Source organism: Camellia sinensis, chromosome 8 (assembly GCF_055761805.1).
Source record: "Camellia sinensis isolate YWXY chromosome 8, ASM5576180v1, whole genome shotgun sequence".
NCBI classification, from domain to species: Eukaryota; Viridiplantae; Streptophyta; class Magnoliopsida; order Ericales; family Theaceae; genus Camellia; species Camellia sinensis.
The window spans coordinates 123,447,866-123,519,954 of NC_138968.1; the positions used below are offsets into that span (position 1 = coordinate 123,447,866).

The 72,089-nt window shown below is 37.0% G+C and overlaps 4 protein-coding genes and 1 pseudogene across 6 annotated transcripts; all 5 read left to right on the forward strand.

Annotated features, from left to right (window-relative positions):
- The first annotated feature begins 4,613 nt into the window (after window positions 1-4,613).
- LOC114286423 (uncharacterized) lies at window positions 4,614-17,111 on the forward strand. The gene is made up of 5 exons (XM_028229589.2): window positions 4,614-5,091; window positions 6,328-6,617; window positions 6,722-6,811; window positions 16,233-16,591; window positions 16,677-17,111. The coding sequence occupies exons 1-5, from the start codon at window positions 4,908-4,910 to the stop codon at window positions 16,939-16,941; spliced, it is 1,188 nt and encodes a 395-aa protein (XP_028085390.2). The 5' UTR covers window positions 4,614-4,907; the 3' UTR covers window positions 16,942-17,111.
- A 1,223-nt stretch (window positions 17,112-18,334) lies between these two features.
- LOC145788643 (peptidyl-prolyl cis-trans isomerase CYP19-3-like) lies at window positions 18,335-20,781 on the forward strand. 2 transcript variants are annotated; one of them, XM_082883346.1, is made up of 2 exons: window positions 18,335-18,433; window positions 20,025-20,781. In XM_082883346.1, the coding sequence occupies exon 2, from the start codon at window positions 20,038-20,040 to the stop codon at window positions 20,560-20,562; it is 525 nt and encodes a 174-aa protein (XP_082739472.1). In that variant the 5' UTR covers window positions 18,335-18,433; window positions 20,025-20,037; the 3' UTR covers window positions 20,563-20,781. The 2 variants fall into 2 exon arrangements, with proteins under 2 accessions (XP_082739472.1, XP_082739471.1); XM_082883345.1 differs by having other exon boundaries at window positions 18,338-18,433; window positions 19,983-20,781.
- Window positions 20,782-22,682: 1,901 nt separating this feature from the next.
- On the forward strand, window positions 22,683-24,682 carry LOC145797090 (rubisco accumulation factor 1.1, chloroplastic pseudogene; annotated as a pseudogene). Its single transcript, XR_014338151.1, has one exon. The product of XR_014338151.1 is annotated as a rubisco accumulation factor 1.1, chloroplastic pseudogene (transcript).
- Window positions 24,683-30,871: 6,189 nt separating this feature from the next.
- LOC145788793 (uncharacterized) lies at window positions 30,872-34,628 on the forward strand. Its single transcript, XM_082885475.1, has 4 exons — window positions 30,872-30,943; window positions 33,921-34,076; window positions 34,164-34,238; window positions 34,320-34,628. The coding sequence occupies exons 1-4, from the start codon at window positions 30,872-30,874 to the stop codon at window positions 34,626-34,628; spliced, it is 612 nt and encodes a 203-aa protein (XP_082741601.1).
- A 31,995-nt stretch (window positions 34,629-66,623) lies between these two features.
- Window positions 66,624-67,484, forward strand: LOC145798027 (uncharacterized). The gene has a single exon (XM_082885476.1). The coding sequence runs from the start codon at window positions 66,624-66,626 to the stop codon at window positions 67,482-67,484; it is 861 nt and encodes a 286-aa protein (XP_082741602.1).
- Window positions 67,485-72,089: the final 4,605 nt, after the last annotated feature.

Here is a 72,089-nt window from a genome sequence, read left to right on the forward strand (position 1 = left end):
TAGCGACTAAATTGTTAGTAACTAAAAAAATTAGGAAAACAATTTTGGTGACTAAAAATTTAGTAGCCAAAAAGCAATCAGACATTTGGCTACTAAAATATTTTGTAACCAAAAAAGGATCAGACATTTGGCTACTAAAATATTTCGTAGCTAAAAAAAAATAAGCCGAACAACAAAAAACCTTTGCCAACTACAAATTTTGTTGTGAAAAATGTGAGACTATAGGGGACCAATCGTTTAGTAGCCAAAACACAAACTATTTGCCGACTAAAATCTTAGTAGCCAAAAATATCAGACTTTAGGCGACTAAACTTTTAGTAGGCAAAAAAAAAAAAAAGAGACTTTAGGCAACTCAAATCTTAGTAGCCAAGACACAATAGTTACTTTAGGCGACTAATATATTTAGTAGCTACAAAAATAATAGGATGTACCAAAAAAAATTCTTGGCAACTAAATGTTTAGTCGTTAAAAATAAAAGATTTTTAGTCGCTGAAAATGTGATATTTAATTTTACTTCAATACTTTTGACGACTAAAAAATTAGTTGGGAATTTATTACATTTGGCGACTAAATATCTTTCCCGACAATTCTTCCACGATTAATGTTGCGACCAAATATTTTAGTCTCTAAAACCCTTCGGCAACTTAAAATTGACTTTTGGCGACTAAAAATTTAGTTGCCAAAAGTGCCAATTGTTGTAGTGATGGAAGAGCTTATGACAATTAGTGGTTCAAAAATAAAACTACACATTTTTGTGACAACATTATGCATTTTTTGTGGGAATATTACACGTCTTTTCATCGAAATGTTTTTGAACTAAAATGTATAACATTATTACAAAATATGTAATTTCATTTTTGAATCATTAATTATCGCAACTCTATCAGAAAATTACATAATATGTACCACAAAAATACATAAAAATGTTATGTGTTTGTTGCACACCTCCAAAGAGATTTATAGGTTACAAATGTTCCTTACTATTTTTAATAAATCTAAAAATAATGAATTATAAACATTATTCATATTCATTAAACACAAAAGGGTTAGTTTCATTTTATTCCTTAAACTATTTTTTTATTAATTTTTTAATTTCATCCTTTTAGTAGTTGGAATTTTGAATTCAATTCATATAATCCAATTGGAGATAATCCATCCAAATTAGTAATGGTGAAAATCTAACTTTAGAAAGCAAGAGGGTAATTTATAATTTAAACAACCTAAATCACACTACCAATCACTCATTTTATTACTCTTATGGGTTTATTTGGTTTAACTTATTATAAGTTAAAAGCTCATAATAAAAAACAGAAATCGAAAGCACCATCTTCTTCTTTTTTTTTCTTTTTCTTGTTCCCCCCAATATATTTAAGTTAAATATGCCTAATAAATTATAAATAGAAATAAATAGAAACTATAAATAGTCTGATATAGACTGTCAAAATAAAATAAGTTATACAAGCAGCTCAGATAAACCGTACCAAACAGCCCTATTAGACTAATACCATGAAATAATATTCAATTATATAATTTAAATTGTTCAAATTTAAAAATAATATTTTTGCTCATGAAACTAGGCTTGTTTGTCATTCATGGCTTATGAAATTAGACTTTAATTGCATCATATTAGTTAAAACTAAAAATTAATGAGACTAATATAGATAAAATTGAAAAATAAATTTATTCACACGCTTTTAATATGTGCGAACAAAACACACTTTATGATTGATGGAGTTTTTTTTTTTTTATGGAAAATCACAAAGTTTATTATATTATACATTTGACAGTAAGTTATTGAGTAAAATACATCGGAGTACCAAATAGATTCTAAAAAGGATAAAAAGAACCACTAGGTAGGAAAGATACGAGTCTCCATAAAGGAGAAAACTTACATGAAAAGAGGAGACCTCCATATAGAGAAATATTATTGCAACATAAATAAATAAATAAAATGATCACTACCAAACAAACAATACTTATCACATCGTTCATCACCACAATTGATAACTTTAGTGCGAAATCCTATATTTTTGAGGTATTAATATTTTAGTGAGAGATATTGGTGGTAGTTTGGTGGTAAGATTTTTAAATGAGAATCTAACTTATTTTCTCTATTTGTTTTATCTCTTTTTACCTCGATTTCATTATTATCATTATTCATCTCTTTTATTTATTTATTTATTTAGTTTGCTTGGGTTCTTTTCTTTCCTTCTAAACAAACGTTCTTTTCTTTCCCTCCAAGCAACCTTTCTTTGCCTATAAGTTAATTGTCTTTCTTGCTCTCCAAGTTTACTTGGAGACTATTCTTTGTTTTGCCTATAAATTTGAACTCATCCTCTCAACTTCTTTTTATGGTTCTTCTTCTTGGTCCATCTGTATCTCTCTTTCTCTCTCTTTCTTTATGATCAAAATTTAGAGTTTAGATTAAGAGTATTTAGAGTGAGAGTTAGCATTTTGTTCAAGAGGAGAATTGTAGATTTTGTTAAACTTTAGATATCTTTTGGATCCACAACCTTTGGAGATTTATAGTGATATAGTAGATGATTAAAGTATTGGTGTTGGAGGGATTTTGCAGCAAGTGGTCATGGAATTGTTTTGAGATAATTTTGGTGGTATAAAATATGCTTCCTCTAAATCGCATTGCAAAGAGTTCTTATCTTAATTACTTCACATTTGTACTCATCTTGATTATCATGGTCATATGTTACATCCTGTGAAATCATTCATGTTGATACGTTTGATTATTCTAGTCATTTGATAAACTCTGTGAAGTTGTTCTGTGTAATTAGTGTTGATTTGTCTGGTTAAATGGCATGAAAATGCTCCGTACATCGATTGAGTGGACCTTGCCAATAGCTTAGACCAATAGCCTAGATAAGCGGTTGAGTTTGGGTGAGGCGGATAAGGCTGGTCACTAGTCATGTACCGAGTAGGACCGAGTATTTGGTCCTGGATAAATTATTATATGTCGAGTTGACTTGTCTGTGCAATTTGGTAAATTGCTTGATTTCTCAAATCGAATCTTTTGTGCCATGTCATAAATTGTTGGATCCCTATTAATTTATTCTCTATCCGAGCCATTGGAGATTTTTGGGCCTACCACTATATATTATTTTTGGAGATTTGTATAAATTATAAATTGTAGACATTTGTGTAATTATTTTGGAGCCAATTTGCATTTTTGAGGTTATTAATTAGTTAGTATTTTAAATTTGAGGTTGATTTGATTTATTAACGGCTTGGAAGTTGGAGCGTTACATTTAGTATCTTAATCGTGGCCTCTACGTTACAAAATAAAATATTTTGGATCTGAGGTGGTTGTCTATCATATAACAATGCGTGTAATAGTATCAAATCTTGGTTATGAATGAAATCGTTGAAAGCTTCCTCGTTGGCAAGCTGATGATGGAGACAAGATGAGCAGTAGTGACTACTATGGTGACAGAAACCACAAGTGAAAAAACAAAGGGGAGAAAAAGATTCAAAATACCACTCTCTTTCCTCTATCAAGCAAAGAAAGAGAGAACAACTAGAACTTCAGAGAGAGAGAGAGAGAGAGAGAGAGAGAGAGAGAGAGAGAGAGAGAGAGAGAGAGAGAGAAATATCCTAAAGAGAGCACCTTATGATTGATAGAGTTTATAAAAATATATGAACAAAATTGGATTTATAAAATTGAGATATTTGAAAGGTTTGACTTCCATCATAACTTGAGAGAGTTTTTGAGCTTGGTAGACTCATTTTGAAATTGATTTTGGTAATTCAAATCATTCATTTTTTAAGATTTGTTAAGTAAAATATTCATGTAAAAAAATTAAAATGATTGAATATGAGTAGTTATATGTTTGAATCATATTTATTTTTTTTTTAAAAAAAAGACAAGTAGCCATCCATTTTTTTTTATAATATAAATTTTATTCAAATATATAGTTATCGATGTCCAATCATTTTGATTTTTTACATAAATATTGTACTTAACAAGTTTTTAAAAGTGATTGAATCACCAAAATTTGTCTTAAAATGGGCTTATAAATTCAAATGCTCTTTCAAGTTGAGATGACTAACTTAAGAGAAGTCAAACTCATATTTAAAGATAACATGAAAAGGAATAAGTCCCGTTTGGGAACTTGATTATTTTAGTTTTTTTTTTTTTAGTTATTTTAATCTGGCTAAAAAAAAATTATGTTAAAATGAGCCTATAAGTCTGAACGTTTTTTCAAATTGAGATGACTAAGTTAAGAGAAGTCAAACCCATATTTAAAGATAACATGGAAATGAATAAGTCCTGCTTGGGAACTTGACTTGTGTGTGTGTGTGTGTGTGTTTGGCTATTTTAGTTTGGTTAAAAAAATTTATGTTTTAGATAATAGTTTTTTATTTTTTTTATATTTGATTTGATATTTATAAGAGAAAAAATAAAATAAATATAATTTGAACGTTACATTTTATGTTATTGATTATTTTAACTTATTTTATTTTTATTAATTATTTTAACAAAATAAAAAAATATATTTCAAAATAAGTTATTAATATTTAATCAACATAATTTTTTAAAAAAATAAAATTCGCAACAAATTTTACACATTAAATAATTCAACTTATCAATTTATCCGATTAGACGGGGAGACAAGCTTGGGTCCAAAAATAAAAAACAAGAAAAACTATGATCTAGGGATAAAAGTGAAAAAGACTGAAGAGAATTTTCAGGCAAATCAGGGCTCAACCCGAAGGGGCTGGAAAACTCAACCCCGACTCCCATCATCTCTTTCACTCGTGATAAATTAATCAAATCAAACAAAAGCAAAGTGCCTGTCAAAAAACCAAAAGCAAAGTGGGTTCTGGTTCTGTGTATTTCAACTCTACTTGCAGAGGGTAGAGAGAGAGAGAGAGAGAGAGAGAGAGAGAGAACAATGGGTGACAACCTATTTCAAGGGTTACCACCTCCTTCTGCGCCTCCTCCTGCTCGGCCTTCTGTGGAACAACAATCTTCAAAGATCACCACCGCTGCTGCCAAAGAATCTTTGCCAAAGCCACCGATACCTGCCCTCAAGAGCGCTCTCAAACGCTCCAAACCTTCTGAATCTCAATCTCAAGGTACTACTTTTGTGTAATTTGTAGGGCTACTTAGTGATCTTTGATTTGGTTTGAAAGGGTTTCCATCATATTGCCCAATTTGATTGTTTGTAGTTTAAAGGGCGATTATAGTAGGTTTATATATATATATATATATATATATATCTGTTGATGAATCTTTGATTAATTTTTACTACTTCTTGCCCTTCTTGGTTTTTCAGAAAATTTGGGTAAAGGAACAAATCCCCCCTCCTCTCCTTTAGGAAACAAAAGAGTCTACTTGAAGAAGCCTAAGACATCTATATATCTGTTTGGGCAACAAAATTACAAAAAAGAAAAAGAAATGATCCTTGATCCATTTATTATCATTGTTGTTGTTATTGTTATTTTTCTACATGCCAAATGATTTCATCTTTTAATAGGGTTTGAATTAGGGCTGCAATTGAACCTAGGCAAGCCGAATAGTGGTGTCTTTGAGCTTATCTTGGTCCGTTTTACATTCTTTGAGCTTGGCTAGTTAGGTTTTAACTGAGCTTGAGCTCATCTCAACTTGGTTTGAATACTTTGATGTTCGTGACAGTCACTGACAATCAAAAGGTAGGGATTTGTTTGATTCAAACAAAATAAAGTGTATGTATATATGCGTGCGCACAAACAGAGGAAGGAAATTTTATAACCAGGCCTAAGAAACCTTGAAGTTGTGTCGTAACTGTAGTTGAAGACCCTATGCTTTTCCCAGTAAAAATGAGGTATGATATGGTACATTGAAGTCTCATGTGGTTTTGGCACATGGCTTTCCACGATTGGCTATTGGATCTGTTAATAGAAGGGTGACCAATAGTGAAGTAGTACCGTGAGGGAAGGGAGAAAAGAATCCCCATCAGGGAGTGAAATAGAACATGAAACCATAAGCTCCCATGCAGTGGGAGGAGCCCGGGGCTCTGACTGCATGCCTGTTGAAGAATGAAACTGCGATTTAAGCTGATAATACTTGTACGTATAGTTTGATCGATTATTCCTAACCTTGCAAATAATATTTCATACACCTTACCATAGTGCAATTCATGTTCATCGGCCTGCCCCAAGGCATCGATAGCCCGACTTCCCAACTCATTTAACAAAACAAGCCTCTTAGCCAAGTTCAAGCTTGGTTCACATCCGAGTTGAAATTGTAAAATTGAGTAATATTAGATGTTGATTTTCTTGAATAGCCTTTCACATTTAAAAGAGAAGCTGAATTGTTTATTGTAATTCCAGTTACTGTGCCTGAAAAACGACTGAGATTTAAAACAACAACGGATGCCTCAGAAACGCAAGTTATAGAGGCCATGCAGAAGATATCATCACATATAAAGAACCCTGCCAAGTTTGGTAAGGCATCGAAGCTTGCTATTCAACTGATTCAGGCTGGCAGTGTTAAGCCTGGAGTGAGTGACTACTTCTTTGCCATACTGGAGTCTGCAATGTTGTCACCTACTGTTTGTAACGATGCTTCAGTAAGAGCGGATTGTCATGCATTGTTCTCAGCAGCACAAGATGCAGTTGAAGTGAGTATTAAGTACTTGATATACAAATTTTAAGAATATTTAGTTCCTTGAAAGTTTTGTGATGCGTTTTGTGGCTCAACTTTTACTATCATTTGCTTTTGTAGTGTTTTAACAAGAAGCAGAGAAATCAATTAACTACATGGATGATTAGGGCTGTGGTGGCGAATGATCTATTTACCGATGACAGTTTTGTGGTATGTTTTTCACTTATAGTAGATGTTGTTACAACTTTGTTGGTTGTTATTTGCTTGCAATTTTAAGCATCAAGGATACTATGAATTTTTCTATTAGCAATCTCTTAATTATGTATACTGCATCAATTGTGTTACTTACGAAATTTTCAGGTTTAAATTCTCATATTATTTTAGGCTGAAAGAAGCATGAATTTATTTATGGAGTTTTCACACGTTGTGCGATGCTATATCACACATAATAAGGTGTTTGCTATCTATCACCTACTAAAACCAAACCAAACTAAGCCTTAAGTCCCATCAAATGGGGTCGGCTACATGAATTCTTTTTCTCCACACGGTCCTATCAAAGGTCATTTCGTTAGTCAAATTAAGTAGATCCATATCTCTATTTACAACGTTAATCAACGTTAATCTACGCTTATCCCGTCCCCTAACACTTCCATCGACTGTTACAGGATTGCATCTCTCCAGTACTGCATCTGTTGGTCTCCATTGAATATGACCAAACCATCTCAATTGATTTTCTCTCAACTTATCTTCTATCGGTGCTACTCCTACCCATTCCCGAATACACTCATTCTTAATTCTGTCTTGTCTAGTCTTGCCACACATCCACCTTAGCATTCTCATCTCGGCCACACTCATCTTATATACATGTTATTTCTTGGTTGCCCAACACTCCGTCCCATACAATCTCGCTGGTCTAATAACCATTCTATAGAACTTACCTTTAAATCTATTGGGTATTCGTTTATCGCACAGTACTTTAGACGCACTTCTCCACTTATACCATCCCGCCTTAATCTTATGGGCCACATCTGCATCATTCTCTCTCGTTGTTGTGATAATCGACCCTAAATAACGAAAATGTTCATTCTTAGGCAGCTCTTGATTCCCAATCTTCACTTCTCATCTACTTTCATTGTTACTGTTATTAAATTTACACTCCATGTATTCTGTCTTAGTTCTACTTATCTGAAATTCTTTAGATTCAAGAGTTTTTCTCCAAATCTCCAACTTTGTATTAACCCCTTCTCTAGTCTCATCCGCTAGCACTATATCGTCTGCAAAAAGCATACACCACGGCACGTCATCCTGGATATTTTTTGTCAACTCATCCATAACTAATGCAAAAAGATAAGGACTTAAAGTAGATCCTTGGTGTAATCTTACAGTGATAGGAAATTCATTTGTCTCTCCAGCCGGCTATCTAATAGTGATCACCACCCCTTCATACATGTCCCTAATCACATCAATATAACCTTTTGTCACCCATTTCTTTGCTAACGCCCACCATATTATATCCTGAGGCACTCTATCATATGCTTTCTCAAGGTCGATAAATATCATATGAATGTCTCTTTTCTTTTCTCTATACTTTTCTATTACTCTCCTCAAAAGATAGATCATTTCCATTGTTGACCTGCCAGGCATAAACCTAAATTGATTCTCTAACACCTCCGTTATATCTCACAATTTACGTTCTATCACCCTCTCCCACACTTTCATTATATGAAACATTAGTTTGATTCCTCTATAGTTGTTGCAATTCTGGACATCACCTTTATTCTTATAGATTGGCACTAAAATACTCTTTCTCCACTCATCTGGCATGTTCCTAGTCAACAAAATTTTACTAAACAACCTAGTCAACCAAGCAATCTCCTTTTTACCCAAACACTTCCAAACTTCAATAGGGATATCATCTGGTCCTAAAGCCTTATTTGATTTTTTCTTTTTAAGTGCAATCTTTACTTCAAAGTATTACTGGCTATTTTTTCCTCTATTGCAGTACCTCTATGTTCCTCATTTAATAGTTTCTCAAAATAGTTCTTCCATTTTTCCTTAATCTCATCATCCCTCACCAATACCTTAGAATCTTCACTCTTGATGCACTTAATTTGATTAAAATCTCTTGTTTTCCTCTCCCATATCTTAGCAAGCTTGTATACCCTCTTCTCTCCCTCCGTAATCATAAGGTTTCAACTTAGCCTCTCTCACTACTTTCTTGACCTCCTTATTAGCTAATCTATAGTTGTTAAGGTTTTCCTCAGTTCTATCCTTTTGCCACTTTTTAAAGCACTTTTTTTTGCCTTAACTACCGCTTGAACCTCTTCCCTCCACCACCAAGTTTCTCTAGAGTTGGGTCCCGTTCCTTTCACCTACTAAAAACTAGTAAAAAATAAAATGATGCATGTTATGAATCATGTCATATCGTGCAACATTTCATTAATCAGAATAAAAAATATTTATCATCCAATTACTGTCAGAGATTTAGGACCTCTACATTTGGATCAAATTTTGATTTAGTGTATCTTCTTGGAGATGTTTTATCTATGCTTGTGATGTAGTAGAATAAATAGATTAGGTGTATGTTAAATAGCTTGTTTGTTGTAGTCTATATATAGGTGATGTAATACTCATTGTACTTGAAATAAAAAATATACATTGAGATTGGAGTAGAGCTTGGTTTCTCTCTCTAACCCTTAGGGGTTTTATCCCTAGTTGGGGCATTTGTCTTCTCTCTCTCTATTTGATTCTTGATTTGAAGTTGGAGTTTATCATTTGGTATCAGAGCTTTAGGATTTGGATCCTATTCCTCAACTATACTTCCAATTTTTGAGTTGAATCATCACCTAGAAACTGACCTGGTTCAATCTCTGTCACAACACACATTTGAGGCACCTGGGTTCAGGCGATTTGAGATCGCAGCCTGCTAGACAGCCACAATTTGATTTACATATCTGTTCGGAGCCTTTATTCGAGTTCAAACCCCTGTTCGAATCTGTCAGAAAACCAGGGGATTACCATCGCGATCTGATCTCTCTTCTAAAGTGGAAGTCACGATCTGAAGAGCTTGAGAATCTGACTAGACTTTCATCGACTCCACTGGACGAAGGAGGGACTCTGTTCATTGGTTCTGGTTCGCATTTGGTTTGCAATACCTGGGCTTTCTTCAAGATCCTTGTTCGAGAGTTTTGGGCTTTCTTCGAAGTTGAAACCCATAATCTGCGAAGTCGACTTCCTTTTTTTGCAATACTTGGGCTTTCTTTAAGATCCCTGTTCGAGAGTTTTAGGCTTTCTTCAAGGTTGAAACCCATAATCTGTGGTCGACTTCCTTTTTCAAAAGTGAAGAATATATTGTAACTCAAAATTGAAGAACACATTTGAAGAACACATCGCAACTTGGTTTCGCAACTTTGAATAAATCACCCAGGGTTCAAGATCGACCATTTTCGACTTAATCTGAGTCTTGTTCCAGCATCAATCTGAGTTTCGATTTGTGATCTGAGTTTGCGACTCTAGGAATTCAAATCTGGATCCATTTCGAATCGCCTATGAAGCCTACTCAAGTTCCACCCAATCGATCCAAGAAACTTTTCAAGATCCGACTTGATTCCGAAGGCTCTAATTGAGAACCAAACATGAATGGACTCCCTGGTTGAGATCTGAAACTTGCGAACAGTGATTCCGATTTGAGACCTCATGCGACTTCAATGTTCTGAGTCTGTATGACTTCGATCATTGATTTGAGTTGAGTTCCACTGCACATGAAGGTTTGAGTTCAAATCTGAATTTTATTATTGGATTCCTGTTTCGATCTTGTTATGCAATTTTGAATTTGAGTTGATTTCAACCGTTAGATCCCTGTGATTATCAACCTTTGTGAATCATTGTGTTCTTGGTGAATTGATTTCCACTTGGGGTGTGAATCTTTGATTCTTCAACTTTGTTGTTGTAATTCGATTCTGGTGGTTGGTTGGTGGAGATTCTTTCAAAATTATATTAATCAGTTGTTGTCTCTAAGTTTTGCTTATCTAGTGTGAACTGAGTCAGACTGTTTCAGCCTTTATCCTTGAACTCTTGCTACTGTGTTGATACAATAATGGCCAACAGAGGCAAAGATAGAGGTCAAAAAGGAGGCTATGGTAGCGCATTTGCTGCGAATTTAGGTGACAAATAAAGATGAATCTTTCAATTGGAAGAAATGATGCAAATCCAAATCAAACTCATAATCATTGAGATGAGTTGAAACAAATGAGTAACAAATTGTGTCTTGAAAGAGGTACAATGACATTTTTGGAAAGCTTCAAAGAGTTTATTTGAAATTGTAAGTGTTTCCTGCTTCTATATGCCTCTATAAGATGTTGGTTTGAGTTGAGTATGCTGTTGGCAGTGATGTTCATTTGACGTTTGTGTCTATGGGATAGAAGGAATAACGCAATGCAGATTTCTCAATTCTGATTAGCTTTTCTCATGTGGCTCTTACCTAGTAGTTGCAATGTCGATCCTGTCGCATTGTGTCCCATCTTTCAGCCTTGTTTGTTTTGGACGGTATCATTTGCCAGCCTAGTAGTCATGTTCCAATAGGAAGAGTACTCATTTATACTGGTCTGCATGTCCGAGGTGAAATGGCTCGGGAAAATGAGAGTATGTCCAAGTGTTAACAAAGAGGAGTATGGTCGTGATAGGAGTTGTTGGTTTGCACCTATGGTTGCTTAGCCAAAGAAGCGGATTGATGTATTCACGTAAGGATGAGTTGTGAGGAGACACGTTTGTGTGAGCATGGAGATGCAACGCCTATTCCTACCCTAGGGTCAATGCATGGTGTTACATTGAGCACACTTAGTTGCTATTTAAACTTGAGGACAAGTTTCTTAAAGAGAGAGAGAGTATGATGTAGTAGAATAAATAGATTAGGTGTATGTTAAATAGCTTTTTTGTTGTAGTCCATAAATAGGTAATTTAATACTTATTGTACTTAACTTTGAAGTAAAGAATATACATTGAATTGGAGTAGAGCTTGGTTTCTCTCTTTAACCCTTAGGGGTTTTACCCCTAATTGGGGCATTTGTCTTCTCTCTCTATTTGATTCTTCATTTGAATTTGGAGTTCATCAACTTGTTTATTAGTTTAATATTAAGAAACACCGACACTTCTAAAAAGATGACGTATGCGTGTCGTGTTCATGTCTGACACCGACACTCTTTTGGATGCTTCTCAACACATGTCCAATACTCATCAAAATGTGTGTTATTGTTTTAATTTTTTTTAAAGACCCAAACACTCTTTGAACTCTTGGAAGACACCTGTGTCTATCGCTTAAAACGTGTCTATCGATTAGATACGGGTGAAACTAATTATAAGTTTGAACAAAAAACTTAAGATACAATAATTAAAGAAAAACCATATAAATTTATAGGAATTATTGTCGTATTGCTTTTAAATTTTTTTTTTTAATCTTTAAATGATATATTCATATATATATGACATATAATAAATATAAAAAATTATATATTTCATGTGTATCTCCACGTGTCATGTCTTGCATTTTTTGAAAATTGGAGTGTCTGCGTTTCCGTATTTGTGTCATGTCGCTTGTCCATGTCCGTGTCCATGCTTATTAGGTTTAATACTTATGTTTTGTGATCTTCTGCGTTGTATTTATTATTATTATGATAGGTAAGTTAAGGATATTCAAGTTGGGTTCTCTTTGTTGGTGGAATATTGGAGCTGTCTTTGTTGGACTGGTGTGGCAGTGAAGCTGTTGGGCTTCAGTTCAGTTGTATGTGGTCCTAGTTTCCTTTATGATTTGGAGGTTTAGGGATTTATTAAAAAAAAAAATAATAATAATTTTTGAAGCTTCCTTCAAATGATACGAATTATAAGGGATTTGTTTTATCTTTTTACAGTCCTTTTTAAAAATAATATTGTGAAGCTTTGAATAATAAAATGGTGTAGTCTATGTTGTCCTTGGATAAGGATAGAGTGAGTAGAAAGAGACAGAAGTTCAGTGGATTTGTGTTGCCTTGATCTTTGTCATGGAGTATTATATATTTTTCCCTTGAAACAGTTTTTATGCTGTGAAAATAGAGTACTTTAGGAGGCATTTTGTTAAATTTGTAACTACAATAATCAAGCAAAAAATGATTACTTGAAAGTAGTTGATGATTGCCAATATTCTTTGGAGAACATTTTATGAAGGAGTTGGTGTCTTTGCCTGTAATTGACTACTGTTGAACTGAACATTAATGGGGGATATGGCTTAGAAAATGGTGTCAGGTATTGTTTGTTGGAAACAAGAATGCTGAGATGAGATTCAGTTGGAAATGGATCTCTGCAGCCAAGCCAAAAGAAGTATCGCATTATATTAATTTTTAAAGATGGTGGGAAGGCGAGATGGTCTTGCTGGGTGACTGGGTGTGGGTGTGGCACATCTATAAGCTGAGGAGGTCAGTCTCTGAGTTTCTTTATTGAGGAACCCATGAAAAGGATACATCTGATGGCACTAGAAAGGCCAAAGGAAAATGTCATATTTCTGTGGCCTATTGAAAGCTATTTAGTTATAGCTATTCCAAGGAGCAAATAAATATATAGAACCCTAATGCAAGAGATACAAAATTATCCACCACCTCTTTATTAGCATGATGCACGTGTTGGGGGGAAGAGCTTTCTGTGTTCCCGTCCATGTTGATAGATAGATCATACCTTAGTTGCAGGAATCGTGTAACCAGGTGGCGATTCTGAGTTCCTAGAAAGAAACGTGATTCCGCGCTTCCTAGAAAGAAACGTGTAAGAATCGCGTTTCTGTGGAGAGAGAAACGCGATCCAGTCCAAGATAGGATCGTAAGGGGGAGAGAGAGAGAGAGAGAGAAACCTGAACTTGCTGTCGCCTTCTCCTTCGACATCGATGTCGACCTTCGACATTGCCTGGACCTTCGACATCGACCTTCGACATCGCCTGGACCTTCGATTTGCTCTTGCCTCGCGATCGCTCTCACCTTCGATCTTCTCAACATCGCCATCGCCATCGCCATCGCCATCGCCATCGCCTTCTTCGATCTGCTTCTTCTTCTTCTTCTTCTCTCTCTCTCTCGTCGATTTATGTTCTGTTCTGTCTCCCCCCTCCCATTTTTAACATATAATAAATATAATAAATAATATAATTTGTTATATAAGAATAAATCTAATTAAATCAAATATAATAAAAAATATCAAATCAAATCTATAAAATAAATATCCAATTTTTAACTTTTATTTACTTTAACATATTTTATTATTCTTTATTTGTTATATTTTTTATTTATAATATACATCAATTAAAAATAAAAATAATTATATAAATAAATTAAAAATATTATCAATAAAAATAATACCAAGATAAAAATAATAAATATATAAAAAATAACTATTTAACTCACCTTTATATAATAAACATATTTTAAAAATAACTATTAAAATATATATATATATATATATTACCGCTCCCCGAGGTGCTCCCAACCTAAAAAACTTCTATCGGCTCACGCTTCCCCGCTCCCGCTCCCGCTCCCGCTTCGTGCAACTAAGGATCATATATTTGAAACTTTTTAAGTACCAATGTAACATCAACCAGGGAAAGTTTTTGAATTTAGGGTAGTCTTTTAGTAATGAAAAACATTAATTAAGAAAGGAATGGTGGTGGAACATCGTGTTTTGATGAGTCAATTCATTTAGAGGAGATGATATGGCAGAGCTTATGCTACTACACACCAGGGTACAAACATTTGGAGTCCTCAAAGTTAATCAAATGGGTTGACTTCAGAATCTTAGAAAGAAAAGGAGGCAATCAAACAGTTGTTTGCTTCAGTAAGATCACCAGTACAACGGCTTTCAGATAAATACGGGCACTGTTAAAATATGAGAGACAAGAATGATGGTATATCCAACACTGAATGTGGATCTCCTCACTACAAATTCTGAATCACTTGGTGATGGTCCAGCAAAGAGTAAGCTGGAAAAGAAGAATGAAAGAAGAAAGCTCTGTTATATAATTACATGATTCATGATAAGTTTGATACACCAAGCAATCGATTCACATATAAGGCATGAATCAACGGAAATAGGAATCGCATTGGAATCAGTCTATGTAACTTTATCCACATGTTTTTACTTGCAAAAGAAAAAACTTTGGAGGTGTATCAAGTGAGGTTTGAAAAATATGGTGATTTGGGTACTCTGGGTCCTTTGAGGTAAGTATTTAGATTATTTGAATTTGAAGAAATTATTTATTTATTTTTTATTGTTATGAAGATTGAAGAATTAATGAGTTTTGGAGGCTTCGAGTTTTTGTCTCCTAACCTTCGTTTTTGAATGGTTTCTCTTTGACACGCGTATAAATTTATTCTCGTATATTAAATTGTTAAATTTTTTATATGCGCAATATATGGACTTTTGGTTTTCTATAAAATAAAATTGTTAGAATTGGAACCTGAGAAATTATGAATCTTGTGATAGTTTTAATATTATATATAAATGCGTAATGTGTTAAATTTATCTAACTTTAGTGATTTGAAATTTTGATCTTCTCAAATGATGGGTCTTGGATTCTTATTTTTCATAATGAAAGTACAAAAAATCTATGGATTTTCATAAATCCTCACATAATCAATACTATATGATTATTTATCACTCTAGGGATTAACCCACGTTTCTTGCCATAGAGGCAACTTATCTTACTCTTAGCTATTACATCATGTGCTCATCATTCAAAACAACCTTTTCATTTATTTATATCTAAACTTTTTATATATATTTAATATATCTTTAATATCTAATTGTTCAGGCACATATATATATATATATATATATATATATATATATATTAATGTATTTTAAAAATTATGACCAAATCTTTACTATGCACAATTTGGAAGAAGGTAATTTCAATTCATGATTCTATTCGCGATTTGAAACTATGGCTGAAAGGTACGTATGAAGATTATTCATTGAAATCTGGTGCCAAGATGAGTAGTAATTGAAACTTGAGTAAAATCTTGGTTGAAGTAGTTTGCCTGAACAGTAAGAGACGTAAAAGTGAAAAACTTGAAAACTTTCTGTTTGTACCTTTTCAAATTATAGTCTCTGTTTATGTTTAATCTTGATTCTTATTGCTAATTTGTTAGTATTAGTTAATTTATATTGCCGAGTTTGCTATGCTTTTTTGTCTGGAATGCATATTTTATTGGCATAGGTAATCTTCATGATAATTCCGTTTGAAAATGCTATGTGGTGTTCGGAAATGATCTAAGCAGTTGTACTTATCGATAAAACAAAAAAAGAACATAAATGAATGGTTGAAGTAGTTGAAGAGGATTGCCATAGATTGCTATGACTATTGCCTCTGGTAAATATACTAAAAGATGAAAATGATTTATTTGATATTTGGTTGACTACTTAGATATTTCACTGTTAACATTCTGCAATCTCATTATTATATCCTTGTTAAGAAAGTTTCTAGAGTGACCAATTTTTGAATTTCATGACCTAGGAAGTTTTGATTGATATGTGACCATGTTTTTGTGTGAATTGTTGAATTTTATTATTGAATCTACTGATTTTCTTGCTCATCTTTTGCTTTGGGTGGGGAGACATCTTTTAGTTTTCAAAAGCCACTGGACGAATAAAAGAAGCTATATTGAACCTTCCGGTTGCAACCAAGGACGAAGACATGGAAGAAGCTGCTGCCTTGCAAGACAAGATGGAAGTGGCAGAAGTGGACAGTCAGATAAAGCCAGATGCGTCTACATCTGAAGGAAATGACAAGGATGACTCGGATCCATTTGGGCTTGATGCTCTGATTCCTCGGACATTGAAGAAAGATGAAAAAATGAAGGGAAACAAAGAGGCGACAACCAGGATTAAGGAGGAAGAGGAAGAGACCAAGAGATTTCTGAAATCACAGAGAGAGGCCTTGATTCTTTGTTTGGATATTGCTGCGCGACGTTACAAAACCCCATGGTCAAACCCTGATACTAATTATTATTATTTTTGTTTAATTGTTTGTTTCTTTCCCGTCCTAACGTGTCGATCTTTCTTTCCTAAGGTGCCAAACGGGCATAGATATCCTGGTAAAGCATGCATTCGATAACATTTCGAGGTTCACTACTAAACAAAGAGATGCTATCGGGAAACTTTGGGCATCCATTCGGGAACAGCAGACTTGGAGGAAGCAAGGGAAGTCGGTTTCAGGGAAACTAGATGTGAATGGATTTGAGTGGCTGCAGCAGAAATATGCAAATGAGAAGATCAGCATTCGGCATTCTGTTGGAGGTAGCGGGGATCGTCGTGCTCAACAGTGGCTTGGTTGACTGACACGGAGCTCTGTTTGCTGATGTATTTTTTAGTTTGTATCACAGCATTAGTCATGACAATTCGGGAAAGAAAAGGGAAAAGTGGGAAAGGATAGAATTGTCTATTCATTAGTTGTAAATTACTCCATCTTGATTTTTGTACATGTAGCAGCAATTTAACAGATTAATTTTTCTGGTGGCTTGTGTGTGCTTGTTGGGTGGCCTAATGTACTTGATCAGTTCTCAGAATCAACCTAACCTACCTTGTTATCTACAGTTCTTATGAAATGGTTTTAAAGTTTATGGGAACCATACTGGAACTATCCTTGCTCGGATAAATTTTTATGGAAAATGCTACAAGTTCCATTGAGATGATGTTTAATATTAAAATTTGTGTGGAAAGTAGTTTGATAATGGTTAAAAGGTATTTCTTTTTGGAATCAATGTAAATTGTTTTGAAATTAATGAGAAGTGCTCCTGTTAAACAAACTAGCGATTTATGTTTGGCATGTTAAAAATTTGTTCAAGATTGGTTTGGTTTGTTAAGTCAAGTTTAAACATAATTTTAAGCTTATTAAAGTTTTTCAAGTCAAGTTTAAATAACAAATTACTCAGCTTGATAAGTTTATATGTACCATAAAAATTAAAAAAATAAAATTTGACCTGTATTCGGTTTTATTAAAAATTTATTTTAAATTAGCTTATTATGTAAACAATCTAAATTTGAACACATTTTGAAAGCTTAAATAAGTTATTTTTTGGGCAAGATTGTAAGATATTGATTTGTTAATAAAATTAGATTATAACAAAAAGAATTGCTCCATCAACTCGAATCCTGATTTTTTTCTCATCACATCCTAAGGTGTGACTACAAAACCACTGGACCAAACTCAAGATCTTAAATAACTTATTACTCGATTTGATTTATTTATTGCCTTAATAATAAGTGTCTTATACTTTTCATTACTTTTTATTTTTTTCTTGCGTCTAAAAAGACTTGTTAACAAGATTATATTTAAATTGCATTTTTACTATATAATAAAATATACAAACACAATAGCAAAATTGAAGCAGCCTTTCCCATGGTTGTAACAAAATTGAAATGGGTAATTTCAACATTGCAAAATGAAGCCTAAAGAGTTTGTCTAGTGGTTGAGGTAGGATACTCGTTTAATGGGTATGTCAGAGTTTGAGTATTATTGCTATAAGACATTTTCCAAGTTCCTAAAATAAAGTGTTGTCGCTATAGTGCAATTTTTCATTGTTATCTATTTCCCTTCCTTCTCTTGACACAAAAAAATAAAAAATTTAGAACCATTGGGGTAAGAATTATATTTACAAAAATAAAAGGACCAAGAAATAAATTTATCAATAAAAGGTGAATAAGTGCAAAAAGAAAAAACTTAAACCCCAACCTCTACTGGTATAAATTAACTGGCACATGTAAAACCCTAACTCTCACCTTCTTCTCCTCAAGCAGAGCATACCCAAAATCGAACTTCACACTGATGTAAGCTCTCTTGTTATATATATATATATATATACATACAACTTTTTCTTTGATATGCTTTTATTCCTTTGTTTCTTCAGTACAGTGCTGCTTCATTTGTTTTGATGGAAAATATTTTTGAGAAATGTTTTTAGTGGAAAGAAAATAGAAAGTAAATTTTAGGTGCAAGACATATTTTGGAGACCCTATGATGGAGGGTTTTGGGATTTTATTAGCCATTGTTGTTATAAATCAAGTGCAGAGAGATTAATTTGCTAATTGTTGAGATCTGGGCAAAGATTATGGTGACATATCTGTTACCATCACAGGGCCTTCAAGAAAGAAAAGGAAAAAATAAGAGTCCTTTCCAGGAAAATGATTCTGAAATAATGTTCTGTTTCTGAGAGTAGAACCCATGATTTAGCTGCTTCCACCTTTGCATGTTTTTTTCATTTTGTATTGTACCCAATTATACTACATTGATGCTCAATTTTGTCTAAATCTAGTTATGATCCGATGAGATTTTTTCTTCTTTTGGTTGTGCATGTGTGTGAGAGAACAAATCTGTGTTTGTTGTTCTGTTCTTTTATATCTGAACTTACTATTGCAGTTATAGTAGCCACAAATTTCTGAATAAAAAACTTACATAATTTATACTACTTTGTAACCTTTGATATATGAAAACATATCATTTAGTTTAAGAGAAGTGAAAATTGATAACAAAAACTACCTAAGAGTGAACATTTTTGTTATTTAGGATCGATTATCACAACGGTTGGAGAGATTGGAGCGAGAGATTGGAGTGGATGTGGTCTATAGAATTAAGGTGGGGTGGCTTAAGTGGAGGAATGTGTTTGGGTACTGTGCAATAAATGATTACCAACTAGACTAAAAGGAAAGTTTTATAGAATAGTTATTAGACCAGCAATATTATATGAAACGGAATGTTAGGCAACTAAGAAACAACATGTAGATAAGATGAGTGTTGCTAAAATGATGATGCTAAGGTGAATGTGTGGCAAAATTAGAAAAAACATAGTTAGAAATGAGTATATTCATGAATGGATAGAAGTAGTAGCCATAGAAGATAAGCTGAAAGAGAATAGATTGAGATGGTTTGGTCATATACAACAGAGTATACGGAAGCAGTAGTAAAGAGATGCGATATACTAACGGTAGATGTAAGTGTCAGTGGAAGGGGCAAACATAGATTGACATGGGTTAGTGTAGTAAATAGAGATATGAATCTCCTTAATTTGACTAACCAATTGGCCATTGATAGAGTCGAGTGAAAAAAAAGGATTCATGTAACCGATTCTGTTTGATGGGACTTAAGGCTTAGCTTGGTTTGGTTGGTTCACTATAGATTTATGTTTACATTGATTCTATATATTGAACATTTGAAAATTTTGGTCTAATTAATCTCAATGACATAAAGAATGATTAGCGCTTTACTCTGACTTTTAATCTTTTGTTTTTAATCTTCAGAGTATTATCAGAATTCTGAGATTACTGTTGATCCTACTGTTAGTTTGCTATTTTGACTGATATAGCTTTGGTTTGAATGTAGTCCCTTTTACTGAAATCCAAGTCCTGATCTGAAAATTTTCAGATAATTCAATAAAATGTCGAACCCAAAGGTCTTCTTTGACATACTGATAGGAAAGATGAAAGCGGGTCGAATTGTAATGGAACTATTTGCTGATGTCACCCCTAAGACTGCTGAAAATTTTCGTGTCCTCTGCACTGGGGAGAAAGGGATTGGTAGATCAGGGAAACCATTACATTACAAGGGCTCCACGTTTCACCGTATCATCCCCAACTTCATGTGTCAGGGTGGAGACTTCACAAGGGGTAACGGGACTGGTGGGGAGTCAATCCATGGATTGAAATTCCCGGATGAAAACTTCAAGTTGAAGCATACAGGGCCTGGTATTCTTTCAATGGCAAATGCTGGACCGAATACTAATGGATCTCAATTCTTCATTTGTACTGAGAAGACACCATGGCTTGATGGTAAGCATGTGGTGTTTGGAAAGGTTGTGGATGGCTATGGTGTGGTTAAAGAGATGGAGAAGGTGGGGTCCGATGAAGGGATGACTTTGGAGACGGTTGCAATAGAAGATTGTGGTCAGGTAACTGAGAACTGATGATGGGAAAATGAAGGAATTTGTGATGGAAAATGAAAATGTTTGGCAGAAGAATATGATACAATGTACTGTTATTTATCTGTCATTGGAGATTTGAAGGTAGAAGATATCTGCAATTAGTAGCTCTGACTAATATGTTTTGTATGCCTGAATATTGTCACAACCCTTCAAAATTCTATTTCGCAGTTTAGATGAAAATAGAATGCAAATTTTTGAAAATGTTGTTTATTTTCTATAGTAATGATCTTAATTCCTTTTTTTATTTATATATTTCAACGCTACTCTATATTTTAAATATCTATAAAGCTCTTCAAATGTATCTAGTCTTGATTTTTCAAATGTAACTAGTCTTGATTTTTTTCTTTAAAAAAATAAAATAAATAATTATTGTAATGGCTAACTCGAATTCACAATCTTCTCTCTATATGTTGAGAGGAGTGAGATTCGAACTTTGGGCATTAGATCTAATATAATCTTAATTTTTTTCTTCAAAAAAAAAAAAAAAGAAGTTATTGTAATAGCTAACTCGTATTCATAATCTTCTCTCTTTATGTTGAGAGGAGTGAGAATTAAATTTTGGACATTAGATTTAATGAAAAAGATTATTATCACTTGAATAACACATTATACAATAAATATTTTATTTTATTTTATTTTATTATTTGAATTGCATATAAGTTAAATCTCTACCATATTGTTTCTGTCCAATAAAATTCTAGTTTTTATTGATTTTTATTACTAGTAATACTACACATCGCGAAATTTTATCCAAAATTTACTTAGAAATATAATTGATGACTCATTCATTCTATACATATACATGAATCTCATAATACATCAATACAATCTTCATTGCACAAAGACAATCTTTGCAAAATTAATTGTTTTAGTTCATAGTATTTTTTTTACTTTATTTTATTGAAAGGTATAAATCCAACCTAGCGAATTAGGCTAAATATGTACATTATTGTATTTAAATATGAGGTAAATTATAAATATGCTTAAAATATGAATTGTCTCTTATAATTTTAGAAATTACATCACACCTCTTGAAATTTCTAATTTTATAAATGATTCATTTTATCAATAAATCATTAAATTAATTAACAGTTTTTAATGATGTCAGAAATATATTTCAATTCATAATTTAGGTAATTTTATTATTGTATAAAAAAGTAGTTAGAAATTTCATTTTTCTAGTTAATTTTATTAAATAAAATTTTTTACAAAGGAAAATTTATTATTTTTCCAATCATATGAGGCAATAAGTATACCTTAGGGAGGTATATTTGTAATTTATCCTTGAATCTTGAGGGTTGCTAAATGTCCATACCTATTTACTTTGGACCTATTTCTCTGACCCCTACTCACATAATTGAAACCCTTTCATATTTTCTTTGAACCCCACCTTAATACAAACTATACCTTTATTCTTTGGATCTTCAACTCTTATTCTTTTGGCAACTCCTTCCACCGTCGGTAGCACTTCACCGTTGGTGACCTTCCTTTCGGCAACCTGCACCCTCTCCATTTCCAAACCCAAACCCTTCGAAACCCAACCTAAACCAACCACCATGAAAACCCACCTCACACCCTCCTCTCCAACCCTCCTCATCCTCTTCTTCTTCTCTCTTTGCACCTTCATCACCACCATTAAAGACAATGTCAAGCGCCTTGAAGGCTTCAAGACGTTTCCTCCTCTTCTCTTCTTTTTCTTCTTCTTCTATCTATCATGACCCATCATCGCCATCACCGTCTAAAGCCGCTGTCATCACCGCCCACTACTAATTTTTTTAAAACCCTAGGGCTAGGGTTAGGGTTTTAGAAAATGTGGAGGAATATGAATGGCCAACGATGGACGACCGATCAAGAGAGATGAAGAAGATTGCCAGAGGTAATGGGGATGGCCGATGAAATTAGGGTTAGGATTTGAGACATTAGGGTTAGAAAGTTAGGAATAAGAGTAGAAATGAAATTTTATATTTGGATAAAATTAGAATTAAAAAAATGAAAAGAGTAGGGGATCCAAAGAAATAAGAAGTGTAAATAATAACTTTCTAAGAGGTTGTTTGGGGTGTATTACGAAAGTATATACATATATATATATATATTTTTATCTATTTTAGATTATAAAATTTGTCTATTTTTTATACATCTTTTATAAAAAAAAAAAAATTAAAAATATAATTAGATCATTTCAAATATTTATAAAGAAAAGTAAAAAATAAAAAAATCAACCGGACCCGGTTCATGTCCCCCTTTTCTCTGTCTCTCTCTCTCGTCAAATATCAGAATTTTCAGCAGATAAGGCTTGAGGTCTCTCTCCTTACCACTCCTGAACTTCAGCCCCCAGACACACACACTCTCTCTCTGTGACATCATGTTCTCTCTAACTGTAAACACTCCCAAACCCCTCTCTCTTCCCTCCACCTTCCTCCCCCATCACCCTCTACCCTTTCCCCAGCACCAGCACCAGCACCAGCACCACAAAGCTTCACTCTCAAAACCCATCTCAGCCACCATAACCCCATCATCACCCAACCCCTCTCAACAACAACAACAACTACAACTCTACCAACCCTTCCGCCCACCCCCATCTTCTCTCCCCTCCAAATTCAGCTCTCTCGACATCGCCGGCCGCCTGGACATCCTCGCCAACCGTCTCGGCCTGTGGTTCGAATACGCCCCTCTCATCCCCTCCCTCTTCCAAGAAGGCTTCTCTCCCTCCTCCGTCGAAGAAATCACCGGCATCTCCGGCGTCGACCAGAACCGCCTCGTCGTCGCCGCCCAAGTCCGCGACTCCCTAATCCAATCCTCCACCGACCCCGCCACCCTCTCCTTCTTCGACAACGGCGGCGCCGAGCTCCTCTACGAGATTCGCCTCCTCAGCGCCTCCCAACGCGCCGCCGCCGCACGCTACGTCGTCGAGAACAAGTTCGATGCGAAGGGCGCTCAGGATCTGGCTCGAGCCATGAAGGACTTCCCTCGCCGCCGCGGAGATCGAGGTTGGGACAGCTTTGATTATGCTCTTCCTGGTGATTGTTTATCGTTTATGTATTATAGACAAGCCCTAGAGAATAGAGACCCGTCGGAGGAGAGGACGGCGGGGTTGCAGGTGGCGTTGGAGACTGCAGTGTCGGAGGCCGCGAAGAAGAGGGTTTTGGGGGATTTGGAAGGGAGTGGTGGTAATGGGAAGGACAAAATTGGGGTTGAAGATGGGGCTAGGGTTCCTGTTGTGAGGATGAAGGTGGGGGAAGTGGCGGAGTCCACTACGGTGGTGGTGTTGCCGGTTTGTGAGGCAGAGAAGATGGAGAGACAGTTGGAGGAGGTGCCGTGGGAATGTGGGAATGAAGGGGAATTCGGCGTGGTGGTGGCGGAGAAAGGGTGGAATAGGTGGGTGGTGTTGCCGGGTTGGGAACCGGTTGTGGGGTTGAGGAGAGGAGGAGTGGTGGTGGCGTTTGCGGATGCAAAGGTTTTGCCGTGGAAGGCAAATAGGTGGTACAAGGAGGAGGCGATTTTGGTTGTGGCGGATCGGGGGAGGAAGGAGGTGGAGGTGGATGATGGGTTTTATTTGGTGGCAAATAATGGTGATGGTAATGATAGTTATGGATTGAAGGTCGAGAGGGGTTTGGCATTGAAGGAAAATGGTGTAAAGGAGAGTTTAGGGACTGTAGTGTTGGTTGTTAGGCCACCAAGAGAAGAGACTGAATATCAATTGAGTGATGAAGATTGGGAGTGAAACAAAAAGTCTGATGTAATATGTACCCATTTTGTTCATGAGTTTTGATAATGGTGGGAATTGAAAATTCAAAAATGTGAAGAAGCGTTTCATTTTAATCACTTGTAAAAGGATGATTCTTGTTTAATTAGAGAGGTAGTTAAACCTCCATTGTTTTGTTTAATCGGAGGATTCAAGATTTGTATTGTATGGGTAACCAAACCAACAAGTTATAGCTTAAGGAGGCATCACATTGAGCTCAAGATGAAGGGAAGTTACTCAGGAATGTGAGTCAACAAAGGTAGAGTAGAATTTAGGTACATTTCTTCAAGTTGTAATGTCCTTCTATGTACTCATAAAATTCAATAAAAATAAATAAAGCCTGTTTTTTTTGTTTTATAATGGGGAAGAATTTTTGGTTTGAAGTTCAATGTGTGCAGGCCTGTCAAACTTGATCATTGAATTGAGACCTTACATGTTTTATACCATCTTTAACATGTGAAGAATTAATATGCCACATAATTATCCTTGTTTCATTTCCTATTCAAATTTCTTTTGTCATTTGTACGGCCCACTGAGTCTTCTGATATTTAGGATTCAGAGAATATTACTTTGGAGTATTAAAATGTTTCGGTGTGGGTTTATATCAGCATCAGCAATGCATATTGTGATATCAAGGTGTCAGCTGAACTTTTAAGACAATTTAAGTCAATTTTTTGTTACAGACTTTGTGCATCACTACACTGTCGGGTATGGATCATACTAACCTAAATACTTGGTCCATTTTGTAATGGCTTTGGGTAATGCTTGAAATCATGTTTGTTATTGGTATTTTCCTTTTCTTTTTGGTCGTATAGATCCATTGTACAGGTTATGCCCCTTTCGTGACCATTTTTTTCTTCAATTCTTACACAAATATAGTATTTCTTGCTTTTGTTCTATTGATGTTTTCTTGCAGTGTTAGCATGGGTACAGCTGCTTCAAATGCTGATGTTGTTTCTGTAGGGAGAGAGTTAGCAGAAGAGGTAAATTTGTAACATGTATATTAGAGTTTTATAACTTTTCTGAAGGTATTTTTGGTCAAATTGGCGTAGAAATTTATCATTCATCTATTTCTGAGTTCTCTCCTCATCTTTGCATTAAAGTTGAATTCTTCTTCCAACATTATAAGCTTTAGGGGGGTTTGGGATGAATTTTGCAAAAGAGTTCTTTTTCAAGGCTGGCAATGGAGGTGGAGTGAGGTTTTTGCTTGATTGGTGGTGTGTTTATACAGTCATAGACTGTTAAGGGGAGGTGTTACTGAACCCGTTTCTTTTGGTTTTGAATGTGAATGCTTAAATGTACAGTTATATGTTAGTTTCTGATAGTGGTGTGGAATCCTCTGTTTTAGACAGCTTTGGAGGATAGGGAGATTCAGTACATTTGAAGGCATTTTTTGGGGTACTAATAGGACTCGGGGGTTGAAGGTAGTAACATCTATGAAGCAAATATGGATATCGGTATGCTACATGTACGTTGATACAGTAAAATATAAAACAAGTACGGTACAGGTACAACTAGATGCGTTCATAAAAAAGAATAATTTAATTTGGAGCAATGCAAAAATTAGTTAAATGGTTTAGTTTATTAAGATCTAAGCTACAATTCACATTTAATGCTAGAAGGTACAAAATAAAATAAAATTTCATTATATTAAATAACTTAGAAACTAAAACTTAATTTTAAAATCATGCTAATTATTAAAAGCAGTCTAAGAAATTAACTTTATCTCTATATAGAAGAAAATACTATTTTGATTAAGGTACGACTTGGGATACGTTTGTGGTACGACAAAAATTAAGTAGAAAAAATTTGAGTATGTATGTCTAACATGCAAAGTATCAACCCCCGGTATGGGTACGATATGTTTGTCAAAGTACTTGTTAGTGTATATGAGTGTGTGATGGACACTTTGGGCCACCTTTAGGTCCTAATCTGATAATGCTGTCTGTAGATTAGTCTATAATCTCTCCCATATATAGAAGAGATTTGTACATTGATTCTAATATATATCACACATAATACATACATATTTCTTTCATACATATTTCTCTCTCTCTCGCTCTCTCAACCATTGTTATTGGATTTAACACGGTATTAGAGCTGTAAGGTTCTGTCAGACCAACACCGCTAGAAAACACAATTGTTGTTCCATCGATTACAATTTATCAGAAAACACCATATTTCATACAATTACTATGAAAATCGTGGCCTCTCTTCTGCTCATCTATTATTCAATTGCCCAGTCAGATCTTGTCGGTACTGCAACAACGTTGGTCCTGGTCATAGAGAGCCCGATTGCTTTTGCAATTTAACCCGTTCATCTCCTACTGGCCACTCTTTTCGTGGTGGCTTTTCACGGGGTCGTTCATATCGTCCCTCAAATCAGTCCAGATCTCAACCTTTTCATCGTACTACTGCTACGGATTCTTCTAAGCCTTTATATCTGGCCACTCCTGTCTTCTCCCAAACTGATGTTGAGGTCATGCTCAAATAGTTTCTCACCACCTCTGGTACTCCTCCTACTGCTTTGTCTGTGATTTTAGGTATATCTTCTTGATATTTTGACTTAACATGTTGTAATCATATAACTTCTAGTTCTACTATATTTTCTTCTATCTCTTCTGCTTCTCATATTCCCTTCATTCATACTGCTGATGATTCTCTTATGTTTGTAAATCATGTTGGTTCTGTTTTCACATCTCATCTATCCCTATCAAATGTTTATTTTATTCATGTCCTCACTTTATACCTTATTTCTATTAGTCAATTATGTGAGCTTAGTCTAATCGTCACATTTTATGCTAATGTTTGTTTGGTACAGGACCCTCAGACAGGACAGACTCTTGGGATTGTCTATAAGCTTGGATGTCTCTATGAGCTCATTCATCTTCATGCTCCAGAATCCACCTCCTTTGCTACTCCTACATCTGTTTTCGTCTTGTCCCCTTTTTCATCTTTGGTATTGTCATTTAGGACATATTATTGTTAGTCGATTAAAGTTTTTAGTATCTGCTGGTTAGTTAGGTCATATCATTTCAAATCATTTGGATTGCTTGCCTTGTCAACTTGCAAAACAACCCGCATTATCATTTAATAGAAGTACTTTTGTGTCTTCTATATCATTTGATCTTATACATTCTGATATTTTGGGGCCATCACCTATTGCTACCATGGGGGGATCACGTTATTTTGTTATTTTTGTTGATGATTTTTCACGGTTTACATAGTTGTTCTTTATGAAAAATTAGTTTGAACTCAAATAACTTTATCACAATTTTGCAAAAATGGTTCAAACCCAATTCTCAAAAACTATTAAAATTTTCCGATCTGATAATGGTATGGAATATAAGGATCTTGATTTTCTCTCTTTCCTTCAGAATCAGGGTACTCAGCCTCATCGTTCCTGTGCTGGCACTTCCCAACAAAATGGACATGCTGAACGCAAGCACAGGCACATTCTTGACACTAATCAAGCTCTTCTTCTCTCCTCTTATCTTGAAAATTTTGGGGGGAAGCTACACTTGCTGCTGTTTACACTATCAACTGTGTCCCTACTCCTATCATCAACAATTAAACTCCTTATGAATGTTTGCATGACACTCGTCCTCCATATATCCATCTTCGGGTTTTTGGGTATGCATGTTTTGTCCTTCTCCAACCTCATGAACACACCAAACTTAAACCCCATTCTCGTCTTTGTTGCTTTCTCGAGTATATGATTGAACATAAAAGCTATCGATGTTGGGATCCTATTGCTAAACGTCTTCGTATCTCTCGTCATGTGTTTTTCTGGAGCATAAAATGTTTTCATCCTTATCCTTGTTCCACTTATCATCATCTTCTACTTCCATTCTATTTACTCATCCCTCTCTGGATCTCTTCTTTAATGATTTTGATGTAGATTCCTCCTCTTTAGAGACGCATTTGCAACACCTGATCCCACCTCGCCTGCTCCCTCTGATGGTTCTGCTTTGCCTCCACTCGATCCCGTCTCTAATATTCCCTCACCAGATGACTCTCCAATTGAGCTCCTTATGTCTCTTCATGCTCTTCACACTAGTTGCCTAACCCGGATAACTCAACAACCTGCTTATCTTCGTGATTATATTGTTGGTTCCACTGTTTTTTCTACTCATGAACCTACCTCCTATTGCGAGGCTTGTACTAATCCTCTATGGAAGCAAGTTATGATTGATGAACTTTAGGCTCTCAACAAAACTCAAACTTGGACCATTGTTGATCTTCCTCCTGGAAAAACTGCAATTGGCTGCAAATGGGTTTACAAAATCAAGACTCACTCTGATGGTTCTATTGAGTGGCACAAAGTTCTCCTTGTTGCAAAAGGCTTCACTTAGGAATATGACATTGACTATGAGGAGACCTTTGCTCCTGTTACTAGACTTACCTATGTTCGCAACTTAATTGATGTTGCTGCTACTCGTCACTGGGATCTTTTCCAAATGGGTGTCAAAAATGCCTTTCTTAATGGTGATCTTTTAGAGGAGGTCTATATGCAACCTCCACCTAGGTCTACCTATTTGGCTAATCAGGTTTGCAAATTTCAGCGTGCTCTATATGGTCTCAAATAAGCCCCTCGTGCTTGGTTTGCTAAGTTTAGTTCCACCATTCATGATCTTGACTTCACTTCCAGCTCATATGATTGTGCTCTATCCATTCGGACAACTACTTATGCCACCATTCTTCTTCTTCTCTATGTGGATGATATGATTATTACCGGTGATGATGTGACTAATATTCTTAGCCTTAAACAATCTCTCAGCCGACACTTTGAGATGACAGACCTTCGTATTCTCAATTATTTCTTATGTCTTGAAATCTCTCATGATTCTATTGGTTATTATTTATCCCAGGCCAAATATACATCCAATCTTTTGGCTCATGCCGTTCTTATTGATTGCAAGATTGGCTCTACTCCGATTGATACTTAGACTTGTCTCACTCCTCTTGACCATTTTCTCTCAGATGCTACTCTATCGCCAGCTGGTCGACAGTCATGTTTATCTCATAGTGACTCGTCCTGACATTACTTATGCCGTTCATTTTGTTAGTCTGTACATGTCGGCTCCTCGCACCCCTTATTACATTGCTCTGCTTCGCATACTTTGCTACCTCAATGGAACCTTGTTCTATGGACTTCATTATTTTTGCCCACTCGTCTCTTGAGTTTCGTGCCTTTTCTGATGCTGATTGGCCTGGGGATCCTACTAATTGCCGCTCCACTACGGGTTTCTGTTTCTTCTTAGGGGATTCGCTTAATCTCTCATTGCTCGTTCTAGTACAGAAGATGAACATCATGCACTTGCTAACACTACTCAGGAACTTCTGTGGCTTTGTTGGCTTCTTACTAACATGGGTGTTTCCTTCTCTAGTGCTACCTCTCTCCACTGTGACAATCAGAGTGCCATTCAGATTACTCATAATGATGTCTTCCATGATCACACCAAACATACTAAGATTGACTACCATTTCATTCGTCAACATGTTACTCTTGGCAACGTCCACCTCCTTCCTATTGCTTCTGCTGATCAGCCTGTTGATATTTTCACCAAGGCTCATCCTCTTGGTCATTTCAATGATTTGGTTTCCAAACTCAAGTTGGTTGATGCTTATCTTCGTTGAGTTTGAGGGGAGATGTTAGTGTGTATTAGTGTATATGCTTTAGCCTTTAGCCTTTGGCCTTTCAGCCACTTTGGGCCACTTTCGGTGATTGACACTTTGGGCCACCTTTAGGTCCTAATCTGATAATGCTGTCTGTAGATTGTCTATAATCTCTCCTATAGGAGAGATTTGTACATTGATTCTGATATATATCACACATAACACATACATATTTCTTCCATACATATTTCTCTCTCTCAACCATTGTTATTGGTTTCAACAGTACTCGGGGTTCATATGTAACCATTGGTTTGGAACGCTTGGAAGATTAGGTTTGGTCAGATCTTCTATCTTCCAATTTCCCGTCATAACTTAATAACTTACAGAATGACTGCTAGATTGACAGTACCCTATCTATTCTGCAAGTATATTAGAAAGACCTTTATCCTATCTTACGAATTTTATGGTAATTGTCAAGAAAGAGGCTGCAAGGGTGCGCTAGCATTCTTCTAGTCTAATATAAAGGTTAGGGGACTCTATCATGATCTTATGAAGCTACATCTTTACTAAGCAAGACTCTATCCAGATCTAAAGAATCTGCCACAGATCCTTCTTCTAAGTAGGAGAGTAAGCAAGTAACCGGAAACAAAGCTTTCGGCTGCCCCTTTAGATTTCAAATTCCTTTTCTTAGGGAAGATTACAGGAGTGGTTCACTCGGCATCATTCTTGCATGATTAGAAGAAGCTCATTCATTCTCCAGCATATCACTTTGTTTGTGCAGCGCATACAATCTCCGCTTTCCTACCAGGCCTAGCTTCTGTCCCTATTGATCTTGAGGTCAAAACCTTAGCAATCAATTTCTCTATCCTGTAATTATGCCAGTGAAGGTTCCAAAAAAGGGAGAAGATTATTAGTTAAGGGAAACGAGCCATGATCATGATCGTGAAGTGGAAAGAACGTGCTGACCAAGTCAAATGGCAACCGCTTCCTTCCTTTGGAAAGGTATTTGGAGGACATTTCGTTGTTTTTAAAATAGCTTTCCGTTCTTTCTAACTAACGCTATCTTAGATGCAAATCTGTGTGCTGAGGTACTGAAATTAACAGAAACCCGCTACATTGTTAGTTTGTTACCAATTAGTAGAAGTAACAGAAGACTTTCAATGCACAAAGTCACTTAGAAACTACAACGGGTGTCCCTGTATGAACTTTCTATAACAGTTTTTAATCAATTCTTCAACTTTTAACTATTTATAAGTTGGTATTCCAGTTTTCTTTGGTGCCTAACAATCTTAACGCTGTGTTTGGTTGGAGGATTTGGGGAAAGATTTGGAAAGGGGAAGGGAAAAGGTGTGTGAAACTAGATGAAATGTAGATATGTTTTATTCACATTTTATCTACCTTTTCCATTTTTCTTTTCAAATCCCTCCCCAAATCCTCCAACCAAACACAGTATAAATGTTCCTCTTGAGGTTGGTTGTATGTCTTAAAATTAAAAATTTTCAAATAAACCTCGTTTCATGTTTCTCTTGAGCTTTGTTTTTGGCACACATGGAAGCAATTAATTACAAATGGTATAAAAAATTTAAACAAAAACCAAAATGAGTAACTATTTCATGACTAGGGGCCTATACAATTTCCAAAATTTGTTATCCTTTTATGGGAAGAATGAGTATCTTTATGAAGTTTAATGCGTATAAATAGCACTATGCAGACTCTGGCCAACTAAAATCTACTGAAAATAAATTACATTCAAAATAAATCTACCCAGATCACACATTTCACCTTCTTTTATTTGTGTGTACTTTTTTGGGGAAAAAAAAAATCAATGTCTTAGTTCATGAACTACATGATTTCCTTCCACACACAATTATATATATATATATATATATAATTTATTTTGGATAAATTGCAAATACATCTTATGAGATTTGTTTAAAATACAAATTTTTCTTTGTGGTTTTGGAAATTTCATCCTGCCTCTTGAAGTTTTTAATTTCATAACAAATAGTTCATTTTATTAATAAATCATTAATTCAATTAACAGTTTTTAATGATGCCAGAAATTTATTTTCATTAATAATTAAGACATTTTTGTTATTATATAGGAGAGCAGTTAGAAATTTTATTTTTTTAGTTAATTTTGTTAAATAACATATTCTAACAAGGGAGTATTTATAATTTTTCAAATTACAGGAGATAATCTATATTTTAAATAAACTTTAAGGATGTATTTTTAATTTATCCTTTTATTTTTTACGTGGAGCAATCCTCTAATGCAATCCCCCCCCCCCCCGGGGCAAAAAAAAAAAAAAAAATTTGTCTAATGCAAGGTCATATTAGGTTCATTCTTAGTAAATTTTCAAATATCCACAACTAAATTTCAAATAATACAAGGTAATCAATGGTCATCGAATTCAAAATCTCTATGATACACTTTTAACTTCATATTTTGTTTGAGCTTTTTCAATGGTATTTTTAATTTATTAAAATTTGTGTCATGTTTGATATAAAGTTTAGTTAGAGTTAAAATTTGACAATCTTCTTTATTGCTGTGTCTTTCATAATAGAGAAATTATCTGGTAGGTTTGACATATCAGGTGGTTGTGTGCTTTGTCTAAAACAAAAGAATAAAACATATGAGAAAATTAAGAGAAATTAATTACATGGTCCAATACAATTTGAAAGGCACATCACATTCAATATTGGCTGAACCTCATAGATATTTATTCTCATGATGTGATTCATATATAACCCTTCTACTTGGCATGTGTGAGAAAAATTGAAGAAATTGCATTTACACTATTGAAGTAACATTGCTAAATTATAATATTTTGACAATATTCATTACTAAAATATAATGGTAGCTAGTCATTTTGTTATTGACTGGAGATACTCTTAAATTTTGAATAAACATATTAGTGATAATTTATTCTTTTAAATACTTATTTGGTTCAATAGAATGAAATAAAATAAAATAATTATTTTATCAAAATATTTATTATCACGTTTGATTTATTATCCTACACTATTAAAAACAATGATCATCCCATAAATAAATACAAAAAATTAAGAATAATTATTCTATTATATTGTGTCTCGTTTCGAGCAACTAAACAATACCTTAGGCCCATCTCCAATGTTGTATCAAATGATTATCAATTTTGAATTTGATAAAAAAATTATATTTTTTTAGCTCCAACGGTTTCACCAAATCGATATCAAACCGAGAATATCAAAACTCTTTCACCAAATAGAGGATTTCTGGGAGTCTGCACCATTTCACTGTTTGGTGCCGTTGGTTTGGCAGCACTGGACGGCCGATCGAACGTCCGGCCGGTTGTCCCCCCCCAGTCATCCGATTGGTAGATAGCTTCTCATAGCAATGCATGCCCTTAGACGACCGGGCATATGTCTTCCCAGACATCCTCTATGTATACAGGCTTGCAAAATTGTGTGAATTGTGTGCCAACAATACCAAATATTTGTCCAACAATTGAGGGAAATGTAGCAGAGGGTTGAAGGATGCATGAAGATTCAAAAATGCCATTTAAAATTAGCTGTTGCTTTTGTAGGATGTTTGCCCTATAAGGTTACCGTTAGTTTTGCAAAGGTTGATCAAAGTTGGTTTTCCAAAGGGTTAATCAAAGTTACCGTTAGAAATTGTGTCTATAAAATATGAGTTGATTTCTGTTTTACTTTCACAATATCATTACAGTTTTTGTTTTCTTTGTTATAATTTCCTTCAATATTCATGTGTTGTCTAATATTTCAGTTATTCATTTTATAAGCTGGATATTGTTAGTTTAAATCTTTAGGTTTTCTTTAATTTGTCACTTGTTTCTTTTACGATATGTTTCATTGTCAACTTCAATTTTCGATCATATTGATTTTTTTTTTGAACTGGTTTAGTTGTAAAAAATTTACCTTCAAACTATGGAAAATTTTGAAATGTTTGACGAATCACAAACTTTTTTTCCAGAGCAATGATGTAAGTATTATTTTCGAAATTTCTCGTAGTCCTCGTGGTAAAGCGCTCACTATTATAGAAGATGAAATTTTATATAGATCTTGGTTGGCCGTCTCTCAAGATTCCATTACAGATAATAGTCAGGCCATGGCAATATTCTGGGAATGGGTACTCGTTTATTTTAATTCACAATTGAATAGTCAATCAAATCAAAACTGTATTTCTTTGTCTCACTGTTGTTCTGTGATGCAAAAGACAATTAATAAGTTTTATGGTTTTCTTGAACAAATTCAATTGAGGCAACAAAGTGGAACAAATGAGGCAGACAAGGTGATTTTTATTGGTTGTTATACCATATATATTTTCTGATTTGTATCTACTTGTTATACTTACTATGTATTCCATTTTCAGGTTGCTGAAGCTAAGTGCATGTATCATGCAATCCGAAAAAACCACTTCACATTTGATACAAGTTGGGAAATTTGCGCCAAAGTTATAAGTGGAATGAAACTAGAACACAAGGCAAGAAACCCACACCACCAGCGAATCCATATTCGACTCCAGCAACTGAAGGTGAGGTGTCGGAACCCAACAACAATATATTTGGACCAACAACGGAGTAGTACATCAACACGACCAATTGGTACTAAGGCTGCGAAAGATAAGTTGAAGAAACAAGCAAGTCACGATGTTAGGTTTGATGAAATGGTAGTCAACTAGTCTAAAATTGTTGAAGTATTGTCAACTATGTCCTCTAGAAGTGTTGATTGAGATGAACAAAAGGCGATAGAATATAAACAAAAGGCAATAGAACGTCGAAGAAAGGCAGAGAACATGGAGGAACAACTGAAAATATTATCTATGATGAATGAAAGAGAACAACGAAATGAGGAACATAAAATAATGTCAATGGATATGACCAATTGAAATCCTATGCAAATGTCTTACTATGAAGAGCTTCAAATCTTATTTCAATCAACAAATAGATTTGCTTGATTGTTTTATGAAGACCGCTTTTTTTAGCCCAATTAGTTTCACATCAGTTTTCATATTTGTTTGTTTAATGTATTATCGTTTTAGTAATTGAATGTTCTGAGTGTTGTAGTCATGATCTTCTTATAGTAATGATGTGAAATTATTTTTACTATTGATCTGCTCCTAGGAAGGATATTTCTTGAACTTTTGTTTAATTTTACAAATAAATAATGATGAAAAGTAGTTATTACTGATAACTTGTCTCATAAAGTATAGGAATTTATTTAAATTACTTACCTATGATATACCTTAAAAACCACATAGTACTAGGATATACATTAATAAAAAAAAAAAAAAAAAACCACACACTCGTAGTACATCCATTGAAAAAAAACACACATACACATACACACACTTGTAGTACAACCATTAAACCCAAAAAAAAAAAAAAAAAACCACACTCGTAGTATATCCAAAAAAAAAAAAACTACTATTACATCCATAAAAATAAAAATAAAAATCATATAGTGAAACTACATCCAGTCTCTCTGTCCATAACTTCAAAGGTCAGTGTCAGGTGGTGATGGAGGGAAGTAGTGCTGGTAGATGTCAGTCACTCGGTGCTCAATTTGCTCAATGCAATTGGTCGCTTGTTTATGACGTCTTTCAGTGTCTATATGAAACTCACCAAATTGTTGAATTAATGCGTTCTGAGCGGTGCCAAATGCATCAAATTGATTCGCCATGTGTTGTTCTCATTGAATGCGCTGATTATGTCATTCTTGTTCCATAGACAAAAAATCAGTCCAATATTGAGATTGTTAAGGTGGGGTGGCATGGCATTCTCATCATGTTGGGGATCATTTGTTGGTTGCATTTGGAGCATTCAGACTTTTCAATAACAAATCACCACCATTAGCTCGGGTGAGTGTGTACTCTAAAAGCGTAGCTGATATTTTTGTTTCTGCTTTACCTACAAGTCTGATCGTGAAAGGTTTGAAAATTTTTGTAAGCAAAGCTCCAAAAATTAATGACTGGCCATTGATATTAAGATTTGCAACCACCATTTCTTTCATGAGTATATAACATAAATCCAATTTGTGGCCAACTTCAAAATAGTAGAGCAAATAAGCATTAAAAACTGGCACGACATCAAAATGTCCTCCGGAATGTCCTCCTTTCAGAATGACATTTTCTATTATGTATCGGTGGAGAATACGAAGGTAGAGTTTCAAATGTCTTGTTTGCAAATTACTTCCAGTAAATCTACTCTCACAAATATTAGGATATACTTCCGTTATGTTGTCAACAATAGCAATCATTTCATACTCATTGTGAAAGTAGACTTGTATCTCCCTTTGCTCAACTCCAATAATTTATGCCAAAGTGGGGATGTCAAATTCTATGTGTTTACCTTTCACATAAGACTTAATAGCATAGTCTCCATCATCTTCAGATATATGTTCCAAGTTACCTTCTGTGGTAAATTGATCAAATTTATCCACCCCATAGTTTTAAGTTTGGTAACCAATAGAGTATCATATTGAGGAGCAAGATTTAGCCTTCTACTGGTAACAATAGGTCGACTATAGAAGTTTAAAAGGGCTTGTTCATGACTGTAAGTCAAAAAATCTTGAGTTGGATAATGTTGTTGAGGCAGTTGTTGACGTGGAACAAGGTTAGAGGACGGTCCAGGTTCGCTTTTTGCTCTTTTGGTTCTAGGCATGATTATCTGAAAATGTTAAGGAACATAATAGTTGCAAAATGGTGTGAACAAGAAAGCAAAATGGTATAAATAGGTAAGCAACAAATAAAGGAACAGAAAGGCTGAACCCTCAACTGCAGAGCTTGTCTGCAGTTGAAGTGGAGAATAAATCCACCGGTTGATTGGTCGGTCGTCCTGCCGGATGTCCCCCGGTCGACCGGCTATGTGAAGCTTCTAGTTTTGCTTTTTGCTTTCAGTTTGCCATTATGGTACTGTTTCTTGTTTTCGTCCACACCACAAACCTACAGACATAGTGATGTTACTTTATAGATAAGTGAGAGAGTATATGATAATCAATGAGGTAGATGTACATCTTGAATAAGGTGGTTGATCATGAATGAGGTAGGTGTGGCCTTGAATGGTTTTGAGCCTTCTCAAGCCAATTCTATGTTCTGAGGCTTGCAAAACATGACAATGCATACATTGATGTTTCCATCAACTTCAAAATGGCACGACTGATGTACATTAAAAAAAAATAAAAATAACAAAAGGAAATAGCATCAACTACTGTCAAATTGTAATTTGGAGATGGTAACTACTGTCAAATTATTTGACAGTAGTTTTTTTTTTTTTTTTTTTTGGCTATGGAAAAAATTTGCTATTTTCAAGATCAAAGTAATAACAAATAATAGTTTTGTAGAGGGTAAACAAATTACACAGTATTATCATCATACAAATGAAAAAGGTTAGTGTTATTTTAGATCAGTAAATTGTATATTGACAGTAAAGTGGATTTTGAATATTATTGAAGGACCAATAATACTTTAGATACACAAAGTATAATTTCTTTAAATAAAATTTTGGTAGTTGACTTGTTCCCATAATTAAATTGGTGATGCAAAGTCAACTGTTAAAAACCACAAATAAAAGTTAGATAGCAGTAAAATGTCAATTAATGCATTCAATACAGTAAAATAATGAAATCCAATAATCATCTCAACCACATCCAAAAACATTATATATTCATTTCATGCATTTAGTTGCAAAACTGATATATGTGTACAGGTGTAAGACCATCTTTACTACCAAAACAACAACAAACACTAACAAATCAATTACCCTAAACACCTCCCAATCAAAAAAGCCAACAAACAATTCATTCTCTTGTCCACATGGTCAAGTTACTTTTCAAAGTTGCCACATATGTTCAATTAAATCATTGCAGAGGGCATGATATGTATTCTTATATCTAATACCTAAATGACGGGACATAAACGATTCAAAGTCATTATTACTGGTAGTAGACAGTACTACTGCTGACGTGCTTGATGATATTTCATAATCTAAATCAAGATAGGAGTCTCTCGCTCTCATCTTCGACAATCATATTATGCAATATAATGCAAGTCTTTATTATGTTACCAAGGATTTTGGGATCCCAAAAACCTCCTGGACCACCTACAATAGCAAATCGGGATTGGAGCACTCCGAATGCTCGCTCTACATCCTTCCTTGCTGACTCTTGCATTATAGAAAAATGCTCAGTGTGTTTAGTTTGAGTTTTTTGGATTAATTTTTTTGAAAATTAAGTTTTTTGGTTTTTGTGTTTTTGGGTTTTTTTTTTGTTTTTAGTGAATATTTTTAAAATTTTAAACATTTTTTTTTACTTTTTTACATGCACCTTACTTAGATGTATCTAAAAAGTAAAAACATTGTGAAAAAATATTTTAAAAAATTAATAAATACATAAAAATACAAAAAATGTATTGAATTCTCGTTTTTTTTTTTTTTTGTATTTTTGGTATTTAGTGAATTTTTAAAAGGTTTTTTTCACAATTTTTTTGCTTTTTAGGTTTATTTATGTTAGGTATGTCTAAAAAAAATTGCTTAAAATATTAAAAAAATTCAGTAAAAACAAAAAAATACGGAAAATAAGAAAGGAGAATTTTCTGAAAGGTGTTTTGGAAAACTCTAACCAAGCAAAGTGGTTGCTTCTTTGCTTCTTGAGGAGAAGAGATTGTTTACACTAGTGTTGCCCATGGAGGGTATATACGATCAGCAAAGTAATAACCCATATTGTAAGTGTGTCCATTAACTGTGAAATTAGTAGGCAGAGCTTTCCCTTGGGCAAGATAAGAAAATAAGGGCGAATGATCCAAGACATTCAAGTCATTGTGTGATCCAGACATTCCAAAAAATGCATGCCAAGTCATAAGAAACTGTTGCTTCAAAAATTATGGTTGGTTTTTTCTGATGGCCTATATATTGACCTTGCCATGCCGTCGGACAATTCTTTCACTCCCAATACATGCAATCCAAACTTCCCAACGTACCCAGAAACCCATTGTAGACACCCTATTTTTGACTGTCCTCAAGACTTGGACGTCATCACTTGTGCATATGGTGATTGTGATTGCATGCGTTTGTTTTGAGTGTTCGAAGTCCTTAGCGGAGTGCCCTGTCTTTGAGCCTTGAAACTTTATCTGTTTTGTGCCTTGTTTTGGACCGAAACCTTGTTTTTTTCTTACCTAGAACTTTTGGTGACCTGTCGGCCACCACCATAGGCTATCGGCCGTGGATAATGGTTGTCGGCCAGGGGTGTGGCCGACGACCACCAATGCCTTTTTCCAGATATTTGTTGACAGATGTGCCAGCAGTTAGCACATTGAGCTGCATCTGCTTACACATGTATGGTGGAATATTCCTAAGCTCAAAGAGTGTTTTTCTATAAAAATGGGGGTTCCTCCCCCATTTTGAGAGGTTAACAATTTTGGAACAAAATTCTCTGTCTCTTACAATTTTGTGTTTTGTAGCTAGTTTTCTCTACACTTTTATATACACTACCTTGATCAAAGTTACTTCTCTTTGAGCTGAGGTTCCTTGAGACTTGTTTTGAGCTCTAGCAAATGGTTTTAGCTTGGATTTGTGCCTAGAGTCGCTCTTTGCTACAAGAGGTAGTTTACTTGCTTTGTTCACTTGTTTAGTATACTTGTTTTCTCATCTTTTTAAACTGTTTTGAGGCTGGTTTTGAACCAAAAAAACCTCTATTTTTGTGTCTTAAAAGTGGTGGTTTGAGCCTTTTTTAGTTAGGGGTGGTTCACCCTTCTTGCTTGTTAGCTTGTATAACTTTTTGCCTTTATTCATCACTTTCAAATCAACTTTTTTGGACCTTTTAACTACTGAATTTCAGAGTATTTTTAGTGGCCAAAAACTTATTTTGAAGTCCAAAATTGGAGGGGTTAGCCTCCCCGCCTCATGTCTTGCTTGCATGCCTAGTTAGCTTCACATGTTAGCATCACATGTTAGCATGTTTTTCTAGCCTTACTTAGCTTGAGTCTAGCATGTTTTACACTCTATTTTAACCTGTTTTAGCTCTATTTTGGGTTAGTTAGTTTGTTTGAGTCTTGTTTTGCATAGTTATAGTGTTAATTTCTTCACTAGTTAAGTGTTTTAAGGCTTTAAGCATCATTGGTGTGAGTTGGTTGCAAATTTTTAGTGCTTTTATCACTCAATTTCAGCACATAAAATCTCTGCAATCTCTCTCATTTCTTCACTTTTTTATTTGTTTTGAGAGTTGTTTCAACCTTAGGGTTGTTTAAGCTTGAGGTTGAGGCACATGCTTAATGGTTTAATCCTCATTTGAGGGTTCATTACCAACGGCATGAAGCTTCTCTCATGCCTTAAACCAACCCTGGTTGACACTTCTTTCACTTTAGAAGACACTCACCAATGGACAAATGGACTAACGAATGGTTTGGTAATTAAAATGAGTAAACAAAATTGGCAAGTAAAAGTATACAAGATAAGCATTCTTTGTGTTGCATTGCATGTGTTCAAATCGGACGTTAATTCGAACACAAGGAAAAAAGAACATTTCATACTTAAAGTGATGAAATGTGTTATTGTCCTAGGTCACCATTGCCCTTGATCATGCATGATAGGGTGGTGGTCATTTTGGTCATGTTTGTGCATTTATTGGACTTGTACAAACTTTGTCCCTTAGCCATCATGCTTGGAAATTGCTTGATTGATGGTTTGAGGGCCAAGAGTTTCTCTCCTTTGAGTTTGTGTGATGGTAAGGAGGGTAAACAGTACAAACAACCTGTGAGAATACACTGTTTTGCTCTCCGTTGCAGCATGGAAGTAAAAACCAGCAGTGGCCAACCGGTCACCAATGGCAGCCGACCAGCCACTATTGGTAGCCGACTGGCCCCTTGTCCCTCTTGTCGGCCATCAGTAATTTTTGCACAGTGTGATGGTAAGGTGAAGCAGAGGTGTTTTGGAAGTTGGCAGAATTTTCAGTGATCAAATGTGCAAACAGAGGCTTGTAGCAGGAAGACAGTGGCTTTTCGAGTGAAGGATCGAGCATGCATGCATCCCTCACTTCCCGGGGCTAAGTAGTTGATTACTTAGCTTACTTGCAGTTGACTTGTAAGCAATTAATTAGCTAAGTAGTTAATTAGATGTGATGTAATTATTTAATTAGTTGGCTAGAATAGTTAATTAGTTTTCGGTTTGTAATAATTAGTTAGTTTAATTAGCGTAGCTAGCTAGTTAGCTTTTATTCATTCGGACCTTCGTTCGCGAGGGCGTAATGTTGTAATAAGTGTGCGTGCGTGTGTGTATGTTTTCCAACCCCACATCTTTCTCCCTTTTATTTAATCGCTTTTGATGGTTAAATTAGGGGCGTGTTTCGATTAGCATATCTTATGCTTGCATCCATTCATTTGTATTGCATGCACAGAGGCTCGGCGTATCATTCAAACTGCATTGCCATTTCGATATCTTATTTGAATACGTGTTTAACTGCATGTTATCAAATTGACCCATATGTCTTATTAGTAGCCAAGCCTATTAATTGCATATTGCATGTGTTGCATTAGACACTTAACATAGTTAGGATCATGCATCTTTCTAACTAGTTTCTGTTTTGGCTTGGAGTACTCGGTAAGTTTTACGCTTTAGCATACTTGCATAAGTGTGAATGTTGCCATGATTAGCATGTTTGCCATGAGGTTATGTGCTCAAATGCTAAACTGCATGAATGCCTGTGGATGAAGGCTTGTTGTTTGAATTGGAACGATTCAACAAATGCACGTTTTAAGCCCACTTTGTTGAGTGGCAAATCATGTTTTAAGCTCACTATATTTGGTGGCAAATCCGCATCTTTAAGCCCACTTGAGGTGGCAAATTCAAACCATTTTCTCAAACAAACATGAGTTGAATTGTTCCAAGTCTATCAAACTAGTTTATACTTGCTTGTGCGCATCACATAATAAAGCTAGTGTAAATAACTGGAACAAGAGCATATAATGTTTATAAAACATCATATCATGATTAGTAGAGGCCGATCTTCAATCGGGCGAGTGGGGGTGCTCAATTCATGACCTTCCTCTCTCGTACCTAAGTTCTCGAGCCGAGGCAACTTTGGTGATGACGGATGCGTGGCCTTTGGCACGAGTCATGGGTTTCCTAAATGTTTCCAAAAATAAAATATTTAGGTGACAACTCTGTATCTGACAAAGCAGTCCAATTTTAGCATTATTTGATTTAAAATCGATTTTCCAAAACGATTTGTTGAATTTGGACTCTTTGATGTTTATCAGTTTCACATTGCACTTGTGAGACTAGATTTAGAACCGCGAGAGTCCGAACTGTGAGGCCTTCTTTCCAAACCTTTCTGAAAGGCGGGGTGCGGAAAAAGGCCAGTCCACACCCATAAACCTCCCCAATAGCCAGTAATCTAGCAACATCAGTTGGTGATGGAGATCTAAGATATTCAAGTCCAAAGATTTCGATAATTGAATTGCAAAAGTGTTTCAAACTTTTAATTGTTGTACTTTCCCCAATTTGCACATAATCATCAATTGCATCTGCTACCACTTCATATGCGAGCATTCTAATTGTTGAAGTTGTCTTTTGAAGTGGAAACAATATGAGAATATGAGCTGCATCTTTTTTTTGAACAAAATAAGTGTCATGTGCTTCAATGGCATGCAAATTTGTAAATACAGATCACGACGCATTCTAAAACGTCTCCAAAATGTGTTAGATGAATAAACTGGATTTACAGCAAAATAATCCGCAACCAATTGATCATGTTCCTTTCTTTTTTCGCGACATATGTACTTATGTCTTACAACAGAGCCACCTTTTTTCTTTGATTGATCACTTCCTGTCAGTATCTGTATCATACTAGCATTATTTATCTCATAAAGATCCACAAGGGAAACAATTTTTGCATCAGCATTTTCATCATCAGAGGATGAGGAAGAAGAGAAGGATGAAAAATTAGTGAACAAATAAGCAGTTGAAGAAGTCATTATGCTCTATTTTTCAGTGATGGGTTGGTTACATATACAACATTGTTTGTTGTGTGTATTTGTTGGCTACATATTTTGTATAAGCCAATTATAATTCGATGCGTGGTAGAATAAGGGTAATATGGGAAGACTGCTCAAGTCTTCGATCGTGGTCGTACACGTGGCAGTTAGTGTTGTTTCTTACAAGATCTGCATAGCACTAGATCAGCAAAGAGATGCAAAGTGATGTGGCTTCAACGGTTGCTCACATTCAAATTCAAAATCAAGAGGGAAGCTTAACTGCAGGTAATGGCATAGTGGAGCTAACTATAAGGCAACATGATCAGCGATCATGGATGAGCGATTCGACGGTTAGAAGTGCAGTTCGATGGTCATCCTTGAGAAGTATAAATAGCAGAGAAAGCCCCAGAAAAACTCAGACTCAAATCTAGAAAACCAGTTTTATTCTATTTTATTTCTTTTCCAGTTTTTACATTTCTTGTTCTTTACATTTCTGTACTTCAAATTTCTGCACTGCATTTCATTCATAGGAGTAGTTTTAAATAGATTGTTGCTGTAAACCTCTACGAGGCTGAATTGGATCATTGTGTGTCTTTCTTTTTACTTAATGAAATACTGCAATTGTTCTTCAATTAATCATTGTCAGTTTATTCTTCCTAAGAAAAGCCACCAGTAAAAGTCCTCTTCATTGAGGCTGAAAGAATTAAAACACAATCGTTTGATAATTGGTTGGCAATTAAATTTTTGTATGGACTGATTGATCCTTGTTGGCACGCTCACAATTACAAAAATAACCTTCGAAAGCCAAAAAAGCCAACATATATTTTTGGCACGCCCAGTGGGACTAATTGAAATGGCTAGACGTAGAAGACAAAGAGAAAATGAACACTTGGAAGAAGGCGTGGAAGGAGAGGTAGAAATACCTAATCTAGAGGATAATGTGATAACACATCCTGTGGAAACACCTATTTTATCAGAACCTATGGTCGAACAGACCAGCACTTCGGAACAAGTACCACATGTTCATACTATTGGACGAGGCCAAGGAATTAGACCATCCACTGTTCTATCTACTCAACCAATGAATCCATGGGGTGGTCTAATAGATGCCATGTGACAGCACTTAATGAACACAATGGAAAGGTGGGCAACATCCTTTTTGGATCGAATGAATACCCACCAACCAACAAACACAAGGCACATGGAGGAAATTTCAAATGCCCCTCAGCAAAGATTGGCTAGAGATAAACAGCCTATGCAGAGTAATAGATATACTAATGAATACCCACCAACCAACAAACACAAGACCTATAGAGGAAATTTCAAATGTCTCTCAGCAAAGATTGCCTAGAGATAAACAGCCTACGCAGAGTAATGGATATACTAATGGTCAAACTAGTAACCAAAACCATGAAAGACCACCACCTCAGTCTTGGTATGAGCCTCTTTTGAGGCCTATGGCAAGTCAAAATGCCTCATTACTTAACAATGAAGCCATGCAAATTGGTGGATCTAGCCTAGTACAAGAAAATGGCATAAGGATGGTTCCAAATCCCATGTTCGAAGCCATACCTGGCACAAGGGGGTTCACTAACCCTTTATTCGAATTTATACCCGGGGGTTGGAAGGTTTTCCTACAACTGGAAGAGACACAACACCTGTTCCAGCACCTTTTGCAGGTCCTTTTGCAGGACAGGCTCAAAGAGGTCATCCATAAGCTCAACAACAGCCAGTACCACAAGGGCAACCAGTCCCAAATGTACCACCCTATGGACTAAGAGGACCCCAGGCACAAGGTTGTCCACCAAATCCTGTGTTTGTTCCTCCAGTAGTGGTTCAATAGGCACAAAATATGGTCCCTAGGGACCAAATTGCTGATGTTGTTAAAGAGATGTGTGGACCAATGGCTCGGGGGGTTCAGACTCCTGTGTACAGGAAACCGTACCGAGAATGGGTAGATAGGGTACATGAATACACAAGAGGTTTCAGGATACCAGATTTTGCCCTTTTTTATGGGAATGGAAACCAGTCAACAGTTGAGCATATTGCTAGGTTCGCGGCTCAGTGCAATGAATTTACCAATAGTGACTATATGAAGTTAAGATTATTCCTAAATTCTCTAACTAGGGGAGCATTTGTATGGTATATTAACCTTACACCTGGCTCTATCCAAACTTGGCAACAAATGGAAGAGGCATTTCATGCCCAATTCTTCCAAACAGAGCCAGAGGTTTCCATGGCAAACTTGGCAAGATTGAGTCAAAGGCCTGATGAGAAGGCTACTCAGTTTATTGCCAGATTTAAACGAGCACGAAATAAATGTAGGATCATCTTACCAGAGCCTAAATTTGTGAGATTGGCTCAAAATGGTCTAGAGTTTAGGCTTCGAAAGAAGTTTGACTTAACTGAGTTTAGAGACTTGATGGAATTAACCTATAAGGTGTCTAGGTATGAAGCATTACTAGAAGAAGAACAAGATCAAATTAATGCATCGTACAAGACGTACTATAGAGATCCTAATTATGAGATCGATGCAGCAGAGATCGTAGGAAAAGAACCTGTGATCTATGAAGCATTAATTCATAAAGACACAACAATTGACCAGCAGTTTAAAGAGAAAGACCTTCATAAGAAATACTATATCAACTTAACAAAGGCAGATGACATTTTTGATCGTCTGCTTGCTGCAAATTTCCTGAAGTTACCAAAAGGAGTCAAAATTCCATCTCCAGAGGAACTTAAAGGAAAAGTGTATTGTAAATGGCATAATTCTTGGTCTCACTCAACTAAAAATTGCATTGTTTTTTGAGACAAGATCCAAGAGCAGGTTCAAAAGGGGAGTTTAAAATTCACAACTAAAGTAGAAAAGGCCATGGGGATTGATACTAATCCATTCCCAGAAATTGGAGAGGTGGCAGCCAATGTTATCACGATAGACTTCCAGAACTTGTCCTTGAAAGAATTGGAAGAAGTCAATGTGCAGATGCATGTTGCCAGCCAGACAACTGTCAAGAAAGACATTGAAAATCTACCAGCTATTGGACAAGGTTTTTCAGACCAGAGGGAAGACTCTGATGAAGAAGCACTGGATGACGATTCTTTAGAAGCAGCTGTCATGCAAAGAATGTGTCCCAGATGCAGGTTGAGTTACAAGTGGTTGAAAAGGCTTCCAATTGATGGAAAGTAATATTACAAGGATGTGCAGAGGCTTCCTAAACCAACAAATGCTTATAACAAAAGGCCATATCCAACTAACATTAGGCAGCAGCCATTAATGGCTGAGCCAGCAGCCGCTACAGTGCATTCTAAAGGCAAAACGCCTTTATATGAGTCCAGAGCACCTAATTATTACAGAGTGGAGAGCAGTCATCCTGAAAGGAGACCAGAGGAGGGTTCGGTTTATGGGATCAAAGCCAGAGATTGGCCTCCTAGACTAGCCTCACACAGGACAGAAAGTGGCCACCTTCATCAAAGGCCTGAGTTAGGTCCAAAACAGGGAGTCAGGGCCAAGCAGTGGCCTTCACAGCCAGCTTCAAAGATGGCTTCGAAGGAAGAAAGAAACAATTCAACAGCTGGGTCAGTAGGTTCGTGGGTACCTGGAGTTCCAGATTATTTTTTCATGCAGAACAAACCTAAGGAGATATCTACCCAAAGAAATGTTGTTGGGAACCTAGGTAGGATGGTCAAACCTCTTTTAATGGCTCCAAACAATTGGGTATTTCTTAAGCATCCAAAAACTAAAGAACCAAATATGGTCCCAGTGATTTCCAGGTCCCAAAGAAGGAAGATCCAATGAAGGTACACTCAGTACCAGAAGGATCTGAAAGAAGGTGGGGAAAGTTCTTCATTGGTTCAGTTAAAGAGCCAGGCAGAAGGAGAAAAAGATTCAAAGTTAGACCATAATCTGAAATCAACTCTCCCAGACAAAAGTAGTTGTAGCAGGGAGCAGTTGGCCAAAGTTCATTCTGAACTAAAGGCCAAGGAAAGATCCAGCTTGGTAGGATTGGAAAAAGCTTTGATGGAAAGTGATAGTGAGATAGAAGATGAAGTCATCGCAGGCCAAACGAAGGGGATGGTTGAGGAAGAAATGTTTGAAGCCTTCATGGCTGAACAGACATTTTTGGTCAAAAAACCAACAGAAACAGACCATTCGAAGGAAGTTACTAATACAGAAGTGCCAGAATGTAGCATGGAAGATGCTCCTGAAGTAATTGAACAAATTGACCAAGAGGGAAAGTAGGTGCAGCTAGTCGTCCAATTTGTCTTGTTCCCTCTGGTGTCAGTGAATATGGTGCTTATATTACCATAGAAGTTTCAAGCTGAAGATGAAAACCAAGGTCAGGAGGTTGACCCAATTCTAGTCTCCAGTGAAGACTCACTAGTAAGTACAGTGCAAGATGAATCCGAAGCAGCCACACCAATGGAAACTGAGGATGAGAGTGAGGAAGAGGTAAGTATTAACCTCTCATACCCTTTTGAGTATCCCATGACGTCCATGACACAGCATGTCAAACCCTTGTATATCAAGGCCTTCTTCGATAGAATACAGATGTATTAGGTGCTAGTGGATAACGGGGCAGCAGTAAACCTGCTTCCAAAATCTTCGTTGAAGAAACTAGGAAAGAAGAACCCCAGACTAATCCCAACCAGTACAGCCATTGCTGGTTTCGCTGGAGACAAACAAATGGCCCAAGGTATTTTGCCCATCAACTTGAGTGTGGGAACCAGGGACTGCATGATAGCATTCTTCGTTATCAACAGCAATGCTAAGTATAATACTTTACTTGGAAGAGATTGGATTCACACCAACATATGTGTGCCTTCTTCTTTACATCAGAAAATCATGATGGCCTTGTGCAATGGAGAGACAGAGGAAATCAATGCAGATCCTCAACCCTTCATAACTTGTGCAAATTTTGCAGAGGCCAAATTATATACTGAAGGAGTGGCACCACTCAGTATGCTGAGAAAACCTAATGAATCAGCCGATGTGACGGCTGATGAAGAATTTGCACACCTAAAGCACTTGGTCCAGGAGAATGCTGATGAAGAGTTTGTCGTTAATGATGACAATGATGCCTGGTTGCAGGCAAAGAGATGAAACCTAAGAAGCCAAGTCTTTGGCTCTAATTAAGTTCTTAGTATTGGATATAAAATCAATAGTCCAGAAAATGCAAGGGCAAGAGAAAGAAGCCATGATGATTGGTTGTAAGAAGGAACAATAACAGGTTAGATTTTTGGCCTTAGATAAATATTGTGATTTGGACATTGAAATAAAAGTCTAAGAAATACAAGAGGAAGATGCCTTGTGAACAGACTTTGTCTATGAGGAGAAGGGTAAGGATGTCGAACCAAAGAAACTGGGAGCAGAACAAAGTAAGGAGATTGCTTCGAAGTTAGAAGGAATCAAAGAAAAAGTAACAGTGAGTTCTCAAGTACAAGACCCCTTGGAAGAAGTGGACTTAGGGAAAGGTTCCATACAGCAGCCCATCTATATAAGTGCTTGTTTGGATGCTCTTGACAGGGACCAGTTGTTGGTGGTCTTAAAGAGATTCAAAGATTGTTTTGCATGGTCTTATAATGAACTACCAGGATTGGATAGATCATTAGTGGAACATAGGCTTCCCATGAGGCCTAATTTCAAGCCATACAAGCAAAAATCAAGAAGAATGAGTCCAGAAGTGATCCACAAAGTTAAGGAGGAAATTCTTAGACTCCTCAAGGCAGGCTTTATTAGGACAGCCAGGTACGTTGAATGGCTATCCAATATTGTGCCTGTAGTTAAGAAGAATGGTAAATTGAGGGTATGCATCGATTTCAGAAACTTGAATTTACTGACCCCAAAAGATGAGTATCCTATGCCTATAGTGGATTTGTTGGTAGACAGTTTAGCAGGGCATCAAGTCTTATCAATGATGGATGGACATTCTGGTTATAACCAAATCTGTATTGCAGAGGAGGATATCCACAAGACAGCATTCAGATGTCCTTGGAATATTGGCACCTTCAAATTGGTTAAAATGCCATTTGGCCTAAAGAATGTTGGGGCTACATATCAGAGGGCTATGAACACTATCTTTCATGACCTCATTGGAGGGTATTTAGAGTGTTATATTGATGACATTGTAGTGAAATCCCAATCCATGGAGGAACATTTGTTTCACTTAGAAGCAGCTTTTAAAAGAATGAGAAAGTTTAAGTTGAAACTCAATCCTCTTAAGTGTGCTTTTGGCGTATCATCTGGAAACTTCTTAGGCTATGTAGTACACAAGAAAGGAATACAGATTGACCAGAATAAAGCCAAAGCCATCATTGAAGCCAGACCTCCATCAAGTAAGAAAGAATTACAAAAGTTCCTTGGAAAGGTTAATTTCCTTTGAAGATTTATTTCTAGTACTGCAGGGAAAACTAAAGTATTTTCTTCCTTGTTAAGGCTAAAAGATGAAGAGGAGTTTGTGTGGACAACAGAGCATCAAACTGCTTTCGAAGGAATCAAAGCCTACTTGGCCAACCCTCCAGTGCTGATGCCACCAAAGGGTGATAAGCCCTTGAAATTGTACATAGCTACAGCAGAGGATTCATTGGGAGCTTTCTTAACCCAAGACAATGAAGAAGGCAAGGAGCAAGCTGTTTATTACCTTAGTAGGTTTCTAAATTCTTGCGAATGTAAATACTCAGCTGTAGAAAAGCTGTGTTTTGCATTGTATTTTGCTACAATGAAATTAAGATACTATCTTTTGCCTACAACTGTCTTGGTAATTGCAACCACAGATTTGGTTAAATATATGTTATCTAGACCCATGTTGAGGGGAAGAATTGGCAAATGGATACTAGCTTTATCGGAATTTTATCTAGAATATGTCTCCCAAAAGCCAGTAAAAGGACAAGTTTTAGCTAACTTTTTGGCAGACCATCCATGTCAAACAGAAAGCCAAGAGATAACGGAACTTGGTATGGCTAGTGTTGAACCATGGCAAATGTGGTTCGATAGATCAAAAGCCAATGGTCTAATTGGAATTGGTGTAGTAATTATGTCACCACAAGGAGTAGGAACCACACATGGTTTCATAGTGGATGAAATTACTTGTTCCAATAATCAAGCTAAATATGAAGCCTTAATAATGGGACTGAAAATACTTATTGGATTACAAGCTCATGCAGTTGACATATTTAGAGATTTTCAGTTGGTAGTTAACCAAGTGAAAGGGATTTTCAAATGTCAAAGTATAAGCATGTTGCCATATTATGTTGTTACATTACATTTGTTGTCTTAATTTCAGATAGCAAATGTAACTCATGTCCTAAGATTCTTGAATAATAAAGCTAATGAGGTGGCTCAAAAAGCTTCGAATTTCAAGAGAAGGGATAATCCTCAAAGGGACATAAGCCAAACAACATATCAGAAATTAATACCACCCTTAAATAAAAGGAATGTGGTCTTGGAAGTCAATCATAATAACTTACAAGAACAAGATTGGAGGCATCCAATAATGCAGTATCTGGCTGGCCCATCTTCAAAGGCTAGCAGAAAGATTAAATTGCAGTCTATGCAATACATAATGTATGGTAATGTTCTTTACAAAAGGGGGGAGGTGGGTTATTGCTGGAATGTTTAGGCCCAAAAGAAGCGTTGACAGCTATGGCTGAGATTCATGAAGGCATCTGTGGTGCTCATCAACCCGGTGTGAAGATGAGATGGTTGCTTCGAAGGCATTCCTACTATTGGCCTACTATCCTTAAAGACTGCATAGAATATGCAAGAGGTTGCCAGGCATGTCAAAAGCATGGCACAATAAGGCACGTGCCCATAACTGACTTGCATGCAGTTGTGAAGCCTTGGCCATTTAGAGGATGGGCCATGGATATGATAGGGGAAAATACACCCACCCTCTTCGAAGCATCATTGCTTCATCTTAGTGGCCACTAATTACTTCACCAAGTGGGTCGAAGCTAAGCCATACAAGGCTGTAGACCAAACTGAAGTCATTGGATTCATTAAGCATTTAATCTATAAATTTGGCATTCCACAGACTATAACTGTTGATAATGGAACTGTATTTGATGGGAAAATGGTAAAGTCTTTTGTGGCAGAGTTTGGGATTAGCCTTGTTAATTTCACCCCCTATTATGCACAAGCCAATGGTCAAGCTGAATCATTCAATAAGTCTTTGAAAAAAGGAATACAGAAAGTTGTGAAAGACAATCCTAGGGATTGGTATAACTTATTGTTGGATATATTGTGGGCTTATAGGACTTCTCCAAGATCAAGTACAGGAATCACTCTATATGCCTTAGTGTATGGGCATGATGCAGTATTACCTGTGGAAATTAATGTTAAGTCATTAAGGGTGAGATGCCAGGATCAGTTAGATCTTGAGCAATACCATCAGAGTATGTGCTTGGAGTTAGAAAGTATAAATGAAGCTAGAATTCTGGCATTAAATAGCATTCTTTTCCAAAAGAAGAAAGCAACCAAAAACTATAATAAGAAAGTGAAACACATTGGCTTCGATGAAGGTGATTTGGTATGGAAGACAATACTCCTAATAGGGATTAAAAGCCATAAGTTAGGCAAATGGTCACCTAACTGGAAATGACCATATCAAGTTCATAGAGTCCTGTCTTTTGGAGCATACCATTTGAGAAATTTGAATGGATATGTACATCCCAAAAAGATTAATGGCAGATACTTGAAGCCTTAGTTTCCAACCATATGGGAAACACAAGGAATAGAATAAATGTTAACTTAAAGAACATAAGAATATTCAAATGATGAATAAGAATTTGCTTTTCATAAAGAGTTGAATACATTCTGCCATAAATTGGCCCAAAAATCAGTACAATGTCTCAGTTGTTCTTTTACAATGGATGTTCTATTCTTAAATAATGAGAACAACTGGATGGCTGTGGTCATTTCCTGCTTTTGGTCGGCCAGTCCTTGATTGGTAATCTGCAATTTGTGATAGTTCGATCTATGGCCTGGTTAACCGCGGATAGCTCCTCTTCAAGTTGAGCTTTCTTCTCCAATAGTTGAGTTCGAAATTGGGAGACAGAGGAATGCTGTTCCTTTAACTCTGATACTTTAGTATGTATTTTGGAAACAAAGCTCTGGTCTCTCACCAATTTTTCCTCTGCAGCCTTGGCAGCATGGCAAATGTTGATATAGAAATCAATGCTGCCTGCTGCCTGAGACAAATGATCTGAGACAGTCATGTCGGATTGTTCAACAATCTTGTAGCACTGGAGGAAGCCATTTCTTATTATAGGCCTCTGTAAGGCTTCGAAAGGGATCCTCGAAAAAGATGTCAGCAGCTCCAGACAGTTGTCCAAGTCTATTGGAGGCAAGGAAGTCTTACTACTGGTAGAAGAGCTCTCAAAGTAGAGAATCAGCCAGAACTAATGGCTCAGTCTCATCGCTAGCCATTGGAGAGGTGGAAGGTATGTCGAAGAGACTAGCTAATCTGGTTTCGAAGATGTCTACCTCATCCGTGGACATGAAAGGTGCAGAAAGAGCTTTGGTGGAAGGAAGAAAGGACTGCATAGGAATAGGAGAAGTGGATGGAGCATCTTCAGCAGTCTCTATAGTTCTAGCCACCAATAAGTCAAGGGAAGAGGGGCTGAAACTAGGTAAAGATAATAGACCATGAGTTGGAGAGCTGCCAGTACCCTCTATAGAAGAATAAGCTACCATCAGAGATGGAGTAGCAACTGGAATTTCCTTAGGAGGATGAGGAAAAACAAGCTTGAAAGAGAATTAAATCGAGATAAATCAAAAGTCAAATGAGGGAGATATGGAATTAAGCCAGAAGGGAAATGAGCAGGAATACTTGGCCTCAAGGAGGGTATAGAGAATATAGGCCTAGGAAGTGGGAGTATTATCTGAATAAACTTCACATTTTGCAATTGATCAACTTCAACTGAAACTGAGGGAGTCCTTATTGGAAAAATAGGCTCAGTAGTTGTTGCTGCAAAAAAAAAAAAAAAAAAGGAAGTACAAAGTAATGTCAAGTCTCAATACCAAGAATTTGACAAGAAAAAAGAATAGAGGCATGAAAAAAGTTACTTGTTTCAGAAGTGGTAGCAATAATGGGAGAGCTACGAATGGAATAATGCTCAGCAATATGCTGCCTTCTCGCAGTTTCTCTTTGAATTGCATCAGCAGCAGCAACTTCATCTCTTAATAGTTGCTGCTGCTGCCTTTTTTCAGCTCTTTGAAAAACAATTATGGCCTTAGAATGTTCCTACTCTACTGCTTTGGCAGCTGCCTCATGAATGGGGTCTTCGACCAAATCAGAAGGAGAGACAGTCATCTTCTTTCTCTTTTTTCTCTGTATTGGTATTTCCTGCTCTTTCTCAATCTCTCTCTCTTTAATTTGGGATTCAGATTCCTCAGGAGTGAGTTCCTCTTCTACTACTTTGGCAGTTGCCTCATGAGTGGGATCTTCGACGAAATCAGAAAGAGAGACAATCATCTTCTTTCTTTTTTTTAAGGGTGTCTCCTACTCTTGATTTGCCTCTTCTTCTTATTCTGCTGCCTGAACCTCAGGTATTTCCTCTTCAGGATCAAGTAAAAGTTTCCTTTTCTTTGGTTGCTGTTTGCTCCTGAGAAGATTTAAAGCTTGGATCTTTTGGGGAGAATCTTCCTGTGAGGCACCTGCACCACCTTCACCAAAAGAAGAACTAGAGATAAGGCTAAAAGCATTATAAAGAAGGAGAAGAGAAAAGAAACAAGGGTATATACCTTTCTTCGAGGTAGCCCAAGTAACTCTAGGAGGAGTTAAGCCAGTAGGAATAGACTGTGTGGTGGCAGGCACAGGAACTGAAGTAGTAGGAGCAGCGGAAGAGACGACAACTCCAGCTCCTTTGGGCTTGGCTTGGGGCACATCCAACACCATTAATAGGTCCTGATAAGGAATGGCTAAGAATACCTCCATATTGGTCACCCACCAATTTTGGCACCTTTTCGATAGGTTACCTTGAGGAATGAAAGAGATATACTCAAAATCAATCAAGTCCTGTATAAATTTAGAAGTTGCTTCTTCTAATCTGGATCTTCAAACCTTTAAATCCCTGCTGGTAAGATTTAAATTGGTGTTTCTGCAGAGAGGTATTGGGACCCCTTGTGAGAGGCCAAATTGCCCAGCAAATTGAGCAGGACAATAGGGCTCAGCAATGCACTTGTAAGCTCTGGGGTTCATAGTCCCAATGAATAACTCTCTGGGGATCAGAATAGAGACCCATATGTTCTTGTGATGAAGTAAAGCACAGAACCTATCACTTAGAAAGTTTTCAACCAAGATGGGCCAATAATAGTAGGTTCGAAGGGACGAAAGCTGTAAGAAGGAAGGGAAGCTGGAAGATTGTAGAAGAAAAAGAAGTAAAAAGCAAAGGTAGAAGGATAGAGTGAAGCGTTGGCTAGCCTCATGCCATGAGTAGTAGGGTTTGGCTCAGAAAATTTAAGGCATTTAGATTGTAGCTCAGTAAAATAAGCAAAAAGCCAAAGCTGAAGTATCCAAAATGGACCCCCTTGATTGGCATCCAAGGGTTTCTCACCAAAAAGAGAACAGGTTCTATATACGTGACCTAGACCATATGGAGTTAAGGCCACATTTTTCTGTAAAACAAGGGCTTTGGCAAGAGGGGCAAATTCAGGCATGATTCTTTGAGAAGAGGTGTAGAAAAGGAATTTGCAAAGCCAATATAGTATGAAAGAAAAGAATTCCCTATCAGTCACAGGGCCCTCCCTTATATTCTCAGCCTTGACAAAGTCACTATAGGATGAGTTAAGGGAGGGGAAGGAAAAATGGGTTGGTAGGTCAGGATAATCTAGTTCAATGGGGGTTCCAATGGGGGATAATCCTAATAGATGGAAGATATCAAGAACAGTAGGGGCTATCATCCCACATCTAAATTGAAAGAAATTAAAGGCAGAATTTCAAAAGCAAAGGGCAGCAGGTATTAAGAAAGGGTCCTCTGAGATAGTGAACCTGGATAGTTGGAGGGTGTAGAAAAGGCAGAGCTCTTGAAGGTCCAGAGTCCTATCAGGGACAACCCGATCATACCATTCTTGCCACTCTGGTCTCCCCGTAGGCCAGCAGCGGTGGGGGCGGTTCATTCTCCAGTTTCCCCAGTCAAGACCATCTTCGTAAAGGAGACAATGGTCTTCTAGACGTGGATATAAAGCTGGAAGCTCAGTAAGAATCTCCTTGAAGATGGGCCCAAGCACATAGTGTTACTACTCATGACGATGAGGGATGAAGATGCGTCCGTCAATGGCGCTTATCTCACCAGCTTTGTACTTCTCACATTCTACCTCAATGATCCTTTTCAAGGTTACAGACGGGCTTGCACTCTCTACAACTAGCATTTTCAACGAAGAAGAAGCCGTTGATAGAAAGTTTTTTCAGAAGACGAAGTTGGGAAAAAGCGTAGAGAGGAGTGGAAGGTCAGTACAAATAAAGGGTTTATGCGATAGACAAATAGGTGAATTCCGAGCACGAAATAAAAGGGTTTTAAAACTTTTGTGTCTGAAAGTATACCTGGTCGTGTGACACGGACATAATTCACAAAAAGTACTAAAAGTATGGATGTGAGGAGTTTCCCTCAATATTGATAATTTCTAGAGGGAAACACATCTCAAATACTAATGTCAGCTTCGAAATAAAATATTTGGCTTCGTAGCCAATTTTTGGCGCCAAAATGAAATGACAAACGGCTTCGAATGTTGAAAGCTTGCTTCGAAGCACATTCCACACCTAAGGATGTAAGAATGTTCAAGTATTTATTTACTTCGAAGGGGATTAAAGACCTGTTTTAGGTTTCTTAATGAGAGTAGTATCCTTCGAAGAAAAACTTGAGATCCCTTAAGAATGGGAATTGTTGTTCGAAGTATCAAAACCAATAGTTGGTTTAATAGTATATAGAAGAGATTGCTTCTCAGATGAAAACAATGCAGCCCTTGAGAGGGGCTTCCATATTTTTGAAAGTATGGACTATTGTTCGAAGCAAAAATGATCAATTTAAAACTGATTGATCGTACTAATCATATGACCATATGTTAGATATGATTAAAACAAGCTTTAAGGGGTAAGATTATTAAATTCGAAGCACAGATTCTAAATGGAAACCAGCAAAAGTTGTCAACTATATTCCATGAATTGGAAAAGCTCTTGTTGGGTTTTTTCAGTGTTTCATTTGAGATGATTGAATCTAGATTCGAAAGATGAGATTGTTGAAGTTCGAAGCCCTAAATTTGCTTGTAAAGACAAACAGAGATAAAGTCAAACCATGCCAAACAAAGATAAAAGTCCTAATTGTATTGAAACAAAAGCAATTACATTGAAGGGCCCTCTTTGGGTACAAATTCGAGTTCATAAAAGTAAGGAATAGAATAAATAACAAGATCATGGAATTTAGTCCAGCTATGGTCGATAAATTTCTGTTCCTTTTTTATTCTATCCTCTATTTCCTCTAGGCTTGGCTGCTGAAGTTGATGTGCTCTTACTTGATAAAAGAGTTCTTCAGCCTTTATTTCGAACGCTGTTTCTTTTAAACCTTATTCTAGCTCGTCCATATCCAAGTCATCCCAGTACGCAGAGTCTTTATTCTTGAAGTCATCATATTCTTCGATAAGGTTCTCTGCTTCGTACTGGGTATGAACTCGAAGGGATGAAAGTTGGTTCAAAGATTGGGTGGTGGCCACAGAAGTTCGGTGCCAATGAAGAAGCAATGGGAGTTGGTCCAAAACATTTGGAGTTCTGCTTGGGCGATGGGGTTGAGGACGTGACCCCGAGTCATAATATCACAAGCCCATCGAAAGTTCTTGAGAGGAACATTGTCTTCAAGAACATTGAAAGGTAAGTGAGAAAATACCGCAAGCAGAAGCTGGGCTTGCTTTCGCTGAGCTGGAGTAAGGGAAGATAGAGGCATATAAGGTGGAAAAACCTTTTCCGTAGAGAGGGTAAGCCTCAGTCTCTCTGTCCAGCAGGGATTTTGCGAAGGAAGAGGTATAGAGGCTTCCATTTCGAAAGAAGGAGGAAACCGAGGGACATTAACACAATTAAGCCAGTCAAGAGAGCAAAGCCTCGCCTTCTGGGCTAAGAACGATGGGTTATACCCTTGTGCCTCTTCTGGGCGTTGGGTTGCTTGTACTATCTTTGTAGGCATGGAGGATGTGTACCATGCTACAAGCAGATTGTCTTTTAAACTGCATCGGCGGTCGATGGGCACGTAAGGATAAACCACCAAACATCGAGCATCAGAAGGGAATTCTAGAGGATCAATGAACTCGACAAAGTAGTGATTAACTCGCTCCCTTAACTCACATGCCTCAGGTTCCGACCAGCTTCTCCACCCAGAAGCCCTAGAGGAAGAAGAAGCCACAGCCTCATCCCATGCAGAAGATTGTGGATTAGAAGAAGAACTTCCCATGTCCATATTTGCAAATTTTTGAATCAAAGGATTGTGGACAGTGTGTTTGTAGTCCAAGGATTGATAATTTGCAAAAGCTTCCATGACTTGAATATAGAAAGGTGGGTAAAGGTAGCTAATCAATGCATGAAGGTTCTTTCGAGGAAGAGCAGCATTATCAGATGACTTTTCGTATACTCGATCAATAAAAGAGAGAATTGGTTTAGGCATAAAAGATGTATCAGTCTGTTCGAATACTAAAGTGGTGAGATGTTCAAAGGATTAAAAGAGAATTTAATGCAAATGATGAATAACGATTGCATTTCTAGAAGAATGCAAAGCCAATGCACGTTCTAAGATGTGGATAAAAGACCTTGATCCACTAATATCACTGTAGACACCCCATTTTTGACCGTCCTCAAGACTTGGACGTCACCGTTGGAACACTCGGTGATCATCTGTGCTTGTGTTCGTCTCGAGTTCCCGGAGGTCTCGGCTACGCGCCTCACCTCAGGATCTCTCGACTCGACTTTTTGGTGTCTGGTTTTGCACCAAGCACTTGTATTTTTGCCTTGAAAGGCAGGGAATGGCTTGTTGGCCATTCCCACACCCCACCGGCTGTCCCCTCACATCACCGGCCGTTTATTGGTGCCACCGGCAGTGGTTTCTTAAAACCAATGGCCGGTCGGCACTATATTTGGCCGGCCGGCACTTTATTTGGCCGGTGACCTATTTTGCTGGCCGGTGTGACCCTTTTGCACCCTTCAGACTTGGTGCATGCCAGCTGTGCCAGCTGGAATGCACCAACACTCCTCCCCGTGCATGAAGTGGCTGTTTTGAGCCTTTGCACCCCTTTTCCTTCTAGAAGGTTAGCTGTCCTAGCTTCCTCAAGAAGCCTTGACTCCTTTGCCCCCTTTGCCCCTTTCACTTAGCTTCTTTGAGAAGCTTGAGACCATTTCTTTTGCCTATATAAGCACCTCTCTTCTTCCATTGTAGGGGGTTGGAGTTTTGAACATAAAAACCAGAGCTTATATACATATACATCTGATATATACACATTCTCTCTCTATATTTCCCTCTCTCTCCTCCCTTGTGTGTGTTTTCTTAGCCTAAAAGTGCATTTTGACCTTACTTTTGCACTAATACACACACCATTACACCTTGCTTCGAGATTGAGAGGCATTGAGGGTTGTTTTTTGAGATTTTGGACTGATTATGCTCAGTAGAGTGTGGCTGGACCAACTGTTCTTAAAGTGTTCTTCAAGGGTAAGACTTTCACTTTATTATCCCCAATCTTGCATTGGTTCTTGACCTGTCTTGCATGCTGATTCAAGATTTGAGTATAACATAAAAAAGTCTTACATTTTCTTGCTTAAGAACTTTCATTAAGGGTGTTTTGGGGTTTGGGGTCGAACTCACCCTCTTAGGCCTTGTTTGGCCCTTTTGGTGCTTCCATTGTTAGGCTTTATTTGCTTGAGTGTTTGGTTCTCTTCACCACTGAAATCCAGTGGATTTTTAGTGGTAAAGAAGAGGGTTTGAGGTCTTGCATAAGGGAGGGACACCCCTCTCCCTTGGTCTCTCTCTTGTTTGCATATTTGGCTCAATGTGGTAGCATGCATGTCTAATCTTGTTTAGCTTCATTTCAGAGCTTATTTGGTGTTTATACAACATGTTTTACCTCTGTCTCATGTGGGTTTGTTGGTCTCTTTCATGCATATTATACTTGCTTTATATCTCCTCAAGGTTGCCTAGAGGTATGCCATACATTAAGGCCATGATTCTCGCATGATCTAGCCTAATATTATGAAGGTATTAGCATCATTTTGCCATGTTCAAGATCTATTGGCCACTGTTTCAGTCATGCTTGCCATGTTTGGTGTCACCTCTTTGCATTTTGGCTTGAGAGCCTTAAGGGTATGGGTCATGAACATGCATTGGTTAGGCTATTTCGGTGATTTGGAATCACTTAGCATATCATTTCAGTCCCTAAACCATGCTTGTATACTTGCATTCATCGCTCCTCTCATGCTTTGAAGTTGTACCCTCTTATGCCTTGAAACGTGCATTGTGTATGCCTAGGTGTTTGTTTCATTTGGGATGCCATATGTGTGGGTTTTGGAGCTCTTTTTGCATGCTAAAATTCTGTTTTTGGTTGTATAGTTCATGCCATGTTTATTTGGGTTAGTGGTGGTAGAATGCCCTTTGTTATGCCTTAGCTTTGGCCCCCCCTTTTGGCTTGCATGTTTGTAGTGCATTTGTCCATCACTTGAGGCACTTTTAGCCACTGTTTTTGGGGGTATTTGAGGCCTCCCATTTCAGTCTAAGTCCCTTCTTGGACATGGTTGTATGTTTGACTTGTTGCCTCTAATTACATGCGTGCATTGTACCATATTAGCATTACGTAATGAGTTGCATTGTAGCATTGCATATTAGGAACATTGTATGCTCGCCGTGATATGTTGCATTATATTTGGCATGCCTTGCTTTTTTTGTGATATGTTGCATTTTCGAGCCATGTTTGCATAACATGCATTGCATTGCTTGGTTTGGGGTGTCAAACCAAGTGTGAGGGTTAAGAAGTGTTCATACTACGAGTGATGTAACACGCCTTAACTCTCAGTCACCAAGACCCTTGACCTTGACATGATAGGGTCTTGGTCTTCATTCGTGTCTTGCATGCATTTTCATTGAATCGCAACCTTGGCTCCTTAGGCCATCACGCATCAAAATGCATGATTGATGGCCCGAGGGTTGAGGGTCATGCTCCCTTGAGTCCCTTGCATGATAGGGAGTGTGCCCGCGCATACATTTGCTTGAAATTCCATGCCATACACTGTCTGTCCTTGTTGCTGTCAAAAACCAGTTTCTGCAGGGAGTTCTTGCCGACCGGCACTGTAGAGTGCCGACCGGCCATGGATTGGTGGCCGATAATATGAAATCCCAGCCGATGGATAAGTTCCATGGCCGGTGTGTATTCCCTCCAGCCGATGGTGTCCTACAGGGTTCAGGGAACCTGTCCCAGGATTTTGGCAGTTTTCAGAGAAGCAGGGCAGTGTAAACAGAGGCAGCAGTGGTATGGCACGGGCTTTCGGGGCAAGATAAATCCGAGCATGCATCATTCACGCATCCCGAGGCGGGAGCTATGGCCATCTTCTCTTTGCATTTAATTTGTTAATTAGATTAGAAATTTTGTAATAATTAATTTAGTATTATTTATTCGGACGATAATATTTATTTGGACCCTCCGAGTGAGGGCAATTGTGTAATAAGTGTGGCTGCGTGTGTGTATGTCTTCCAACCCCACGTCTTTCTTCCCTTTTATTTACCCGCTTATGATGGTAGACTAGGACATATTTAAATTAGCATACCTTATGCTATGCATGCGTGCATCCACACATTTGTCTTACATGCATCGGGCTCGGCGCATCACTCTAACTGTATTTGTATTTTAATTTCAAATTGAATACGTGTTAGTTGTAGCATTTCGCATGTCATTGTAGATTAGCCGAGCCTATCTTAGTTGCATTCTGCATGTGTTGCATTAGCCATCTTAACATGAACTAAGATCATGCTTATGATTACTAACTAGTTTCTGTTTTGGCTTGGAGTACTCTGTAAGTTCTTTTGCTTTAGCATCCTTGCATGTGTGTGAGTGTTGCCATGATAGCATGATTACCATGAGGCTAGCTGCTTATGTGATATAACTGCTTGAATGCCCGTGGGTGAAGGTTGGATTGTCTGAGTTGGAATAGCTCATTGAAATTCGTGTTTTCAACCTACTTGCGAGTAACAAATTCCAAAACATTTTTCAAAACAAACGGATATGCAATGCTTATTTCCAAATTAGGCAATCTAGTCTATACTTTTGTGCTGTGCGCATAATATAGTAATTCTAGGCTAATAATCGGGATAAGAATACATAACGTTTTCAAAAACGGATATCACGGTTAGTAGAGGCCGATCTTCGGATCGGGCGGGAGGGGGTGCTCATAGCTGACCTTCCCCAATCGTACCCTAGCTCCCGAGCCGAGGCAACTTTGGTGATGACGGACACGCGGCCTGTGGCACCGAGTCAGGGTTTCCTAAATTCCCCCTTAAAAAATATTTAGGTGGCGACTCTGTATCTGGCAAAGCAGTCCATGTGTGGCACTTCTTTTCTGAAAATCTGTTTTCTCAAAACGATTTGCCGGATTTGGACTCTTTGGTTCAGATTAAGAGCCGTGACACAAAATTGAGTCCGAACTGCAGCACGAGGGCCTCACGCGGGCGCATCTACAGTTTCTGGCGACTCTGCTGGGGATTTTAGAGAGCTTGACTCGAACTCATGATATTCTATTTTGATTTCATTTATATGTCTCTTTGCATTGCATGTGCATTGGTGCGCTTAGGACACCGTGTTTGCCATCTGCCATTCCTGAACGGTTTGCCCGAGGCTTAACTTTGTCAAAACATGCCATAAGGCTGACCGGTTGTGGGCTCTAACAGTATGGGAACACAAACCCTAGTTTTACCGGGGCACCCTTTTCGACCATTCGACCTAGTGCATATCGAAATCCATAGTGACCATTCCAAATTAGGACAGGTTGCTTACCCGATGTTAGGTTGTTTGAAAACTGCTGCGTGCATAGTGAAACCTTAGCTCCTGACAAAATAGGACATGGAAACCCTACCCCAACATAGGGGTGTTTTGGCTCTCACTTATCTGCTATGTGCTTTAGAGTGTATCTCTACAGGAACGTACATATCAGTTTGCAAGATTGAGTATTAGGCCCGAGGGCACCAGTATCAGTGTTGTTGAGAAATCAGTTATCTGCGGGTATCAAGTTCAGTTTTGGGAACGGTGATTTGAGAACAATGATCAGTATCAAGGAACAGTGTGTTCGGCTTACCAACTGTGTGTTATAAATACCCAACTGTGCGTTGTGTGTGTTTATTTTACGCCGTTATGCTGTCCGATTGTCTGGTTATTTATTGCTTTATTTATCTTTTTGCTAGGTAGTTTAGCACAATTGCTTCCAACCCGGTAGATATTTCCTAAGCACTCTAGACTAGAGGTCGTCGACTCCATCGATCCGAGGATCTGGTAGGCGGACAACCAATGTACCATTCTTTACCCCCGGTTACTAAACGGAGGGCAGTTAGGCCAAGGGCATCAGTTCAGCAGTCAGTTCAGAGGGCCTTATCTACCCCACTAGGGTACAGTAGGGATCAGGGTTCTGTTTCACCCACAGAGAGGGAACATATATCGATAATTCAGTCAGTACAGAACAGTATGGCTAGTTTAGAAGAGATGGTGTGCCAACTCCAAGAAAGCATGAAAGTGATGCAGCAGGATGCTGTCTGTGTGAAAACCCATCTTTTAATTATTCTTTAAAGAAAATTTATTAATTAATTTTGTCTACAGTCTATCTGAATTATACATTAGTGTAAAAGTTAGTTTTAAATTGACTCAATTCAATCACTAACAAGACATTATTAAGAATAATAATTTTGTGCGTGTTCAATATTTGTTGTTTATAAATTATTTTAATTATGATTCAATATAACAACTATTCTTACTAAATACCTTAGTTAAAAATCTTAGTGTGCCAATTTTCAGAAACCCACACAAAAAAAAAAAAAATAATACAAACAAACAAACCATGGGCAAACAATCCATAGTTCCTACCAAACCCACCATCTCTTAGAAATTAGGAAACCATAAAATTTAGGGAAAGCTCATTCTTAGAACTTGGAGAAAGGGAATGGAATGTTTTTGAGAAAATAAAATAATGGAAAGAATGAGAGGGAGAGAGAGATGTCTTCAATATTTATATGCATGCAAGCCTTCCTTGTGCATGCAAGCATCCGGTGAGAAAGAAAAAAAAAAAAAAAAAAAAAAAAAAAAAAATCCCCAAAGCCACCAAGCTTGGTGTTAGGAGAGGAAGAAGAGTAGGAGATTAAAGAAGCCAAAATTCTCAACCATTTTGTCACTCTATTACTAAGTAAGAAAACCCTCTCAACCCTCTCATTTTTTTTATATAATTGAAATTTTTCCGATTATGTACATTTGATACATTGTCTAAAACTGTGTTGAGAATAATCTGTCTTGAATCTGCCAGTATGTTACTCGAATTTTTAGACAATTTTATACTCAGAATTTTGAGATGATTTCTTCTACAAAGTTGTTGATAATGATGTCTAGTTTATCCAGAAATTTTTGGAAACAATTTTTTAGCTTTCTACGAATTTATACAAATTTTTAACTAAATCTGAAACAGTGTTGAGAATAATCTGTCTTGAATCTGCCAGCATGTTACCCGAATTATTTGTGATTAATATCAAAATTAACTGAAATGATTAACGACATATACAAATTAACAATTGACGGTTAATACTAGTTGTTCGGGGTGAGTCTTGGTTTAAAGACTGTACGGAATTAAGAGTTGACGGTTAACACCGGTTGTTCAGGGTGAGCCCTGGTTTTGAGAATTCTCACGTAAATTGTGTTGCGAAACTCTAAGATGGCACAGGACTTATTTGAACTCTTTTCGGTATTCGGTTTTGGAATAAGGGTGGCTGTGCAGGTGGCACACAGGGAGGTTGCTTACCCCTGGCTGACCGTTTCCTTGGGGCAGACCACGGATGCCACTACTTGGGTATATAACTCCGGACGTGGGCATCCCTGGTAGTTACGGTTGGTAACACTTAAATATTTGACCAAGGGAGGGTTTCAAATTAACCGTTGTCATGCTTAGTGGTTGGTAAGTTAAATCTCTTTGGTGAGATTTCGAGTGTCACCTAAATTATTAAAATTACTGAAACTATTCTAATGGTTGTAATTTCTGTGTATAATTATATTGTTATCTCATGTTTAGAATATTATTATTTGTCTCTTAAAAAGAATGGTAGGTTGGTTACGTTTTCTTACTGTGTTGCAAAACTCATGGCATATATTTTGTTGCCCTGGCGTTTCATGCCAGATTATGTTGAAGAAGGGACTGAGGCTGAAATTGGAGCTGCTGCCAATATCGAACCTTGGCTGACTTAGAGTCAATATTTTGTCAGAATAAAATCCTGTTATCCCTTGTATTAGGATTAAACTATGTTGTGACGTTGTGTGTGAACTTGTAGTTTTATTCTGTCGTTGGACTTTGGCTTTGTAAGAATTTAAAAGTTCCTAACTAGTAGTTAAAATTTTATCTAGCAAGTTATTGTTATTTAAATCTTATGACGTTTCAAAAAAAATAAATAAATTTTGGGGCGTCACAGCGTGGTATCAGAGCCTAGGTTTGAACCTTTGGGCCATGGGTAGTAGTTTATTATTTTTACAATTAAGAAAACCTTAAGTTAATTTGTAATTCTCAGTGACCTAACTAAGTTAGAACCTTTTTATTTATAAGATGCCAGGGTCATCAGACATTAACTCTAACGAGGAAAATTCAGTGGAAAACTATGACATAGAATCCGACCCAAGTGAAGACGTGGAAATGCCTATAGAAGACTATGAATCTGAGCCTGAGCTTGACCCTGAACCTGATCCTGAACTTGAGCCTGAACCTGAGTCTGAAGAAGTTGAAGAAGTTGTACCAATATACAACCCCCCGGAGGTTATTGTGATTGAGTCAGACACTGAGGATGAGTCTATGGAAGGCAATACCGAGGGGAACCCTGGAGATATAGGAGCCACGTTTGAGGGTTGGGATGTGCAAAACGGGTTGCAGATTGGCTCTTTTGTATATGTCAGACTTTATCCCCTCGGAGATTGTGCTTGGAAAAATGAGAGTTGGGTGGGCACCTATATCGGACCTATCCAGATTCTAAGACAAGAGACTCCCTGGGTATATCAACTAGGCCCCTTTCTGGACGGTTTCACCGAAAGAGTGGGCGACCTTTTTGACTTTTGGAGCCTTCAGTATATCATGCCCGACCCAAGCAGAATTGTGAGGAGAGATGGGTCAGTGGACTTTAGAGACTGGAGGACCTATCGGGAGGAGCCGGTGCTGCTGCTAGGGCATCGTGTGTGCGAAACTGCTATCTTCATAAGGGTGCTATGGCGATTCATGGGACTTTTCCAAGCCACATGGGAGCCAGAATCCCTGGTGTGGATAGACTTTCCTTGGCTATTTTAAGGGGTCTTAAGGGAACTATAAACTAGGCTAACTGATTGTTTTGTATGCTCACATGTAAAAGAAATTGCCTAGTTTAGAATTGTGAGTGTAGGAGTTAACTCGGATTGTAGGGGCTATCTCTTGCCCGTAGTATGTTATTTAATCTTTTCCTTTGTTCTATTTGTATTTTGCTAATTGTAGCTTATCTAATCTAATTAATGAAGTTTTTTTTTTTTTACTGTCCTTGCACATAAGTATAATAATAATACTGATAATAAATAAGTGAATAAATCACAAGAAAATCCCGTCATGCAGAATGGCTGGACGAACAAGAAATAATAACAACGGTAATGGCGATGGAGTGCCTGATGGCGATGTCGCTCGAATTATACGCGCGATTGCTGATAGGGTAGGCAATATACCACCCCGCAACCAAGATCAAAACAAATCGGAGATGATAGCAAAGTTTGAAAAGCTACGTCCCCACAAATTCCTTGGTGGATCAAACCCCCATGAAGCTGAAGCTTGGTTAAGACAAATTAAGAAGTTGCTAGATACTTCCGACATCCGAAATGAACAAGATAGAGTGACTATAGCAGCATTTCAAATGGAAGGGAAAGCAGATCATTGGTAGGAAATGATCAAAAGTACTCGACAAGTAGAGACATTAACTTGGAGACAGTTCGAAGACCTGTTCATGGAAAAGTATTTTCCTAACTCGCTAAGACAAGAAATGATTCAAGAGTTCCTTCAACTGAAACAAGGAAAAATGTCAGTCGCTCAATATGCGAACCGTTTTGAAGCCCTTTCACGGTATGCTTCAGCCATAGTAGCAAATGAAGGGGATAAGGTTAGGCGATTTGAATGGGGTTTGGACACAGACATTAGAGGAAAATTGATCGCAGTACAACTCTCCACTTATGCCCAAATGGTGGATCGAGCTTTAATTGTGGAACGAGAGTTAGCAGATTCTGAACGCATTCGAAATCAGCGATCAAGGAACAACAACCAACCACGCGGAGGAGGCCCAGTCCGCAACACCAGAAACCATCCTGCGCCAGCACCTTATGCCGGAGGGATGCAGCAGCAACAAAGACAGAATCGAGGAAACCAGTAAGGAGGAAACTTTGTAAGTGAGTGGAAAGGAAGATGTCTTGGATGTGGTCAACAGGGGCATCGTCGAAGTGAGTGTCCTCAAGGAGGGAAGTATTTTATGGATCAGCGAGGGGCACAACCATACAACAAATGCCAACCAGGGCAAGGTTCTAAGCCTACTCAACATGCCCAGACCAACAAGGGGCAGCCTCAAGCCTCTAAGAATGTAGGCCGACCAAGAACACAACCACAAGGAGCTGGAAATGGAAAGAAACTGGGAGAGACTAACCAACAGGCAGTAGGAAGAATGTATGCTCTCCAAGAAGAAGAAGATGTTGATAACCCATCAGTAATTCAAGGTATGTTAATCCTTATGAATTCTTGGGTTAAAGTATTATTTGATTCTGGAGCTTCGCATTCTTTTATATCCACTGCATGTGTGACAAGTTTGGGTTTAAAGCCAGAAGCGTTAGAGATAGCTATGAGTGTCGCTTCACCCTTAGGAGGTCAAACCCGAGTAAATCTAGTATGTAAATCTTGCGAGCTAGAAATCTCCGGTTCACATTTGATCTGTGATCTAAGAGTTATGGATATGTCAGATTTTGACGTCATCCTAGGAATGGACTGGTTGTCAGTTCATCGAGCCATTATTGATTGTTACTGTAAGACAGTGACAGCATCCTCCCTTAACGGCACGAAAGTCCAATTTAAAGGGGATAGACAAGATTCTCTAACTCCAACGTGTCGCAAGTCGCGATGGCATGATCAACTAACTGGATGGTTGGCGAGCCTAATTTTGGAAGACGAAAATCGAGAGGATCCAGGATTACCCTATGTGGTGTGCGAGTACGCTGACGTTTTCCCTGACGAATTACCAGGATTACCTCCAAAACGAGATGTAGATTTCACGATTGAGCTTCAACCCGGGACTTCACCGATTTCAATAGCACCACATCGTATAGCGCCAGCTGAACTTTGAGAATTGAAGGAGCAGTTGCAAGAACTGTTGAGTAAGAAGTTCATCAGACCAAGCACGTCCCCTTGGGGAGCGCCAGCATTATTCGTAAAGAAGAAGGATGGAACCTTAAGATTGTGCATCGATTATCGACAACTAAATCGAGCCACCATTAAAAATCGATATCCCTTACCCAGAATTGATGACTTGTTTGATCAATTAAGAGGTTCAAAATGTTTTTCCAAAATTGACCTTAGGTCGGGATACCACCAACTTCGTGTTAGAGGAGAAGATATACCCAAAACTGCATTTCGAACCCGTTATGGCCACTATGAGTTTGTGGTAATGCCATTTGGTTTGACAAATGCTCCTGGGGTATTCATGAGTTTAATGAACAAAATCTTTACCCCCTATTTGGACCAATTTGTGGTAGTATTCATTGATGATATTTTGATATATTCACGATCGGAGGAAGACCACGAGCAACATCTGAGGACCGTTTTGCAAATTCTAAGAGAAAACCAATTGTATGCTAAAGCTAGCAAATGTGAATTTTGGCTAAAGGAAGTAAAGTTCTTAGGTCATGTTGTATCTGAATCAGGGATATTAGTGGATCCCGCTAAAGTAGAAGCAGTGATGGGGTGGAAACAACCTAAGAATACGTTTGAGATTCGTAGTTTCTTGGGATTAGCAGGTTACTATAGGAGATTCATTCAGGATTTCTCCAAATTAGCCAAGCCGATGACACGCCTAACGCAAAAAGGAGTAAAGTTTGAATGGAACGAAACTTATGAACAGTCATTTCAAGAACTCAAGAAGAGACTGACAAGCGCTCCTATATTAGTCATACCCGAACGTGACGTTGGGTACACTGTTTATTGTGATGCAATTTGGGTGGTGGTTGATCGATTAACTAAGACGGCACATTTCCTACCAATAGGACCAGCAGGCACACTCGAATCTTTAAGTCGATTATTTATTCGAGAAATCATTAGATTGCACGGAGTACCAGTCTCAATAGTGTCAGATCGTGATTCTCGTTTTACGTCACAATTCTGGCAAAGTCTGCAAAAGGCCTTGGGTACAGAGTTGTGTTTTAGTACAGCTTTTCACCCTCAAACTGACGGTCAATCGGAAAGAACAATTCAGACATTAGAAGACATGCTTCGAGCTTGTGTGATGGACTTTAAAGGTAGTTGGGAGAAATATTTACCACTAGTCGAATTCTCTTACAATAACAGTTTTCAAGCAAGTATTGGTATGGCACCGTATGAAGCTTTGTACGGACGGCCTTGCCGATCACCAATATGTTGGACAGAAGTCGGAGAAACACCTCTTTTAGGGCCAGAGTTAGTTCAGGAAACTACCGAGAAGGTGAAACTAATTAGGCAAAGGCTTGAGACCGCTCAGAGTAGGCAGAAAAGCTATGCAGATCAAAGGAGAAGACCTTTAGCATTTAAAGTTGGAGATCATGTGTTTCTGAAAATACAGCCTCGCCGAGGAGTTGTTCGTTTCGGAAAGAAGAGAAAGTTGTCACCTCGCTTCATAGGGCCTTTCGAAATTTTAGACAAAATAAGAGAAGTGGCGTACCGTTTGGCTCTACCGCCTCAACTGGCTGGAGTGCATAATGTTTTCCACGTCTCTATGCTACGGAAATACGAGCCACACCCTTCTCACATCATCAATTGGGAGGAAATTAATCTTGATGAAGACGTGACATTTGAAGAAAAGCCTGTCAAGATTTTAGATCGTCGCGAGAAGAAATTACGAGGCAAAATTATACCATTGGTTCGAGTTCTCTGGAGACATCGTGGGACGGAAGAGTCAACGTGGGAGCGAGAAGATATGATACGTATCAATTACCCTCAACTATTCGAGTCTAAAGGTACGAATTAATTTCGAGGACGAAATTTTCTTTTAGGAGGGTAGATTGTGAAAACCTATCTTTTAATTATTCTTTAAAGAAAATTTATTAATTAATTTTGTCTACAGTCTATCTGAATTATACATTAGTGTAAAAGTTAGTTTTAAATTGACTCAATTCAATCACTAACAAGACATTATTAAGAATAGTAATTTTGTGGGTGTTCAATATTTGTTGTTTATAAATTATTTTAATTATGATTCAATATAACAACTATTCTTACTAAATACCTTAGTTAAAAATCTTAGTGTGCCAATTTTCAGAAACCCACACAAAAAATAAAAATAAAAAAAAAATAATACAAACAAACAAACCATGGGCAAACAACCCATAGTTCCTACCAAACCCACCATCTCTTAGAAATTAGGAAACCATAAAATTTAGGGAAAGCTCATTCTTAGAACTTGGAGAAAGGGAATGGAATGTTTTTGAGAAAATAAAATAATGGAAAGAATGAGAGGGAGAGAGAGATGTCTTCAATATTTATATGCATGCAAGCCTTCCTTGTGCATGCAAGCATCCGGTGAGAAAAAAGAAAAAGAAAAAAAAAAAAAAAAAAAAAATCCCCAAAGCCACCAAGCTTGGTGTTAGGAGAGGAAGAAGAGTAGGAGATTAAAGAAGCCAAAATTCTCAACCATTTTGTCACTCTATTACTAAGTAAGAAAACCCACTCAACCCTCTCATTTTTTTTTATATAATTGAAATTTTTCCGATTATGTACATTTGATACATTGTCTAAAACTGTGTTGAGAATAATCTGTCTTGAATCTGCCAGCATGTTACTCGAATTTTTAGACAATTTTATACTCAGAATTTTGAGATGATTTCTTCTACAAAATTGTTGATAATGATGTCTAGTTTATCCAGAAATTTTGGAAACAATTTTTGAGCTTTCTAAGAATTTCTACAAATTTTTAACTAAATCTGAAACAGTGTTGAGAATAATCTGTCTTGAATCTGCCAGCATGTTACCCAAATTTTAGACAATTTTACACTCAAAATTTCGAGATGATTTCTTCTACAACATTGTTGATAATGATGTCTAGTTTATCCAGAAATTTTTGAAAACAATTTTTGAGCTTTCTACGAATTTATACAAATTTTTAACTAAATCTGAAACTGTGTTGAGAATAATCTGTCTTGAATCTGCCAGCATGTTACCCGATTTTTTATACAATTTTACACTCAAAATTTCGAGATGATTTCTTCTACAAAGTTGTTGATAATGATGTCTAGTTTATCCAGAAATTTTTGAAAACAATTTTTGAGCTTTCTACAAATTTATACAAATTTTTAACTAAATCTGAAACTGTGTTGAGAATAATCTGTCTTGAATTTGCCAGCATGTTACCCGAATTTTTAGACAATTTTACACTCAAAATTTCGAGATGATTTCTTCTACAAAGTTGTTGATAATGGTGTCTAGTTTATCCAGAAATGTTTGGAAACAATTTTCGAGCGTTCTACGAATTTATACAAATTTCTAACTAAATCTGAAACTGTGAGACAGATTTTACCATGTATTTGAAAATTTATTTAAAATTCTATACTAAGCCAAATCTGGAAATTTCTAACTAAAAGATGAAATTTGAGAAGTCTAGTTTCATGATAAATTTTTAGATTATGGGTTTGATCTATAAATTTAAGCATGGAATTAATGTAAGGAAATGTGACAAATCTGTGTCATAAACACCCTTGGAATTTCTTTAGAATTATTTATAAGTTATTTTTGGAAAAATCTTTCTGAAAAATAACCATAACATGTTTATTGAGTATCCTGTAGATTGATATGAATTTTAGAGTTGTATAAGTAATGTATTTATAATTTTATTTGCAAGGTTTATACTCTAAAAATTTTTCTGGACAGAATAAAATCACCACTTTAATATTACGCTAGTCTAATTTTGTAAATCAAAAAATTTGTGCATGTGTGTATTTAGGGTTTAATTCTTGTATCTAAATTATTATTTCATACCATGGTTTAAATAAATTGTTTATTTAAATTCTGTCCTTTTATTTAGTATTGTGTGACACGTGCAATATTTTATGATTGGGAATTTTAATGAGTTGGTATAACATTACTTGTGATTAAAAATTTAGAGTTATTTGTGATTAATATCAAAATTAACTGAAATGATTAACGACATATACAAAGTTAACAATTGACGGTTAATACCAGTTGTTCGGGGTGAGTCTTGGTTTAAAGACTGTACGGAATTAAGAGTTGACGGTTAACACCGGTTGTTCAGGGTGAGCCCTGGTTTTGAGAATTCTCACGTAAATTGTGTTGCGAAACTCTAAGATGGCACAGGACTTATTTGAACCCTTTTCGGTATTCGGTTTTGGAATAAGGGTGGATGTGCAGGTGGCACACAGGGAGGTTGCTTACCCCTGGCTGACCGTTTCCTTGGGGCAGACCACGGATGCCACTACTTGGGTATATAACTCCGGACGTGGGCATCCCTGGTAGTTACGGTTGGTAACACTTAAATATTTGACCAAGGGAGGGTTTCAAATTAACCGTTGCCATGCTTAGTGGTTGGTAAGTTAAATCTCTTTGGTGAGATTTCGAGTGTCACCTAAATTATTAAAATTACTGAAACTATTCTAATGGTTGTAATTTCTGTGTATAATTATATTGTTATCTCATGTTTAGAATATTATTATTTGTCTCTTAAAAAGAATGGTAGGTTGGTTACGTTTTC

Bases quoted from the DNA above. Each gene is read 5' to 3' on its own strand.
- LOC145798027 (XM_082885476.1), top strand. From the start codon at position 66,624: ATGGATCAGCGAGGGGCACAACCATACAACAAATGCCAACCAGGGCAA.
- LOC114286423 (XM_028229589.2), top strand. From the start codon at position 4,908: ATGGGTGACAACCTATTTCAAGGGTTACCACCTCCTTCTGCGCCTCCT. The intron at 6,618-6,721 runs GTGAGTATTAAG...TTGCTTTTGTAG, and splicing joins CAGCACAAGATGCAGTTGAA to TGTTTTAACAAGAAGCAGAG. The intron at 16,592-16,676 runs GTCAAACCCTGA...TTCTTTCCTAAG, and splicing joins CGACGTTACAAAACCCCATG to GTGCCAAACGGGCATAGATA.
- LOC145788643 (XM_082883346.1), top strand. From the start codon at position 20,038: ATGTCGAACCCAAAGGTCTTCTTTGACATACTGATAGGAAAGATGAAA.
- LOC145788793 (XM_082885475.1), top strand. From the start codon at position 30,872: ATGATCATGATCGTGAAGTGGAAAGAACGTGCTGACCAAGTCAAATGG. The intron at 34,077-34,163 runs GTACTCGTTTAT...GTGATGCAAAAG, and splicing joins TGGCAATATTCTGGGAATGG to ACAATTAATAAGTTTTATGG. The intron at 34,239-34,319 runs GTGATTTTTATT...TTCCATTTTCAG, and splicing joins GAACAAATGAGGCAGACAAG to GTTGCTGAAGCTAAGTGCAT.